Source organism: Tachyglossus aculeatus, chromosome 11, assembly GCF_015852505.1.
Source record: "Tachyglossus aculeatus isolate mTacAcu1 chromosome 11, mTacAcu1.pri, whole genome shotgun sequence".
In the NCBI taxonomy this organism is placed as follows: Eukaryota; Metazoa; Chordata; class Mammalia; order Monotremata; family Tachyglossidae; genus Tachyglossus; species Tachyglossus aculeatus.
The window spans coordinates 1858241-1927189 of NC_052076.1; the positions used below are offsets into that span (position 1 = coordinate 1858241).

At 52.6% G+C, this 68949-nt stretch overlaps 6 protein-coding genes across 7 annotated transcripts in view; 4 read left to right on the forward strand and 2 right to left on the reverse strand.

The window, feature by feature from the left end:
• Nucleotides 1–9210: 9210 nt before the first annotated feature.
• VAMP8 (vesicle associated membrane protein 8) lies at nucleotides 9211–14434 on the forward strand. The gene is made up of 3 exons (XM_038753986.1): nucleotides 9211–9417; nucleotides 13000–13158; nucleotides 14012–14434. Exons 1-3 carry the CDS (start codon nucleotides 9415–9417, stop codon nucleotides 14153–14155), a joined length of 306 nt encoding a protein of 101 aa, XP_038609914.1. The 5' UTR covers nucleotides 9211–9414; the 3' UTR covers nucleotides 14156–14434.
• Nucleotides 14435–20157: 5723 nt separating this feature from the next.
• On the forward strand, nucleotides 20158–33795 carry VAMP5 (vesicle associated membrane protein 5). Of its 2 annotated transcripts, none has more exons than XM_038754481.1 (3): nucleotides 20158–20205; nucleotides 32901–33038; nucleotides 33255–33795. In XM_038754481.1, exons 1-3 carry the CDS (start codon nucleotides 20203–20205, stop codon nucleotides 33411–33413), a joined length of 300 nt encoding a protein of 99 aa, XP_038610409.1. In that variant the 5' UTR covers nucleotides 20158–20202; the 3' UTR covers nucleotides 33414–33795. The 2 variants fall into 2 exon arrangements, with proteins under 2 accessions (XP_038610409.1, XP_038610410.1); XM_038754482.1 differs by lacking the exon at nucleotides 20158–20205 and adding an exon at nucleotides 32622–32827.
• A 3832-nt stretch (nucleotides 33796–37627) lies between these two features.
• Nucleotides 37628–43329, forward strand: RNF181 (ring finger protein 181). The gene is given in 6 exon segments (XM_038754771.1): nucleotides 37628–37743; nucleotides 41489–41555; nucleotides 41557–41623; nucleotides 42050–42165; nucleotides 42357–42431; nucleotides 42678–43329. Coding segments are annotated over 6 exon segments (471 nt in total). The 5' UTR covers nucleotides 37628–37657; the 3' UTR covers nucleotides 42738–43329.
• A 249-nt stretch (nucleotides 43330–43578) lies between these two features.
• Nucleotides 43579–48172, reverse strand: TMEM150A (transmembrane protein 150A). The gene is made up of 8 exons (XM_038754770.1): nucleotides 48143–48172; nucleotides 47592–47785; nucleotides 46953–47000; nucleotides 46612–46698; nucleotides 46213–46280; nucleotides 45611–45738; nucleotides 44931–45108; nucleotides 43579–44292 (listed from the first exon to the last, which is right to left on the reverse strand). Exons 2-8 carry the CDS (start codon nucleotides 47654–47656, stop codon nucleotides 44051–44053), a joined length of 816 nt encoding a protein of 271 aa, XP_038610698.1. The 5' UTR covers nucleotides 47657–47785; nucleotides 48143–48172; the 3' UTR covers nucleotides 43579–44050.
• A 6957-nt stretch (nucleotides 48173–55129) lies between these two features.
• Nucleotides 55130–57349, reverse strand: C11H2orf68 (chromosome 11 C2orf68 homolog). Its single transcript, XM_038754406.1, has 4 exons — nucleotides 57243–57349; nucleotides 56268–56386; nucleotides 55998–56140; nucleotides 55130–55877 (listed from the first exon to the last, which is right to left on the reverse strand). The coding sequence occupies exons 1-4, from the start codon at nucleotides 57347–57349 to the stop codon at nucleotides 55755–55757; spliced, it is 492 nt and encodes a 163-aa protein (XP_038610334.1). The 3' UTR covers nucleotides 55130–55754.
• A 3762-nt stretch (nucleotides 57350–61111) lies between these two features.
• The window catches only part of USP39 (ubiquitin specific peptidase 39), an 18343-nt gene continuing 10505 nt past the window's right edge, over nucleotides 61112–68949 (forward strand). Inside the window, exons 1-3 of the mRNA XM_038754365.1 lie at nucleotides 61112–61444; nucleotides 67108–67177; nucleotides 68337–68431. Of these exons, the coding sequence (XP_038610293.1) occupies nucleotides 61117–61444; nucleotides 67108–67177; nucleotides 68337–68431 (493 nt within the window). The 5' untranslated portion in view covers nucleotides 61112–61116. The remainder of the gene's footprint in view (nucleotides 61445–67107; nucleotides 67178–68336; nucleotides 68432–68949) is intronic.

The following is a 68949-nucleotide window of genomic DNA, read 5'->3' on the forward strand; positions in this document are numbered from 1 at the left end:
TATTGAGCGCTTACTGTGTGCAGAGCACTGTACTAAGCACTTGGGAAGTACAAGTTGGCAACATATAGAAGAGCTTCCCCATTTAATATCTCATCTCCCTACTATACACCACTGCCACTTCATCATTTCTGGTCATCTAAGCACTTGATAATAATAATATATATTATTATTGTGGTACTTGTTTAGCACGTACTATGTGCCAAGCCACTATTCTAGCACTGGGATTGATACAATTTAATCTGGTTGGACACAGTCCCTGTCCCACACGGGGCTCACATTCAATTGCCATTTTACAGATGGGGTAACTGAGGCCCAGGGAAGGTAAGTGACTTACCAAGGTCACACAGCAGACATGTGGTGGAACTGGGATTAGAACCCAGGTCCTTCTGATTCCCAGGCCCTTGCTCTTATCCACTTACATGCTCACAAAAATAAGTAAATTATGTGCCAAGCACTGTGCTAAACTCTGGGGTAGGTAGATAATCAGATCCCACAATCCCTGTCCCACTCAGGGTTCAAAGAGAGAGCAAATATTTGCAGATGAAGAAACTGAGGTACAGAGATGTTAAGTTTTGTTGTTTTATTTATGGTATTTGTTAAGCATTTACTCTATACCAGGCACTGTTCTAAGCACTTGTTGTAGCCTTTCGGCCTCCCTGCCACTTGCCAAGGTCACCCAGCAGGCACACTGTGCAGCCAAGATTAGAACCCAGGTCTCATCATCATCATCATCATCATCAATCGCATTTATTGAGCGCTTACTGTGTGCAGAGCACTGTACTAAGCGCTTGGGAAGTACAAGTTGGCAACATATAGAGACAGCCCCTACCCAACAGTGGGCTCACAGTCTAAAAGGGGGAGACAGAGAACAAAACCAAACATACTAACAAAATAAAATAAATAGAATAGAGATGTACAAGTAAAATAAATTCCCAACTCCCAGTCCTGTGCTCTTTCCATTAGGCCACGCTGTTCCTCCCGACCTGCCCCAATTTATGTATCTTATATACTTCTGTTACTTCCCCCTAACTGTAATTTATTTTAGTGTGCCTCCTTTGCTAGATTGTAAGAGCTCTGAGGGCAGGTTTCCTGTCTACTAATTCTTTGTACTCTCCAAGCACTTAGTGCTCTAAACCCAGCAAGTACTCAGAAAATACTATTGAGTGAGGGTGGATCTGAACTGGGGCAGGCATGAGTGAGCCCCCAGGGGAACCATCTTGGGGGAGACCCGTTAATCACTCAGTCTGGAAATTCCCTTAGAGGGTAGGTGAGTTCTGGGACCCTTTAAGTCTGCTCTGGGGGTGGTCCTAGGGTTCCCCTGATGAATCCCCCTCCTGCTTGCCTGTGCCAGGGAGGGCCAGAACCTCTGGGCCACTGTGGAACTAGTTTGGGCTGTTCCGGTTCGAGGCTTTACCATCATCATCAATCGTATTTATTGAGCACTTACTGTGTGCAGAGCACTGTACTAAGCACTTGGGAAGTACAAATTGGCAACATATAGAGACTGATCTGTATTGGACTCCTGTGGTTCCAAACACACTCGCCCTGTAGACCCCTGGCCCACTCAGCAGATGGGCTCAGCCCAGCTCAGTCTGGCCTGCCACACCAACCCTTTCCAAGACCCTTTCTTTTCCAAATCCTTTGGAACTCCACCTCCTCCAGACAGGCTTCCTTACCTGGAAGTATTCTGTCAGCTCCATAAATGCATAAATTCAGATTGATCCTTTAATCAATATGTGAATACTCTATTCATCAACAACACCATGGATTATGCACTTGGGGTCGGACAGAAGAAGTAAAAGGCCAATGCCTTTATTTATCCCACCTTCAACCCCACGACACTTATGTATGTACCTGTAATGTATTCATTTATATTAGACTCCCCTCTAGACTATAAGCTCCATAATAATAAGTGATAAAAATAGTATTTGTTAAGTGCTTACTCTGCACAAATTCAGATTGATCCTTTAATCAATGTGTGAATACTTTATTCATCAACAACACCATGGATTATGCACTTGGGGTGGGACAGAAGAAGTAAAAGGCCAATGCCTTTATTTATCCCACCTTCAACCCCACGACACTTATGTATGTACCTGTAATGTATTCATTTATATTAGACTCCCCTCTAGACTATAAGCTCCATAATAATAAGTGATAAAAATAGTATTTGTTAAGTGCTTACTCTGCACAAATTCAGATTGATCCTTTAATCAATATGTGAATACTTTATTCATCAACAACACCATGGATTATGCACTTGGGGTGGGACAGAAGAAGTAAAAGGCCAATGCCTTTATTTATCCCACCTTCAACCCCACGACACTTATGTATGTATCTGTAATGTATTCATTTATATTAGACTCCCCTCTAGACTATAAGCTCCATAATAATAACAGTGATAAAAATAGTATTTGTTAAGTGCTTACTCTGCACAAATTCAGACTGATCCTTTAATCAATATGTGAATACTTTATTCATCAACAACACCATGGATTATGCACTTGAGGTCGGACAGAAGAAGTAAAAGGCCAATGCCTTCATTTATCCCACCTTCAACCCCACGACACTTATGTATGTATCTGTAATTTATTCATTTGTATTAATGTCTGTCTCCCCTCTAGACTATAAGCTCCATAATAATAACAGTGATAAAAATAGTATTTGTTAAGTGCTTACTCCGCACAAATTCAGATTGATCCTTTAATCAATATGTGAATACTTTATTCATCAACAACACCATGGATTATGCACTTGGGGTCGGACAGAAGAAGTAAAAGGCCAATGCCTTTATCCCATCTTCAACCCCACAACACTTATGTATGTATCTGTAATTTATTCGTTTATATTAATGTCTCTCTCCCCTCTAAACTATAAGCTCCATAATAATAACAGTGATAAAAATAGTATTTGTTAAGTGCTTACTCTGCCTCAGGCACTGTACTAAGCACTGCAGTAGATAAGCTAATCAGGTCCCACCTGGGGTTCACAGAAGGTGGGAGAACAGGTATTGAATCCCCATTTTGCAGATGAGGGAACTGAGGTGCAGAGAAGTTAAGTGACTTTCCTAAGGTCACACAGCAGACAAATGGCAGAGCCGGGGTTAGAATCCAAGTCCTCCGACTCCCAGGCCTAGTGTGACTTTGGGCAAGTCACTTAACTTCTCTGTGCCTCAGTTCCCTCATCTGTAAAATGGAGATTGACTGTGAGCCCCACCTGGGACAACCTGATCACCTTGTATACTCCCCAGCACTTAGAACAGTGCTTTGCACATAGTAAGCGCTTAATAAATGCCATTATTATTATTATTATGCCTACCAACTTCTATATTATACTCTTCCAGGTGCTTAGTACAGTGCTCTGCTCAGAGTAAGCACTTAATCAATCAATTGTATTTATTGAGCGCTTACTGTGTGCAGAGCACTGTACTAAGTGCTTGGGAAGTCCAAGTTGGCAACATACAGAGACAGTCCCTAACCAACAGTGGGCTCACAGTCTAAAAGGGGGAGACAGAGAACAAAACCAAACATACTAACAAAATAAAATAAATAGAATAGATATGTACAAGTAAAATAAATAAATAGAGTAATAAATATGTACACTTAATAAATATGATTGATCCCTGCCCTCGAGTAATTTGTGGTCTAATGAGCAGCAGGAAGACATAAGCTGACAGAAAGTATATAGTTTAAAAGAGCATGAGCCATTGTCACTCTGTAACTAGCCACAGAGCCACGTTGGATTTCCAGTGTGAGTGCCCACATCAGTGTTTATCACCCGGCCCGGCTGAGGGAAGGCAGATTTGTATTTGAATTACCCTCTTTTGAGCTCACTCTTTAAATTCAAGGGGTTGAAGGTAAAAAAATAAAATAAAATAAATAATGGCATTTATTAAGCGCAAAGCACTGTTCTAAGCACTGGCGGGAAATACAAGGTAATCGGGTTGTCCCACGTGGGGCTCACAGTCTTCATCCCCATTTTACAGATGAGGTAACTGAGGCACAGAGAAGTTAAGTGACTTCCCCGAAGTCACACAGCTAACAAGTGGCAGAGCCAGGTTTTGAGCCCATGACCTCTGACTCCAAAGCCCGTGCTCTTTCCACTGAGCCATGCTGCTTCTCAGGAGTGGTGATGATATCTTCTAGACTGTGAGCCCACTGTTGGGTAGGGACCGTCTCTCTATATGTTGCCAACTTGTACTTCCCAAGCGCTTAGTACAGTGCTCTGCACACAGTAAGTGCTCAATAAATACGATTGAATGAATGAATCTTGAACTAGCTGAAATGGGCACTTAGGAAAGTCCCCAGAGGCTATTCTCCTTAGGGCTCTGCTAAATTTCCCTCAGAACTATTTTAATGTTTTAGAGTTTCATTGCTCCCAATGTGCCAGTCTCCAGTCCTCCCCCTCCACACCTACATTCATAGATTGTGAGCCCCTTGAGGGACAGCACTTAGTACAATGCTCTGCACAGAGTAAGTGTTCTAGCGTTCACAGTTCTAGACCGTGAGCCCACTGTTGGGTAGGGACTGTCTCTATATGTTGCCAACTTGTACTTCCCAAGCGCTTAGTACAGTGCTCTGCACACAGTAAGCGCTCAATAAATACAATTGATTGATTGATTGATTTAAAAAATACTACTACTACTAACTGTTTCCTAGGAGGGGCAGCTCCACTGCCCTTGGCTCTTCCTGGCTGCTTGCTGTTGGGTGCTTTCCAGAGCTGCAGAAGGCAGAGCTTTGCCCGGGGACCCCGTCAACTAGCTCGTTGTGGGCAGGGAATGTCTGTTATATTGTTATACTGTACTCTCCCGAGTGATTAGCGCAATGTTCTGCACACAGTAAGCATTCAGTAAATACGATCGGCTGACCGGCTAGGGGAGCAGGCTTCCGTCCCGCAGATCTGTCCGTGGGACTGTGGGACTTTTTAGACTGTGAGCCCACTGTTGGGTAGGGACTGTCTCTATATGTTGCCAGTTTGTCCTTCCCAAGCGTTTAGTACAGTGCTCTGCACATAGTAAGCGCTCAATAAATACGATTGATGATGATGATGATGATGATGAGTTACACTGAAACTGCCTCGATGTTCTTTAGGAGCACAAATACACATTTTAAAATGTTCGTTCCAAGCGGAGGTTTGCTATTTTGGTGTTTAGTAAAATGTGAGGTTCTGAAGATATATATGTATATATGTTTGTACATATTTATTACTCTATTTTACCTGTATATATCTATTCTATTTATTTTATTTTGTTAGTATGTTCGGTTTTGTTCTCTGTCTCCCCCTTTTAGACTGTGAGCCCACTGTTGGGTAGGGACTGTTGCCAGCTTGTACTTCCCAAGCGCTTAGTACAGTGCTCTGCACACAGTAAGCGCTCAATAAATATGATTGATTGATTGATTGATTGATCTGTCCCTGCAAGGACGTACAGAGTTACTCTCTGGAAAGGCACTGGATCCTGGGTGCTTAGGGCTGAAACCATTACCCGATGCCCTCCGGACCGGCTGGCAGCCAGGACTGAAAAGGGAAGAATCAAAGGTGATCTCTGCACCTGAGAACAGTGGAGCAAGGGCAGAGGGAAGGGGGACTCTCCCCATGCTTCTAGACTGTAAGCCCACTGTTGGGTAGGGACTGTCTCTATATGTTGCCAACTTGTACTTCCCAAGTGCTTAGTACAGTGCTCTGCACACAGTACGTGCTCAATAAATACGACTGAATGAATGAATGCAGCCCTTGCCACCTAGCTGAGTGGTGGAGTGGCAGGGTGAAAACAAAGCAATAAGATGGGGTGGGATGGAGGAATAATAATAATTATTATGGTACTTGGTAAGTGCTTACTATGTGCCAAGCACTGTTCTAAACGCTGGGATAGGTACAAGTTAATCGGGTCGAGAAGGGGATCAAGCCCCAGGGAAATCCAGGTTCTGTCCTGACCATTGGCTTTGCCCCTCTTAATAATAAAAACAGTGGCATTTGTTAAGCACTTACTATGCTCCATAATGTCCCTCACCCATATCTGGAGGACAATACCAGAGAAGCAGCGGGGCTCAGTGGAAAGAGCACGGGCTTTGGAGTCAGAGGTCATGGGTTCAAATCCCAGCTCTGCCAACTGTCAGCTGGGGCAAGACACTTAACTTCTCTGTGCCTCAGTTCCCTCATCTGTAAAATAATAATAATAATGATAGCATTAAGTACAGTTAAGTTCAAGCGCTTAGTACAGTGCTCTGCACATAGTAAGCGCTCAATAAATGTGATTGATGATTAAGTGCTTGCTATGTACAAAGCACTGTTCTAAGCGCTGGGGAGGTTACAAGGTGATGAGGCTGTCCCACGGGGGGCTCACAGTCTTCATCACCATTTTACAGATGAGGGAACTGAGGCCTGGAGAAGTGAAGTTACTTGCCCAAAGTCACACAGCTGACAATTGGCAGAGGTGGGATTTGAACCCATGACCTCTGACTCCAAAGCCCGGGCTCTTTCCACTGAGCCACGCTGATTAAGACTGTGAGCCCCACGTGGGGCAACTTAATCACCTTGTATCTTTCCCAGCGCTTAGAACAGTGCTTTGCACACATTAAGTGCTTAACAAATGCCATTATTATATATTATTATTATAAATATATATTCCCATGACCAGCCCTGATTCTGAACAAATCCACTGGCTCCGCTGGCATGGGGTCATCACCCAGAGAGACCCCCTCTCCACATTGTCCCAACCCACCCCTCTGGGGAGGGGAGGGCATAATAATAATAATAATGGTGGTATTTGTTAAGCACTTACTATGTGCAAAGCACTGTTCTAAGCGCTGGGGAGGTTACAGGGTGATCAGGTTGTCCCACGTGGGGCTCACAGTCTTCATCCCCATTTGCCAGATGAGGGAACTGAGGCCCAGAGAAGCAAAGTGACTTGCCCAAAGTCACCTAGCTGACAAGTGGCGGAGGCGGGATTTGAACCCACCACCTCAGACTCCAAAGCCCGGGCTCTTTCCACAGAGCCACAATGCTTCTCTGCCTCCCTGCTGTTGGGGAAGGGGTGGCTGGTGGCGGGAGGGAGTAGAGGAGTCTGGAACAAGGATCCTCCCCCCCAGAGAAACCCGAAAGCCGGGGTCAAACATGGGAAGGGGCAGTCCAGACGCTTTAATTCAACTCCAACTCTGAGCTGAATTACAAAGCAGACCAGTCTCCCCCTTCTAATAATAGTAGTAATAATAATAATGATGGCATTTGGTGAGCGCTTACTATGTGCAAAGCACTGTTCTAAGCGCTGGGAGGGATACAAGGTGATCACGTCGTCTCATGCAGGGCTCACAGTCTTAATCCCCATTTTACAGATGAGGTAACTGAGCCCCTTCCTTCCTCTCCCCCTCGACCCCTCTCCATCCCCCCATCTTACCTCCTTCCCTTCCCCACAGCACCTGTATATATGTATATATGTTTGTACATATTTATTACTCTATTTATTTATTTATTTATTTTACTTGTACATATCTATTCTATTTATTTTATTTTGTTAGTATGTTTGGTTTTGTTCTCTGTCTCCCCCTTTTAGACTGTGAGCCCAATGTTGGGTAGGGACTGTCTCTATATGTTGCCAATTTGTACTTCCCAAGCGCTTAGTACAGTGCTCTGCACATAGTGCTCAATAAATATGATTGATTGATTGATTGATATGTAGGTATATATATATATATACATAGGTATATATGTATAATAATAATAATAATGATGGCATTTATTAAGTGCTTACTATGTGCAAAGAACTGTACTAAGCGCTGGGGAGATTTCAAGGAGGTGAGGTTGTCCCACATGGGGCTCACAGTTTTAATCCCCATTTTACAGATGAAGTAACTGAGGCCCAGAGAAGTGAAGTGACTTGCCCAAAGTCACACAGCTGACAACTGGCAGAGCCGGAATTCGAACCCATGGCCCCTGACTCCAAAGCCCAGGCTCTTTCCTCTGAGCCATGCTGCTTCTCTATATGTAGGTATATATGTATGTAGGTACATATGTATGTATATATGAGGTAACCTGTGTATATGTTTGTACGTATTTATTACTCTATTTATTTTACTTGTACATATTTATTTATTTTATTTTGTTAATATGTTTTGTTTTGTTGTCTGTCTCCCCCTTCTAGACTGTGAGCCCGCTGTTGGGTAGGGACCGTCTCTCTATGTTGCCAACTTGGACTTCCCAAGCGCTTAGTCCAGTACCCTGCGCACAGTAAGCGCTCAATAAATACGACTGAATGAATGAATGAATTACTCTATTTATTTTACTTGTACATATTCTATTTGTTTTATTTTGTTAATATGTTTTGTTTTGTTCTGTCTCCCCCTTCTAGACTGTGAGCCCGCTGTTGGGTAGGGACTGTCTCTATATGTTGCCGACTTGTACTTCCCAAGCACTTAGTACAGTGCTGTGCACACAGTAAGCGCTCAATAAATACGATTGATTGATTGCCAACTTGTACTTCCCAAGCGCTTAGTACAGTGCTCTGCACACAGTAAGCGCTCAATAAATACGATTGAATGAATGAATGAATGACTCTATTTCACTTGTACATATTCTATTTATTTTATTTTGTTAATATGTTTCGTTCTCTGTCTCCCCCTTCTAGACTGTGAGCCCACCGTTGGGTAGGGACCGTCTCTGTATGTTGCCAACTTGTACTTCCCAAGCGCTTAGTACGGTGCTCTGCACACAGTAAGCGCTCAATAAATACGATTGAATGAATGAATGAATTACTCTATTTATTTTACTTGTACATATTCTATTTATTTTATTAATATGTTTTGTTCTCTGTCTCCCCCTTCTAGACTGTGAGCCCACCGTTGGGTAGGGACCGTCTCTGTATGTTGCTAACTTGTACTTCCCAAGCGCTTAGTACAGTGCTCTGCACACAGTAAGCGCTCAATAAATACGTTTGAATGAATGACTCTATTTTACTTGTACATATTCTATTTATTTTATTTTGTTAATATGTTTTGTTTTGTTCTCTGTCTCCCCTTTCTAGACTGTGAGCCCGCTGTTGGGTAGGGACCGTCTCTCTATGTTGCCAACTTGGACTTCCCAAGCGCTTAGTCCGGTGCCCTGCGCACAGTAGGCGCTCAATAAATACGATTGAATGAATGAACTTTGAGAAAGAGGAAGGAGGCGTGGAGGAGGCGGGGAGGAGGAAGAGGAGGAGGAGAGGGAAGGAGGAGGAGGAGCTCGGCCTTCCCGCCCTGCGGGAACCTGTGGATCCAGGTGTGGGAGTCGCTGCGGGCCGAGCAGGGAGCAGGAAGTGAGAGCTGCTTCCAGGCCGGGAAGAGGCCGAATCCCAGTTGTTGTCCCGGTCCCGGAACAGAGACAGACACACACACAGAGAAAGACAACCAGCCCCTCTGCTGCCCACAGGCCCCGGGAGGCCCAGCTATGGTGAGTGTTGAGTGGGACGCTCCGGCTGCAAGGCCGCGCCAGGGACGGAACGAGGCATATTTATTACTCTATTTATTTATTTTACTTGTACCTATCTATTCTATTTATTTTATTTTGTTAGTATGTTTGGTTTTGTTCTCTTGTCTCCCCCTTTTAGACTGTGAGCCCAGTGTCGGGTAGGGACTGTCTCTATATGTTGCCAATTTGTACTTCCCAAGCGCTTAGTACAGTGCTCTGCACAGCGCTCAATAAATACGATTGAGGATGATGATGAGGCAGAGGGGGAAAGGAACAGACAGACAGACCCCCAGAGGTCTACAGAAGCAGCGTGGCTCGGTGGAAAGAGCCCGGGCTTAGGAGTCAGAGGTCGTGGGTTCGAATCCCGGCCCCGCCACTTTGTCAGCTGGGTCACTTCACTTCTCGGTGCCTCAGTTGCCTCATCTGGAAAATGGGGATTAAGACTGTGAGCCCCGCGTGGGACAACCTGATTACCCTGTACCTACCCCAGCGCATAGAACAGTGCTTTACGCATAGTAAGCGCTTAACAATCAATCAGTCAATCGTATTTATTGAGCGCTTACTGTGTGCAGAGCACTGTACTAAGCGCTTGGGAAGTACAAGTTGGCAACAAATATTCAAGGCCCTACTGAGAGCTCACCTCCTCCAGGAGGCCTTCCCAGACTGAGCCCCTTCCTTCCTCTCCCCCTCGTCCCCCTCTCCATCCCCTTCATCTTACCTCCTTCCCTTCCCCAAGGCACCTGTATATATGTATATATGTTTGTACATATTTATTATTCTATTTATTTTACTTGTACATATCTATTCTTATTTTATTTTGTTAGTATGTTTGGTTTTGTTTTCTGTCTCCCCCTTTTAGACTGTGAGGCCACTGTTTGGTAGGGACTGTCTCTGTATGTTGCCAACTTGTACTTCCCAAGCACTTAGTACAGTGCTCTGCACACATTAAGCGCTCAATAAATACGATTGATTGATTGATTGACTGTCTCTATATGTTGCTAACTTGTACTTCCCAAGCGCTTAGCACAGTGCTCTGCAAACAGTAAGCGCTCAATAAATACGATTGATTGATTGATTATTATTATTATTATGTGTAGACCGACCACAGAGACGTAGACCCATGGGGACTGGCGGACCCCCAGAGACAGACAGACCCACAGAAACCTACTGACCCATCCCCAATCAATCAGTCATATTTACTGAGCGCTTACTGTGTGCAGAGCGCTGTACTAAGCGCTTGGGAAGCACAAGTTGGCAACACATAGAGACGGTCCCTACCCAACAGTGGGATCCCCAGAGATGTCAGGCAGGCCAACGGAGACACGCAGAGAGCATCAGAGACGGACAGAGTTAGAGGCGGCGACAGACATGGAGAGATGGACCGAGTGAGAGAGAAGCAGTTTCCCCACGGGTGGCGGGGGGCAGGGGTGGGTTTTGGGGTGACCAGTCCCGGTGGCATCCGGCCTCCCCTCCCTTGCTTTAAAAACGACGCTGCAGGTGAGTCAGCTTGTTGCCCGGGCCGGAGCCTTGGCTTCTCCAAGGCCTCAGCCCTGCTGAGGGGTCAAGGGCCTCCGCATGGAGGAGGGACTGTCATCACCGAGGTCATCTTTGGGGGGACGGGGGCCTGGGCCGAGCCCCCCGATAGAGCCAGCTCCACCAGCCCACCCTGCTGCCCCTGGGCATCCGTGCAGGCCCCCACCACAGACTCCTGAGCCGGGGATGAGGGGAAGCAGACGCCGCAGGTGGGCACTTGGCTGGACTGTGTGGGACCCTGGGGAAGGGGAGTGGGCTGTGCTAGGAGGGATTCTCACCCTTTCCAATTCTGTCAGCACCCCCGCCCCCGAGTGGGAGGGGGAGCCGAAATTCCAGCTGGCCGTGGGCCCCAAGCCTCCTCCAACCTTGTGGCCAGTGATTATATCCACCGACTTTATTGTACTCTACCACTCGTTCAGGACAGTGCCCTGAACACAGGAAAGGCCTAATACATAGTAATAATAATGATGATAATTCTGGTATCTAAGTGCTTACTATATGCCAGGCACCGTACTAAGCCCTGGTGTGATACAAGCAAATCAGGTTGGACACAGTCCCTGTCCCACTTGGGGCTGTCAATCCCCATTTTCCAGATGAGGTCACTGAGGCACAGTGAAGTGACTTGCCCAAGGTCACACAACGGACATGTGGCAGAACCGGGATTAGAACCCATGACCTTCCGGCTCCCAGGCCCATGCTCTATCCACTATGTCATGCTGCTTCTTGATTGATTGATAGCCAGTCTTGGTGGTGGGGGGATCAGGAGGTGGCTGAAGAAGAGACTAATTGGAAGAGGACACTCCTTCCAGCCCACTGCTCCCCTAGTCATCATCAATCGTATTTCTTGAGCGCTTACTATGTGCAGAGCACTGTACTAAGCGCTTGGAAAGTACAAATTGGCAACATTTAGAGACAGTCCCTACCCAACAGTGGGCTCACAGTCTAAAAGGGGGAGACAGAGAACAAAACCAAACATACTAACAGAATAAAATAAATAGAATAGATATGTACAAGTAAAATAAATAGAGTAATAAATATGTACAAAGATATATACATATATACAGGTGCTGTGGGGAAGGGAAGGAGGTAAGATGGGGGGTTGGATCCCCTCGTCCTGAGGAGGGTGTTGGATATTTCTCAGAGGGCCCAGCTGGAGCTTCTAGATCCCGTGCTCTGAAACCAGGCGAAGCGGGGGGAGGGAAAGCAGAAGTTTGTGGCCCAACGGCTGGCGGGACCCACGGGGCAGGCTGGCGCTGCCCTCGCCCAACTGCCCCGAGGTGACGAGGTCCCGAGCACAGGGTGGTTGAGGGGGGCAGCATTTGGGGAAGGAGGTGGCCTCACTCTTGGGAAGGGCGGTGACACCTAGCCCAAGCTGGGACCAGAGTGAGGGGCTCCAGAGATGGAGGGCGTGATCAGTGTCGGCCAGAACATGGAGCAGGAATTGGGGGGGGTCCCGATCTCAGGGAAGCTGGGTGGTCAGGGAGGGATTGGGGCTGTCAGTGCTGAGAAGGATGTTACTGGAACCATGAGAAACGGCCTTGGAATCAGTGTCACCCTCTTCTCTCTGTCCTGGCTTCTTGGGGGTCTCAGCCGGGTTGAGGGGCCGATAGAGCCCCTTATTACTCTATTTATTTATTTATTTATTTATTTATTTTACTTGTACATATCTATTCTATTTATTTTATTTTGTTAGTATGTTTGGTTTTGTTCTCTGTCTCCCCCTTTTAGACTGTGAGCCCACTATTGGGTAGGGACTGTCTCTATATGTTGCCAACTTGTACTTCCCAAGTGCTTAGTACAGTGCTCTGCACACAGTAAGCGCTCAATACATACTATTGATGATGATGATAGAGCCAGGTGGGGCCTGTGTGTCCTCACCAGCCACGGACCCATTCAGGCTCTGACCCTTACCTGGTGCCTCGGAGGAGTCAGGTGTGGGCCTCAGTTCCCCCCTAAGCTTCCATGAGGGCCTGCGTCCCTCTCGCTGGCCAGTACGTAACACCTTCCCCCCACCCGGTGTACCGTTCCCAGGAGGAAGCCAGCGGAGGCGGGGGCAGTGACCGGGTGAGGAGCCTGCAGAGTGAGGTGGAGGGCGTGAAGAATATAATGACCCAGAACGTGGACCGGATCCTGGCCCGGGGAGAGAACCTCGACCATCTGCGCAACAAGACGGAGGACCTGGAGGCCACGGTGAGATGGGTGGGGGACCGGGGGGACAGGGAAGTGCGGGCCTGGGGGCCGCTGGCACACCGGGTGTTCCCACGGTGGGTGAGAGGGTGGTGGAGCAGCCGGGAGCTCCAACCCATTGAGTGCAGCCGTCTGACCCTCTGCGGGCTGGAATGCCTTGGTCCAAGAAACTCTGAGTGCCCAGGACTGTTGGGGGAAACCAGGGTCCCGGAGCGGCTGACAGCAGTGCAGCCCAACTGGGAGGGTGGGGAGGGAGTCTCTGGGGGGAGCGGGGTGGGGACGGAGGGTGGTCAGTTGCCCTGCTGTCATGGTCAGGCCCTTATAGCCCTACCCCCACTAGCTTTTCGCCCTAGCCACCTTCCCCAGGGCCTGGGGTAGGGGGCCACGGGGCTGTTTACTGCAAGTCAGCTGACTCCAAAGTCCAGGGCGGGAGAGGAGGTGCTGTCCTGGATGGGCTGGGAACCAGAAACCCGACCAACTGCTGCCTTCCCGGAAGACCCCCCGCCCCTCCAGCCGGCTCTGCCTCTGTCTTCACCAGGAGGGTGATCCCAGCTGGTGGGGGCAGAGCTAGGCTAAGGGAGCTGCCTAATGTTTGCTTCCACTGTCCCAAGCTGCAGTGTGGGTCGGCTGGAGACGCTGCCTGGCATTGGAGGGTGAGGGGGGCAGCCGGGGCAGCTGCCCGGCGGTAGAGGGTAAGGCGGGGTGGCCGGAACCGCTGCCCAGTGGCAGAGGGCGAGGAAAGCGGCCGGACCTCTGCCTGGCTGTGGAGGGTGAGTGGGGCGGCCGGAACCGCTCCCCGGTGGGGCAGGGTGAGCGGGCGGCCCGGCCCATGGCTCATCCTGCCCGGCCCCCGCAGTCGGAGCACTTCAAGACCACATCTCAGAAGGTGGCCCGGAAGTTCTGGTGGAAGAACGTGAAGATGATCGTGCTCATCTGCGTGATCGTCGGCATCATCATCCTCTTCATCGTGCTCTTTGCCACTAAGACGATCCCCACTTAGAAGGTCCCCCGTCTGTGGAGCCCTGGTCTCCTTCCTCTAGCTCCCCCTCCCCCATGGCCGAAGGGTGCCACCTCCCTGTCCTCCTCCTCCTCCGAGGGTGGAGACCCATCCTGTCTCCTCACCCATCCTGTCTCCTCCTGCTCCTCCCCTCCCCTCGCCCCTGGGGGCCTCCCCTGCTTGCTCCAGGGGCTCACTGGCCCTGCCCGGCTGGGACTGGGTTTCTGGGACGGGGGGGTGTGCTGGAGACACATATGGAATAAAGACCTTTCCGTGTTCCTGCCTGGGTGTGTGGCCTCTTCTGGTCATGGGGCCTGGCGGGGAGGGGCATCAGGTCAGGCTTTGTCTGCTCTGCTGCAGTCTCCCGGTCGAGGAAAGCCCCACCAAAGGCCGTCAGAGCTTTTACCGGGTTAGGCCATAGCCCATCCAGCCCAGGACTCTTTCTGATGCAGCACCAAGAGGAACTATGTACTGGCTGACACTTCGGACACCCAACCGCAGGGTTAACGGCGGGTCATCTAACAGCCCCGTCTCTCCCCGCTCCGGCCCTGACTTCCTTCAACATCCTTGACTCTCCCCGAGTGACCCAGCACGGGCCAGCCAGTGCCCCGACTCTTTCCTCTCCATCCTTGACTCTCCCCAAGTGAACCAGTACAGACCATCCAACACCCCTGACTCGCCCCTTTCCACACTGGACTCTTCTCCAGTGACCCCAGCCCTGAACATCCCTCACCCGTGACTCTCCCCTCTTCAGCTCTGTCTCTCCCCAAGTGACCCGGCACAGATCATCGGACCCCCTGACTCTCCCCCTCGGACCCAGCTTGGATGTGGATCTTTGCTGATCCCCCTGCACCCTGCTGATTTATCCAGCTGCACAGCTTCCTCGTGGCTGGATTTCGTATGTTTATCCCCTGCTAAGAGAAAATATTTTATCTTGTTTGGTCTGAACCTGCCCCCTACCAAGGGGGACCACAATTCCCTGTTCACCTTTTCAGTCAGTCAACCAATCAATGATATTTATTGAACGCTTACTGGGTGCAGAGCACTGTACTAAGTGCTTGAAATAGTACAACAGAGTTGGCAGACAAGTTCCCAGCCCACAACGAGCTTACAGTCTAGAGGGAGAGACAGACATTACTATAATTTATGCTACTATTTATATATATAAATATGTAATTTATATTTATTTTCTGTGGTATTTGTTGAGCACTTGCTGTGCCAGGCACAGTACTAAGCACTGGGGTAGTTACAAGCCAATCAGGCTGGTTAGAATCCATGTCCCAAAGGGGGCTCACAGTCTTAATCCCCATTGTACAGATGAGGTAACTGAGGCACAGAGAAGTGAAGTGACTTGCCTGATGTCACACAGCAGGCCAGTGGCAGAGCTGGGACTCTGACTCCAGGCCCATGTTCATTCATTCATTTATTCAATCGTATTTATTGAGCGCTTACTGTGTGCAGAGCACTGTACTAAGCGCTTGGGAAGTACAAGTTGGCAACATATAGAGACGGTCCCTACCCAACAACAGGCTCACGGTCTAGAAGGGGGAGACAGACAACAAAACAAAACATGTAGACAGGTGTCAAAATCTTCAGAACAAATAGAATTAAAGCTACATGTGCGTCATTAACAAAATGAATAGTAAATATGTACAAGTAAAATAGAGGAATAAATCTGTACAAATATATATACGAGTGCTGTGGGGAGGGGAAGGAGGTAGGGTTGGGGGGGATGGGGAGGAGGAGAGGAAAAAGGGCTCAGTCTGGGAAGGCCTCCTGGAGGAGGTGAGCTCTCAGTAGGACTTTGCTTCCATCTACTAGGCCACGCTGCTTTTATATACTTTCTCTACCCTCTTCGTTTTGTGAACTTTGCCCTGAGCCTGTTCAGCCTGTATCTCTGCAGACTCAGTCCCTCCTCATATGGTATAATAATTGTGGTATTAAGCACTTACTATGTGCCAGGCACTGTACTAAGCGCTGGGGTGGATTCAAGCAAATTGAGTTGGACACAGTCCCTGTCGCACATGGGGTTCACAGTCTTAATCCCCATTTTACAGATGAGGGAACTGAGACTCAGAGAAGTTGTGACTTGCCCAAAGCCCTACTGAGAGCTCACCTCCTCCAGGAGGCCTTCCCAGACTGAGCCCCCTCCTTCCTCTCTCCATCCCCCCCTTACCTCCTTCCCTTCCCCACAGCACCTGTATATATGTATATATGTTTGTACATATTTATTACTCTATTTTACTTGTACATATTCTATTTATTTTATTCTGTTAATATGTTTTGTTTTGTTCTCTGTCTTCCCCCTTCTAGACTGTGAGCCCACTGTTGGGTAGGGACTGTCTCTATATGTTGCCAACTTATATTTCCCAAGCGCTTAGTACAGTGCTCTGCACACAGTAAGTGCTCAATAAATACGATTGAATGAATGAAATGGCGGAGCTGGGATTAGAACCCATGACCTTCTAACTCCCAGGCCCGTGTTTTAACCACTACTTTCATGCATTCATTCATTCAATCGTATTTATTTAGCGCTTACTGTGTACAGAGCACTGTATTAAGTGCGTGGGAAGTACAATTCAGCAACAGAGACAATCCCTGCCCACAGCGGGCTCACGCTCTAGAAGAGGGGGAGATAGGCATCAAAACAAGTAAACAGGCATCAGTAGCATCATTATATATACACCACACTGCTGGTTCATTTCATTCATTCATTCATTCAATCGTATTTATTGAGCGCTTACTGTGTGCAGAGCACTATACTAAGCGCTTGGGAAGTCCAAGTTGGCAACATATAGAGACGGTCCCTAGCCAACAGTGGGCTCACAGTCTAGAAGGGGGAGACAGACAACAAAACATATTAACAAAATAGAATAAATATGTACAGACACATATACAGGTGCTGTGGGGAGGGGAAGGAGGTAAGGCGGGGGGGATGGGGAGGGGGCTTAGTCTGGGAAGGCCTCCTGGAGGAGGTGAGCTCTCAGTAGGGCTTTGAAGAGAGGAAGAGAGCTAGTTTGGCGGATTTGCGGAGGGAGGGCATTCCGGGCCAGGGGGAGGACGTGGGCCGGGGGTCGACGGCGGGACAGGCGAGAACGAGGCCCGGTGAGGAGATTAGCGGCAGAGGAGCAGAGGGTGCGGGCTGGGCTGGAGAAGGAGAGAAGGGAGGTGAGGTAGGAGGGGGTGAGGTGATGGACAGCCTTGAAGCCCAGGGTGAGGAGTTTTTGTCTGATGCTAGTAGTAGTGGGAGTATGGAATGATGAAACAAGACACGTATGGATGGATATGGGACTGTGAGGATTGATCAGGGAAAAAAAGTCCTTCTCCAGCAGGAGGGATTTCAGGAGGACTTGGAAATGGGGAGGGGGCAGCAGTGGCCTGGCAGATTTGAAGAGGGGCAGATGGCCTTTAAGTCACTTTCCTGACCGGCAGACTCTTGGGACCCCCAACCGTCCCTCCCCCAACACACACACACCCCTTGGGTGACTTGCCTGTCTGGCTGTGGTTGGTGGCGGGGGTGTCTCATGATAATGACGGCACTTGTTAAGTGCTTACTATGTGCCAAGCACTGTTCTAAGCGCTGATCCTCACTCTCCTCGGGGGCCTGTCCTGCTGGGGGTTGGCATTTGTTTCCAGGCGCTTTTCTGGGATGAACGCAGACTGGGGGGTGTGGGTGGCAGGGGTTGGATGAAGGAGCGTGGCTTAGTGGAAAGAGCGCGGGCTTTGGGGTCAGAGGTCACGGGTTCCAATCCCGGCCCTGCCAATTGTCAGCTGGGTGACTTTGGGCAAGTCACAACTTCTCTGGGCCTCAGTTCCCTCATCTGTACAATGGGGATTAAGACTGTGAGCCCCCTGTGGGACAACCTGATCACCTTGTAACCTCCCCAGCGCTTAGAACAGTGCTCTGCATATAGTAAGCGCTTAATAAATGCCATTATGAAAAAAAAATGAGGAAAGGAGGGGGCGTGCTCTGCTAGGCAGGATGGCCTGGGTCCGGGCGAAGGGGGGATCCCCCCAGCCCTGTCAGCCGCCGAGCCTGGGCTCGGGGAGACGGACCCCCCACCAAAGGCACGGCCTGATCAGGGTCAGGGCGGTTGGAAAACGATGTCGGGGCATCCCGGGAGCCTGGCCCCCAGCCCACTGCTCCGGCCTCAGTGGGGACGGCTGGGGCAGGGGACAGGCCGGTGCTCCTTTTCTTGCTCCCGTTCACTCGGGCCTTCCCAAACTGAGCCCCTTCCTTCCTCTCCCCCTCGCCCCCCTCTCCATCCCCCCCATCTTACCTCCTTCCCTTCCCCACAGCACCCGTTTATATGTATATATGTTTGTACATAGTTATGACTCTAGTTATTTATTTCTTTATTTTACTTGTACATATCTATTCTATTTATTTTATTTTGTTAGTATGTTTGGTTTTGTTCTCTGTCTCCCCCTTTTAGACTGTGAGCCCACTGTTGGGTAGGGACTGTCCCTATATGTTGCCAACTTGTACTTCCCAAGCGCTTAGTACAGTGCTCTGCACACAGTAAGCGCTCAATAAATACAATTGATTGATTGATTGATTGATTGATTGATTCACTCATCCATTCATCCAATCAATCAATGGTATTTCTTGAGCACTCACTATGTGCGGAGCACTGTACTAAGCGCTTGGAAGAGGACGATAGAACGATAAACGGACACATTCTCTGCCAACCCCCACCCCCATCATCATCATCATCATCATCAATCGTATTTATTGAGCGCTTACTATGTGCAGAGCACTGTACTAAGCGCTTGGAAGAGGACGATAGAACGATAAGCAGACACATTCCCTGCCAACCCCCACCCCCAGCATCGTTTCCCTGGGAACCCCCCGTGGTCCGCCGGTCCCCGGGGGGAAACTGAGGCGCAGAGCGGAGGCGGCTGCCACCCGGGCCGGGGGGCGGGCCCAGGGGGCGTGGGGCCTCCTGCGGCCTCTTTCACTTTCAGTTTCCGGCTCGGGCCCAGTGGGGAAAACCCCCATTCCCGAGGCTCGGGCCTCGCCCTCCCCCCGGTCCCGGTGCTCCCTCTCCCTGTCCTGGTGCTCCCTCTCCGGGTGCTCCCTCTCCCCCGTCCTAGTGCTCCTACTCCCCGTCCTGGTGCTCCCTCTCCCCCGTCCCGGTGCTCCCTCTCTGGGTGCTCCCTCTCCCCGCCCTGGTGCTCCCTCTCCCCGCGCTGGTGCTCCCTCTCCCCCCCCCGTCCCGGTACTCCCTCTCCTCCATCCTGGTGCTCCCTCTCCCCCCGTCCCGGTGCTCCGCCTCCCCCCGTCTTGGTGCTCCCTCTCCCTGTCCTAGTGCTCCCTCTGCCCCCGTCCTGGTGCTCCCACTTACCGTCCTGGTGCTCTCTCTCCCCCCGTCCTGGTGCTCCCACTCCCCGTCCCGGTACTCCCTCTCCCCCCGTCCCGGTACTCCCTCTCCCCCCCGTCCCGATACTCCCTCTCTTACCGTCCCGGTACTCCCTCTCCTCCATCCCGGTGCTCCCTCTCCCCCCCGTCCCGGTACTCCCTCTCCTCCCGTCTCGGTACTCCCTCTCCTCCATCCTGGTCCTCCCTCTCCCCCCGTCCCGGTGCTCCCTCTTCCCCCGTCCCGGTACTCCCTCTCCCCCCCGTCCCGGTACTCCCTCTCCCCCCTTCCCGGTACTCCCTCTCCTACCGTCTCGGTACTCCCTCTCCCCCCGTCCCGGTGCTCCGTCTCCCCCTGTCCTGGTGCTCCCTCTCCTACCGTCCCGGTACTCCCTCTCCTCCATCCCGGTGCTCCCTCTCCCCCCGTCCCGGTGCTCCCTCTCCCCCCATCCCGGTACTCCCTCTCCCCCCCGTCCCGGTGCTCCCTCTCCCCCCCGTCCCGGTGCCGCCTCTCCCCCCCGTGTCCCGGAGCCCCCCTCCCCTCCGCTCCTGCTCGTTGCCGGCTGTCCTCCGGTGGCTGTCCCCGGGCCCCGCCCCCGCCGGTCCCCGCCCGCCCCCCCGGGTCAGACAGCACCGGAGACCCGCGGGGCCCGGGAGCGGGACGGAGGGCCCCTCCGCCGGCGGCGGTGACATGGTGAGGGGGCACTGCGCGGGCCGGGGGCGAGGGGAGAAGGGGGGCACTGCCCGGGCTGGGGGGCCACGGGGGGCCGGGGGGGGTCTGTGCTCGGGGGCAGGGCCCGGGACGGACGGGCACAGGTGCTGGCCGCCGCCGGTGTCCCCTTACGGTCACTGGGGACGCGGGGCGGGTCAGAGCTGGGGGGCGGAGGGGAAACCCCGACCCCCAAATCCCACCCAGCTCCCTGCCCTGGCCCCTCTGCCCTGCCCCCCTGTTCCTTTTAGACTGCGAGCCCACTGTTGGGTAGGGACCGTCTCTCTATGTTGCCAACTTGGACTTCCCGAGCGCTTAGTCCAGTGCTCTGCACACAGTAAGCGCCCAATAAATACGGTTGATTGCTTGTTCCTGCGCTCAGCCAACCCCTGGCATTTACTGAGCGCTTACTTGCCCTGCCCTAAGCGATTGGGAGAGGTCAGGCTAACAATCTAACAGAGTTGGTAGGCACTTTCCCTGCCCACGGCTAGCAGGGCGGAATCCCCCCGACCCATAGACGGGGGGTGCCTCATCCGCTCCCCTCCCCTCAAGACGGGAGTCCAGCATTCAGTCATTCACTCATTCATTCAGTCGTACTTATTGAGCACCTACTGTGTGCAGAGCACTGTACTAAGCGCTTGGCAACATACAGAGACGGTCCCTACCCAACAACGGGCTCACAGTCTGGAAGCAGCCCAAATCTCGGGGATGGGGAAGGAGGGGAGATGCTAGGCCCTGCTGCCTCTGCCCTGTTCTAACCACTGCGCAGCCCCGCCTCCAGCCGCATCTCACAGTCAGTCGTCCGGCCATCTCCCTCTCCTCTGCATCATCATTATCAGTCGTATTTATTGAGCGCTTACTATGTGCAGAGCACTGGACTAAGCGCTTGGGAAGTACAAATTAGCAACATATAGAGACAGTCCCTACCCAACAGTGGGCTCACAGTCTAAAAGTCACAGTCTGCGCTGGCACCAAGCCAGGGCCCCGGGTGGTGGGGGACATGCTGGCCGGGTCAGGAGCACTGTGGGGGAGCTGATGGCCTGGGCTGTTGGGAGGGTGGGGGGTGAGGGTTGGACGCGCTCTCCCCAAAGAGGCAGGAGGGATGCGGTCCAGAGTCCCGCAAGAAGCAGCGTGGCTCAGTGGAAAGAGCCCGGGCTTTGGAGTCAGAGGTCAGGGGTTCAAATCCCGGCTCTGCCAATTGTCAGCTGTGTGACTTTGGGCAAGTCACTTGACTTCTTTGGGCCTCAGTTCCCTCATCTGTAAAATGGGGATGAAGACTGTGAGCCCCCCGTGGGGCAACCTGATCACCTTGTAACCTCCCCAGTGCTTAGAACAGTGCTTTGCACATAGTAAGCGCTTAATAAATGCCATTATTATTATTATTATTATTAGTCCCACAGAGGAGATGTCCAACTGGAGAAGATGACCCAGCTGTCCAAACAAAATTCCCCCACACCAGTTTCAGGCTCTTTGAGTGAATCATCGTTCCTTCAACCCTATGCCCTCCTCCCCAGCCCCCATCAGGGTCCCAGGCTTGTAAATACCGCTGGCCATACCTGGTCATGCCCTCTCTGCAGTGATGCTGGGCTTTGGGCACCAGTTCTGATGCTTGTTTTTGTTATTTATTTATTTTACTTGTACATTTCTATCCTATTTATTTTATTCTGTTGGTATGTTTGGTTCTGTTCTCTGTCTCCCCCTTTTAGACTGTGAGCCCACTGTTGGGTAGGGACTGTCTCTATGTGTTGCCAATTTGTACTTCCCAAGCACTTAGTACAGTGCTCTGCACATAGTAAGCGCTCAATAAATACGATTGATTGATTGATTGATTGATGCCCCTGGCCAGCCGGACCCCCCCCAAGGGGGGAAGAGGCAGGAAGAAAGGTCTCTCCCTGGCACTGGGTGATGTGTGCGTTTGTGTGAACCGGGGGGTCGGAGGGGGGTGTCAGGAAGCGCAGACGGCTCTGTCTCCAAGTAAGAGAGGCAGGAAGAGGAAAGGGGTCAGGAAGCCAGTGGAGAGGTCTGAGAGGAGGGGCCAGGAAACCCAAAGGCAGGGAGAGAGGAGGCCGCCCCCCGGGAACTGGCCACGGGCAGAGCTGGGCAGGCCTGGGGCAGGAGAAACAGGAAGATGGTGAGGATTGGCAGAGGTGGAGGGGTCAAGGAAGGAGGAGGAGGAGGAGCAAAATAAGGAGAAAGAGAAGGAGAAGGGGGAGGAAGAGGAGGCAGAGTCTTCAGTGGGCTCACCTCTCTCTTTGTAACGCCGAACCTCCATTTAAGGCATGAAACTACCCAGCCCAGCACAACCCCATGGTAGCTTAGAGGTTTGCTGGGTACAGCCAGAATCTGGACCCTCATAATCTCCCAAGCTGTGAACAGCGTCCACCTGGCCCAGACCCTCCTAGGTGGGGAGCACCAAGCCCCGAAGAGCCGGGGAAGCACCGGGGGCGGGCATCATTGCTCCTGCGGCAGGCCACTGGCAAACCTGGGTGTCTCACATCCTTCTAGAGAGGCAGCACGGCCTCTTGGAAAGCGGATGGGGCTGGGAATCAGAACACCCAGGTTCTAGTCCATCTTGCCGCTGGTGTGCTGTGTGACCTTGGTCAAGTTACTCGACCTCTCTGGGCCTCAAGAATTTCCTCATATTGTTCCTCGCGTCCCTACCTGTTTACTCTCCCACACACCTATTCATTCAATCGTATTTATTGAACGCTTACTGTGTGCAGAGCACTGTACTAAGCACTTGGGAAATACAAGTTGGCAACATATAGAGATGGTCCCTACCCAACAGTGGGCTCCTCCCCACGAGAATGTTTTCTCTTATAAGCACTTCCAATCTCTTGACCCTCTCTAGGCCGACATGTCCCTTTTTAGCCTCCCTACGCAAACTTCCCTTTCTTGATACCCACATTCACACCCTCAACTCCCCCCTCTTCTGAACTAAACTCTCTAGCAGTCCTGTCCCCAGGCAACCTCGACCATCACACATTCATCTTTGCCTGCTTTAACTCTTGTTCTCTCTTCCACCCAGCAACACCACTTTTCTCTGTTCGACTCCCATGCCCACTACCCGCACCAACTACTCCAGACTTTTAACTTCTTCCTTAAGCCCTTAAACTCCTAATGCCCTCACTTCCCTCATCCCTTGCCCCGATAACCTTGCCAACTACTTTTGTGACAAAATCAAATGACCAGGCCTGAACTCTTCTCAACCTCCCCCTTACCTCCTCTCTCCACTCATCCCTTTCAGCCATCTCTCAAGAGGAGCACCCCTGCCTGCTTTTGAAATCTACCCTCTGCCTCTGAGCCTTTGATCCTCTGATCCCATCCCTTCACATCTTATAAAAGCTTTTACACTGCCTTGTCTTCCCTCCCTGACCACCGTACTTAACAGATTGCTCTCTGATGGCTCTTTCCCCTCTGCCTTCAAATATGCCCATGTAACCACTCTCTTGACTCCACTGTGCCATCCAGCTACCTCTCATCTTGCTCGTCTCACCCCTCCTTACATCCGTTACCCCCACTTTCTCTTCTCCGACTCCCACCTCGATCCCCTGAACTCTGATATTCTCCACTTTGCTGAGACCGCTCTCTCCCAGGTCGCCAGTGACCTCCTTCTCACCAAATCTGATGCACTCAACTCTGCCTTAATTCTCTTCCACATCTCGGCAGTCCTTGACACTGTGCACCACCCCGTTTTCCTGGAAATGGTAGCTAACCTTGTTTTCTCTGACACAGTCCTCTCCTGGTTTTCCGTTCATTTCTCTGACCACTTGTCACCCACCACCGAGGCTAGAAGGAGGAGCCGAACCCCGAAGGGGACGGATTTGGGAATCGGCTCAGCAAGAGTGACGGATCGGGGTCAGAAACGCTGAGCTTATATAAAATTTATTCCTTGCGGTGAAGAGAATTTCCCTTTTGGGAAGGATGTAATAATTTAATTATTTTGGATGTGGAGAATTGAACTTCCCTTTCGAAAGGAATGTGATTATTTAATTATTTGGACACGGCAAATTGAACTTCCCTTTTGGGAGGAATATGATTATTTAATTTAATTGAAGCCTCCTTATCGGGAGGAATATACTTATGCATTGCTCATGCATGGCGAAACACCTAGCTCCCGCCCAGGAACGCTTCCCACTTGGGAGGAATCCACTTATGCGTCAGTGAATACATTGATGCGTCTCGTGCATTTGGCAAAGCGCCTAGCTTCCAGCCCCACGAACGTTCAGTGGGACATTCACCCATCCCTCGACTCCTCACTTGGTGCAGGCAGAGCGAGCATCCCATGCTCTGGGCAGAGGTGACACTCATCCGGTTGCTGAATTTTTCCACCCTCTACCTGGAAGGTCAAAGACCACAGGTATCCCAGGCCTCACAGGTATCACAGGTATCCCTGTGCTCCCAGGCCGTTGCAGCTTCCAGCCTCCGCTTGTCCAATCTCTCCCCTCCCCACCCCTCCATACCTTATTTTATTGGCACGAGGACGAGGGACACCTTCTGTATTCCCGGCCTGAGATGTCCATCTAGCAGTTTCGGTTGCGAGGGTGGTGTCCCACCCGCGCTTCCGAGTTCCGCTTTGCTGGCTGGGGAAGTCACGAGATAGCGTTTGACTTCGAGATGGTGCGGTACCCCGGTTCACCTTGGGAAACCATCCTTCTCAGGTTCTTTCGCTGACTCTTCCTCTGTCTACTGCTCCCTAACTGTAGGTGTCCCCCATAGCTCTGACTCCCCTTTTATTCTCAACCTATGCTCAAATCCCTGGGGCACTCAATCAATCAATCAATCAATGGTATTTAGGACTTATTACATGCAGAGCATTGTACTAACCACTTGGAAGAGTACCAGTAATAATAATTATGGTATTTGTTAAGCACTTACTATGTGCCAGGCACTGTACTAAGTGCTGGGATGGGTACAAGCAAATCAGGTTGGACACAGTCCCCGTCCCATGTGGGGCTCGCAGTCTCAATCCCCATTTTCCAGTTGAGGTAACTGAGGCACAGAGAAGTGAAGTGACTTGCCCAAGGTCACACAGCAGACAAGCGGCAGAGCTGGGATTAGAACCCATGACCTTCCGCTTCCCAGTCCTGTACTCTATCCACTTCGCCATGCTGCTTCTCAATACAACAGAGTACTACAGAGTTAGCAGACACATTCTGTGACCACAGTGAGCTTACACTCTCAGTGCTTCAACTACCACTTCTATGTGAATGGTCCCCAAATCCACCTCACTTGATAGCTCTTCTCTGACATCTCTCATCTCCTCCTACCTCCAGGCTCTCTCTCTGTAGCTCTATTTATTTTACTTGTACATATCTATTCTATTTATTTTATTTTGTTAGTATGTTTGGTTTTGTTCTCTGTCTCCCCCTTTTAGACTGTGAGCCCACTGTTGGGTAGGGACTGTCTCTAGATGTTGCCAATTTGTACTTCCCAAGCGCTTAGTACAGTGCTCTGCACATAGTAAGCGCTCAATAAATACGATTGATGATGATGATGATGATGATGATGTCCGCACCCCAAGCTCAACTGAACTCCTGAAACTGAAACTGAATCTGAACCTGAACTCCTCATCTTTTCTCCTATATCCTCTCCCCAACTTAATTTTTCCATCACTGTTGCCTATACCAGTTGCTAGACTGTAAGCTCCTGGAGGGCAGGGAACATGTCCACTAACTATTGTATTTTTCCAAGAGCTTAGTACAGTGCTCTACACAGACTATGCATCCAAAAAATACTACTGATTGATTTTAAATTAGGGAGAAGAGGCTTGCCTCTCCCTACAAAATGAGATGTGATATGAAAGGGCTTGGAAAACCAACTTCAAGGTGCATTATATGGCTGCCACTATTGTTGGCTCCTGTCAACCCCCAATCCAGCTGGGGGTCCCAGCTGGGGGTCTCTGCCCCATAGAGCCTCGCCTTGTCATCCGTCCCCTCCTCCCCCCGCTGACCCAGCCACCCATCTCCTACCTGTAACCCTTCCCCTGCAATGAGATTCCTTTTTTGGAAGGATTGGCAGTGGGGAAATGTGGTGTGGGGTAGCTCCTCTACTTGGGGTCCCAACTGTGGGTTTCAGCAGCAAAGTGGGAGAACCAACCAATCAATCAATCGTATTTATTGAGCGCTTACTGTGTGCAGAGCACTGTACTAAGCGCTTGGGAAGTCCAAGTTGGCAACATACAATCAATCAATCAATCAATCAATTGTATTTATTGAGCGCTTACTATGTGCAGAGCACTGTACTAAGCGCTTGGGAAGTACAAATTGGCAACACATAGAGACAGTCCCTACCCAACAGCGGGCTCACAGTCTAAAAGGGGGAGACAGAGAACAGAACAAAACATACCAACAAAATAAAATAAATAGGATAGAAATGTACAAGTAAAATAAATAAATAAATAAATAGAGTAATAAATATGTACAACCATATATACATATATACAGGTGCTGTGGGGAAGGGAAGGAGGTAAGATGGGGGGATGGAGAGACGGTCCCTACCCAACAGCGGGCTCACAGTCTAGAAGGGGGAGACAAGAGAACAAAACCAAACATATTAACAAAATAAAATAAAAAGAATAGATATGTACAAGTAAAATAGAGTCATAAATATGTACAAACATATATACAGGTGCTGTGGGGAATCAATCGTATTTATTGAGCGCTTACTGTGTGCAGAGCACTGTACTAAGCGCTTGGGAAGTCCAAGTTGGCAACATACAGAGACGGTCCCTACCCAACAGTGGGCTCACAGTCTAGAAGGGGGAGACAGAGAACAAAACCAAACATATTAACAAAATAAAATAAATAGAATAGATATGTACAGGTAAAATAAATAAATAGAGTCATAAATATGTACAAACATATATACAGGTGCTGTGAGGAATCAATCAGCAGAAGTGGCAAAGCACTAGGGAAATGCAGGGGCATCAGTCCGTCAGTCAATCAATGGTATTTATTGAGTCCTTACTATGTGCAAAGCACTGTACTAAGTGCTTGGGAGAGTACAATTCAACGGAGTTCGCAGAAACGTTCCCCGCCCATAACGAGCTTACAGTCTAGAGGGGGAGAGAGATATTAATATGAATAAATAATTTATAATTTAAAGATGTGTACATAAGTGCTGTGGGGTTGAGGGTGAGGCGAATATCAAACGTCCAAAGGTCACAGATCAAAGTGCGTAGATGACACAGAAGGGAGAGCACCTGTATATATGTATATATGTATATATGTTTGTACATATTTGTTACTCTATTTATTTATTTATTTTACTTGTACATATCTATTCTATTTATTTTATTTTGTTAGTATGTTTGGTTTTGTTCTCTGTCTCCCCCTTTTAGACTGTGAGCCCACTGTTGGGTAGGGACTGTCTGTATATGTTGCCAACTTGTACTTCCCAAGTGCTTAGTACAGTGCTCTGCACACAGCGCTCAATAAATACGATTGATGATGATGATGATTATGAGAGGGAGCCGGGAGAAAGAGGGCTTAATCAGGGAAGGCCTCCTGGAGGAGATGTGACCTTAAAAATGCTTTGAAGGTGGAGAGAGTGGTGGTTTGGCGAAGATGGATGGGGAGGGAGTTCCAGGCTAGAGGGAGGTTGTGGGGAAGGGGTCGGTGGCGGCATCCCATCAAACAGTAGTGTTGATTGGGTATTTGCAAGCGGCATGGCTTAGTGGATAGAGCACGGGCCCGGGATTCAGAAGGTCATGAGTGCTAATCCCGGCTTTGCCACTTGTTTGCTGTGTGACCCTGGTCAAGTCTTTGAACTTCTCTGTGCCTCAGTTACCTCACCTGTAAAATGGGGATTGAGACTGGGAGTCCAACATGGGACAGGGACTGTATCCAACCTAATTTACTTGTATCCATCCCAGTACAGTGCCTGGCATATAGTAAGCACTTAACAAATACCACATATTATCATTATTATTATTATTATTATTACCCTCTGTGGGCAGAGCACTGTACTGAGTGCAGGAAGAGTTCAATAGAATGAATGGATACCAACCCTGTCCTCAAGGATCTGACAGTCTACTGTGTGCAGAGTGCTGTACTGGGCGCTTGGAGATATGATCCCTGCCTTCAGAAAGCTGGAAGTCTAGCTGGGGAGATGGACACAGGCAGAAGAGAAAGGGGAAAAGGGCTCCGTAGCCGTATAGTGTATTCTCCCAAGTGCTTAGTACAGTGCTCTGCACAAAGTGAGTGTTCAATAAATACCACTGATCGATTGATTGAATAAGGGCTGGACTAGTGGGGTGTGAATGGTGATTTGAGCAGAAGGACTATGGGAGAGTGTGAGGGCACAAGCAGAGTTAGCGCGGGGTATCTGAGGTGGCAGTTGGGGAGAAGGACTTGTCTGTCATATTTTTATTACTTTGTTAAGTGTTTACTATTCATCAAGCACTGTTCCAAGCGCTGGGGTAGGTCTCATTTATTCTATCGTACCATGTGCAGAGCACTGTACTAAGCACTTGCAAAGCAATAAAGAAAATCCTGCTCACGTCGGACTTACAGTCTAGAAGGTCTACCTGTCTTTCCCTTCCTTGACCTCATCCCTGCCTCTCCTGTGTGGACTGGTGTCCCAAGCCCCATCCTGCCCCTCAGGCAGGGTGGGGAGTGAGGTCGGAGATCAATCAATCAATCAAACAAACAATGATATTTACTGCGCCCAGAGCACTTGGGAGGGTGCAATATAATGGAGTTGGTAATCATGTTATTTGTTAAGCGTTTCTATGTGCCACAAACTGTACTAAGCACTGGGATACAGGCTAATCAAGTTGGACACAGTTCGTGTCCTGTGTAGGGCTCACAGTCTTAATCCCCATTTTACGGATGAGGTAACCGAGGCACAGAGAAGTGACTTGCCTAAGGTTACACGGCAGACACGTGGCAGAGCTGGGATTAGAACCCAGGTTCTTCTGACTCCGAGGCTACTTTTCTGTCCACAAGAAGCTTACAGCCTAGAGGAGGAAGCATTAAAATAAATTATGGATGTGCGTGTAAGTGCTGTGGGGCTGAGGGTGGGGTGAATATCAAGCGCTTAAAAGGTGCAAAGGTAGGGACGCAGAAGGGAGAGGAAGTAGGAGAAAGGAAGGTCTTAGGTGGGGAAGGCCTCTTGGAGATCAGAGGAGGGAGTAGGGCAGGTATCAACCAGGGGATCCCAGCCTGTACTTCATCATCATCATCATCAATCGTATTTATTGAGCGCTTACTGTGTGCAGAGCACTGGACTAAGCGCTTGGGAAGTACAAGTTGGCAACGTATAGAGACAGTCCCTACCCAGCAGTGGGCTCACAGTCTAAAAGATCCTGTCTCTCCTCTCAACACCCCCAACCTTGACCCTTCTGTCCTGAACCTGAGGAGTTGCTGGCAAGTGATTCCAGCTGCAGGGGAAATGACCTGCCCAGGAAGAGGCGGGCTCCTTCTCACCTCCCGGGCTTGAAATATCTCGCAGGCGTTTCCTGTGCTGGGTTGCGGGGAGGCGGCAAGGGGGAGTTTAGAACTGGCAACACGCAGAGGAGCGGAGGGAGGGGCCCTTCCTGCCTTCTTCAGGGGAGATGGGGTGGCCAAAGGCCAGCTCCGCCGGACTCCTCCCTCACCTAGGGACTGATGCCTGGGCCCCCCCGGACCTCCTGGCCAGGAGCCCCCGCCCAGTTCTCACTCTCCTTTCCCTCTCCCCACCATCTTCTCTCAGGGCTTAGACCTAGAAGGGAAACTGAGGCCCTGGGAGAGGTCCCCCGGCAGGGCAGAGATTAGGTAAGGGGGAGGGCCCAGGTAGGCGTGGTCATCCCCAGAAGGTTAAGAGCCACTAGGCAGACCATGTTTCCCCACTCCTCAAGAACCTCCAGTGGCTGCCCATCCACCTCCGCATCAAACGGAAACTCCTTACCATCGGCTTTAAAGAACTCAACTACCCTGACCTCCTCCTACCTTACCTCGCTGCTCTCCTACTGCAACCAGCCCGCACTCTTCAATCAATCAATCGTATTTATTGAGTGCTTACTGTGTGCAGAGCACTGTGTGCAGAGCACTTGGGAAGTACAAGTTGGCAACATATAGAGACAGTCCCTACCCAACAGTGGGCTAACAGTCTAAAAGTCTTCACTCTTCTAATGCTAACCTTCTCACTGCACCTCACTCTTGCCTCTCTCCCTGCCGACCTCTCACCCACGTCCTGCCTCTGGTCTGGAACGCCCTCCCTTTTCATACCCTCCCCAACTTCAAAGCCTTATTGAAGGCATATTTCCTCCGAGAGACCTTCCCTGACTAAACCCTCTTTTCCTTCTCTTCCGTTCCCTTCTGCATCGCCCTGACGCGCTCCCTTTATTCAGTCCCCCCCGCCCAGTCCCATGGCACTTATGTCCATATCTGTAATTATATTTATTTATATTAGTGTCTGTCTCCCCCTCTAGATGGTAAGCTCACTGTGGGCAGGGAATGTTTCTGTTATATTGTTGTAGTGTCCTCTCCAGAGCGCTTAGTAGAGTGCTCTGCACACAGTAAGCTCTCAATAAATACTATTGACTGACTGATTGAGCAGTGGAAGGGACGTTCCCCAGCCCTCCCCAGCTGCCCCTTGAGGGCTGCCCTCCCACTTTCCGCTGCCAACCCTTGTGGTAGCGAAGGGGTGGCGAGGGAGCGGGTGAGTGGGAGGAGGGTGAGACTGAGAAGCAGCATAGCCTAATGGATAGAGCACAGAAGGTCTCTAATCCTGGCTCCTCCACTAATCAGCTGTGTGGCTTTGGGCAAGTCACTTCACTTCTCTGTGCTTCAGTTACCTCATCTGTAAAATGGGGATTAAGACTGTGAGCCCCACGTGGGACGGGGACTGTGTCCAACCTGGTTACCTTGCATCTACCCCAGTGCTTAGTACAGTGCCTGGCACATAGGAAGCACTTAATATCGCTATTATTATTATTGTTATTAGCTGGCAGACAGGCTCCCAGAATGTACCCTGAGCGAGCCACGTTGACCTGATAGATAGAGTTGGGGATGTCTTGATGGCTCTGGCAGTCCTGACTCTCCAGACCCTATTCCCTCACCCCACCCTCTGGGACGATTGTCCGATTGTCCGGAGCAGGGGCTCTCCCAGGCAGCCAGGTCAGAGGTCAGATGGTCCTGATCTGGGGCTTCGGGCTCCCTCCAGGTCCGGGCCCGCGGCAGGACGGGGGATCAGTGAGCTTAAACTCCAGGTCTCTGTCCCTGTCCCCAGACACCCTTTCCTCAATCCTGGACGCCTGCCCTGCCCCTTCGCCTCCCACCCTGGAGCCTGTCTGGGCTTCTGGAGCTTCCATCATTTCCTCTCTTGCCACCGTCCTCCCAGTTGCTTTCTTCTGGGGGAGAGTGCAGGGAGGGAGGGTGAGGGCCGGGGGATGATGGCGGGCAGCGGACGAGCCGTGGCTTCCTGAGGAGGGAGGTGCCTGCTGAGAACTCTCGTCTGCCACAAGAATGTTCTCGCTGGAAAAGGGCCAGTAGGCAGAACTGGCCGGACTGGACTGGCCCCCCGAGAGGAGAGAGCGAGGTTCCTGTCTGGGACAAATAAAGACACTCTTCGTGAAGCACTCACCGTGCCAAGCCCTGTGGTAGACACTGGGGTAGATGTAAGATCGTCAGCTCAGACACGGTCTCCGTTTCACCCGGGGGTTCACGGTGTAAGAGACGTTACAGATAAGGAAACAGGCACAGAGGAGTTAAGTGACTTGCTGAACATCACCCACCAATCAATCAATGGTATTTTTTGAGCGCCTACTGTGTGCAGAATGCAATACAACAGAGTTGGTAGACACGATCCCTGTCCTCCAGGAGCTTTATCATCATCATCATCATCATCAATCGTATTTATTGAGCGCTTACTGTGTGCAGAGCACTGTACTAAGCGCTTGGGAAGTACAAATTGGCAACATACAGAGGCAGTCCCTACCCAACAGTGGGCTCACTGTCTAAAAGGGGGATAATGATGGTGGCATTTATTAAGCGCTTACTATGTGCAAAGCACTGTTCTAAGCGCTATATGTTGCCAACTTGTACTTCCCAAGCGCTTAGTACAGTGCTGTGCACACAGTAAGCGCTCAATAAATACGATTGATTGATTGATTAGGTTGTCGCACAGGGGCATCCTGGGGTCTTCATCCCCATTTTACAGATGAGGTAACTGAGGCACAGAGAAGTGAAGTGACTTGCCCAAAGTCACACAGCTGACAAGTGGCAGAGCCGGGATTTGAACCCATGACCTCTGACTCCAAAGCCCCGGCTCTTTCCACTGAGCCACGCTGCTTCTCTGAATCTATCCATCCATCCATCCGGTTCAGAGGGGGAGACAGGCATTAAAATAAAATCCGGATGCAGATGTAAGTGCTGCGGGACTGAAGTTGGGGATGCCCAACAGGCGACTGACTCCTGATTCCCAGGCCACGTTGACTCCTGATTCTTCTGATACCCGCCTTCCCGTCTTTTTTCCACCTTGGTTTCCAAACCCTGGCACCCCGGCCTACTCCTCCCTTTGCCCTCTCCCCCCGAGCAGCTGCCCAGGGTTGGGTGGAGCCATCCCCGCTCTGTTCCGTCCCCGGGAAGCCCCGACTCCCACCCGCTGTGCCCGAGGTTGCATGGTGAGTCTCGTGGGGTGGAGGGGAGGGCACCGTGGGCGGGATGGGCCTGACCCTTCCGGCTGTGCCCTCCCAGGCCGGGAACGACCTGGAGCTGTGCCAACGGCAGGCGGACGAGGTGACGGAGATCATGCTGAACAACTACGAGCGCGTGCTGGAACGGGACGGGAAGTTGTCGGACCTGGAGCAGCGTTCGGATGACCTAGTGAACATGGTGCGGGGCGGCACCAGCGGGCACCGTGGCGGGGGTGGGGGCCATCTCGGGTGGGGCGGCCAGGGAGCCGGCGGGTGGTGGGGGGGACCCAGCTGAAGGAGGGTGCAAGGGCCGTTCACAGCGAGAAGGGGCAGGAGGGTGGGGTTTAGGAGCAGAGGGCTCGGGGAGAAGGTCCCCAGGGAGAGACTGACCCTCTCCTGTCCATTGCCGTTGCAGTCGGCGGCGTTCACCAAGACGACCAAGACCTTGGCTAAGAAAAAGTCTTGGGAAAAGCGGCGCTGGTGTCTCATCGTGGGTCTGGTCGTAGGTGGGGTTGTGCTGCTGCTGACTGTGATTTTGCTCGTGGTCTTCTTGACCCCAGGTGAAGGGGGCTGACCCCGAGCCGTGGGGGCTCCCTGGGCTGCCCTTCTCCCCAACCCACCCCACCACAGACTCCCCCCCCCACACACACACACACATCCTGCAGTGCCTTGGAGGATGAAGTTTTGGGTTTCATTTTGTCCCACGCAAAAACCCGGTGGTCTCCCTCCCTGCTGCCTGTGTGCCCAGGGTGTGGAGGGACCCCCATTACCGGGGCTGCCCGCAGTGCCTTAAAAGCTGCTGTTTGGGACAGACTGCAAGGGTGATTTCTGCAAGTGCCTGGAGCAGGATCCCCATTAGTGCTCCACCAAGAAGCATGGCCTGTGTCTTTTTTTTTTTCAGTGGCATCTGTTAAACACTTACTATGTGTGAGGCACTGTACTAAGCCCTGGGATAGACAGATAGAGAAGCAGCCGCGGCCTAGTGGAAAGAGTATGGGCCTTGGACTCAGAGAACCTGGTTTCTAATCCAGCTCTGCCCCCTAACTGCTCTTAAAGTCACTTAAAACTTCCCTATGCCTCAATTCCATTCCCTAAAAAATGAAAATTTAATCCCTGTCCTCCCTCCTTTTTGGACTGTGAGTCCCACGTGGGACCTGATTATTTCGTTATCTACCCAGCACTTAAAACGGTGCTTGGCACATAGTAAGCATTTAATAAATGCCACAATTATTATTATTATACAAGCCAGTCAGGTTGGACACAGTCCATGTCCCACATGGGGCTCACAGTCTTAATGCCTGTTTTACAGATGAGGTAACTGAGGCACAGAGAAGTGAAGTGATTTGCCCAAGGACACAGCACACAAACAGTGGAGCTGGCATTAGAACCCAGGTCCTCTGACTTTGGGGCCTATGCTGTTTCCGCTAGGCCTCGCTGCTTCTCGGCATGTCTCTTTTGGGTAGTAGCCTTTCCGGCCGGCTCGGAGACAGTGTCCGTTGGGTTCCAGTTAAGAAGAAGGTGGGAACTGGTATACCCGGATTCCAGCTGTAGACACAGTAAAGCCACTACTCATCATCATCAATCGTATTTATTGAGCGCTTACTATGTGCAGAGCACTGTACTAAGCGCTTGGGAAGTACAAATTGGCAACATATACAGTCCCTACCCAACAGTGGGCTCACAGTCCCCCCACAGCTCTCTGGGCTGGACTCCTCGTTCATCCCATTCTCCGGTTAACACCTGAGAACGTCCACGGGTGTTGGAGAGACCCCAGATAGGGTCTTTTCCACCCATTAGCTCTTCAAAGCCAACCCACTCCCTCCATGAAAGTCTTGTCCCTTTCCCCCGACCCTCCCGGTGGACAGTTGTCCCTGTGTGCCCAGCCCGGGCCCGCAATGGAGAAGGGGCTTGTCCGGCTGAGTGGATCTTCCTCCTGTCTGAACTTCAAGGCTCCCGCGGCCTCCCCGAGCCACCTCATAAAGAGGCAGCCTCAGCTCTGAGAGGTGGTCTGCGGGGCTGGATGGATACACCAGAACATGGACTTCTTCCGAGGACAGTTCCTGGCCTCCTCAGCCCACCCGCTCTGCTACCTTCAACGAGAACCTGCCGAACTCTGGACCTCAAGTTCCTTGTCATGCACTGGGGGAAACGATCTGCCGGGTGCCCCAGGAGAGCTGTAGTGTGTGTTCTGAGCACCTCAGAGACAGATGGGGTTTGGGCTTCTCTCTCAAAGACCAAAAAGACACTGGTAGGGTGCCACCGGGAGCTCAACTGTGTTACAGTTGCTGGGCCTGGTCCTCACCGTCCCAGGATCCTGGAGGTACGGGCCCGTTCTGTGTCCGGGGAAGGAGGCGGGTGGAAACGGGACATCTTTTGCCCACAGTAAGTCACCAAGATTCTTGGGGCCTGATCTGCGGGGAATGGGAGGTTGTAGTAGCCCAACACCTGCAACCCCCACCCATTACCTCCTGGTACCCCTAAAAAGGGCAAGCAGAGGTGAGGAAATTCCCTCCCTAAACCTGGCAATTCATTGCCAAGGGGAAACTGCCTGATTCCTTCTGGAATTACCCCTTTATTCCCGCCCCATCCCAGGAGCCAAACTGACTAGACTGTAAGTCCTCTGTGGGCAGGGAATGTCTCTACCAGGTCTGTTATATTGAGCTCCCTCAGGCGCTTAGTACAGAGCTCCACACCCAGGAGGCTCTCAATTAATCAATCAATCAATCAATCAATCAAACGTATTTATTGAGCGCTTACTGTGTGCAGAGCACTGTACTAAGCGCTTGGGAAGTACAAGTCGGCAACACATTGTGACAGTCCCTACCCAACAGTGGGCTCACAGTCTAGAAGGGGGAGAAAGAGAACAAAACCAAACATACTGACAAAATAAAATAGAATGGATATGTACAAGATAGAGTAATAAATATGTACAAACATATATACAGATGTGTATATTAGACTTTTAGACTGTCTAGACTTTTAGACTGTGAGCCCACTGTTGGGTAGGGACTGTCTCTCTATGTTGCCAACTTGTACTTCCCAAGCGCTTAGTCCAGTGCTCTGCACACAGTAAGCGCTCAATAAATACGATTGATTGATTGATTGATATATACATGTATATATTCACAATAAATAAGTGAATAGACTGATGAGCCCGCTGTTGGGTAGGGACCGTCTCTCTATGTTGCCAACTTGTACTTCCCAAGTGCTCAGTACAGTGCTCTGCACACAGTAAGCGCTCAATAAATACGATTGATTGATATATACATATCTACAGGTATATATTCACAATAAATAAGTGAATAGACTGATGAGCCCGCTGTTGGGTAGGGACCGTCTCTCTATGTTGCCACCTTGTACTTCCCAAGCGCTTAGTCCAGTGCTCTGCACACAGTAAGCGCTCAATAAATACGATTGATTGATTGATATATACATATATACCAGTATATATTCACAATAAATAAGTGAATAGACTGATGAGCCTGCTGTTGGGTAGGGACCATCTCTCTATGTTGCCACCTAGTACTTCCCAAGCGTTTAGTCCAGTGCTCTGCGCACCGTAAGCGCTCAATAAGATGGAGAAGCAGCGTGGCTCAATGGAAAGAGCCCGGGCTTTGGAGTCCGAGGTCATGGGTTCAAATCCTGCTCTGCCACTTGTCAGCTGTGTGACTTGGGGCAAGTCCCTGAACTCCTCTGCGCCTCAGTTCCCTCATCTGTAAAATGGGGATTAAGACTATGAGCCCCTCGTGGGACAACCTTATCACCTTGTACCTTCCCCCAGAGCTTAGAATGGTGCTTTGCACATAGTAAGCGCTTAACAAATACCATCATCATTATTATTATTATTATTATTAATAAATACGATTGAATGAATGAATTCACCTTGTACCTTCCCCCAGCGCTTAGAACAGTGCTTTGCACACAGTAAGCGCTTAACAAATACCATCATTATTATTATTAATAAATACGATTGAATGAATGAATTCAGGAGCAGCGTGGCTCAGTGGAAAGGGTGCGGGCTTTGGAGTCAGAGGTCATGGGTTCGAATCCTGACTCCCCCACATGTCTGCTGTGTGCTGTGCTTTTAGACTGTGAGCCCACTGTTGGGAAGGGACTGTCACTATGTGTTGCCAATTTGTACTTCCCAAGCGCTTAGTACAGTGCTCTGCACACAGTAAGCGCTCAATAAATACGATTGATGATGATGATGATGATGACCTTGGACAAGTCACTTAACTGCTCTGAGCCTCAGTTACCTCATCTGTAAAATGGGGATTAAGACTGTGAGCCCCTCATGGGACAACCTTATCACCTTGTACCTTCCCCCAGCGCTTAGAACGGTGCTTTGCACATAGTAAGCGCTTAACAAATACCATCATTATTATTATTATTATTATTGTTAATAAATACGATTGAATGAATGAATTCACCTTGTACCTTCCCCCAGCGCTTAGAACAGTGCTCTGCACATAGTAAGCGCTTAACAAATTAAAAAAAAAAAATGAATGAATGACTGGTTCAACCCTGGGCGCGTGGGCGGTGGAACGCGCGACGCCGGGGGCGCGCCCGCCCCCATTGGCTCGCGTGACCTGCAAAGGGCCAATGGGGAGTAAGCTTTCATTTCCGGGTTGATGTACGTCACTGTTGCTGTGCTGCTCTGATTGGGCCGTGGGGCGCAGGGCGCCGTCCCATTGGCTGGGCGGGATGGTGGGGGGAGTTGGGTCAGCGCCGGGGCCGTCGGGGCGGCCGGAGCCGGTCGGGACCGGTCAGAACCGGTTAGAACCGGATTGGACCGGTCGGAACCGGACGCGGGGGGGGATGGCGTCCTACTTCGACGAGCACGACTGCGAGCCCGGGATCCCGGAGGAGCAGTATCGGCAGAACGCGCTGCTGGAGCTGGCGCGGTGCGGGCCGGGGGAGGGATAATTAATAATAATAACAATAATAATAACAGCAATAATAATAATAATGGCAGTTGTTAAGCGCTCACTATGTGGGAAGCATTGTGGCTTAGTGGAAGGAGCCTGGGCTTCGGAGGCAGAGGTCGTGGGTTCTAATCCCGGCCCTGCCGCTGGTTGTGCTGGGTGACTTGGGGCAGCAAGTTCACTTCTGTGGGCCTCAGTTACCTCATCGGGAAAATGGGGATTAAGATTGTTAAACGCCCACTATGAGGGAAGCAGCGTGGCTCAGTGGAAGGAGCCCGGGCTTGGGAGGCAGAGGTTGTGGGTTCTAATCCCGGCCTTGCCACTGGTTGTGCTGGGTGACTTGGGGCAGCAAGTTCACTTCTGTGGGCCTCAGTTACCTCATCGGGAAAATGGGGATTAAGATTGTTAAACGCCCACTATGAGGGAAGCAGCGTGGCTTAGTGGAAGGAGCCCGGGCTTGGGAGGCAGAGGTCGTGGGTTCTAATCCCGACCTCCCACTGGTTGTACTGGGTGCCTTGGGGCAGCAAGTTCACTTCTGTGGGCCTCAGTTACCTCATCGGGAAAATGGGGATTAAGATTGTTAAACGCCCACTATGAGGGAAGCAGCGTGGCTCAGTGGAAGGAGCCCGGGCTTGGGAGGCAGAGGTTGTGGGTTCTAATCCCGGCCTTGCCACTGGTTGTGCTGGGTGACTTGGGGCAAGTTCACTTCTGTGGGCCTCAGTTACCTCATCGGGAAAATGGGGATTAAGATTGTTAAGCGCCCACTATGAGGGAAGCAGCGTGGCTCAGTGGAAGGAACCCGGGCTTGGGAGGCAGAGGTCGTGGGTTCTAATCCCGACCCTGCCACTGGTGTGCTGGGTGACTTGGGGCAGCAAGTTCACTTCTGTGGGCCTCAGTTAACTCATCGGGAAAATGGGGATTAAGATTGTTAAGCGCCCACTATGAGGGAAGCAGCGTGGCTCAGTGGAAGGAGCCCGGGCTTGGGAGGCAGAGGTCGTGGGTTCTAATCCCGGCCCTGCCACTGGTGTGCTGGGTGACTTGGGAAAGCAAGTTCACTTCTGTGGGCCTCAGTTACCTCATCGGGAAAATGGGGATTAAGATTGTTAAACGCCCACTATGAGGGAAGCAGCGTGGCTCAGTGGAAGGAGCCCGGGCTTGGGAGGCAGAGGTCGTGGGTTCTAATCCCGCCCTGCCACTGGTGTGCTGGGTGACTTGGGGCAGCAAGTTCACTTCTGTGGGCCTCAGTTACCTCATCGGGAAAATGGGGATTAAGATTGTTAAACGCCCACTATGAGGGAAGCAGCGTGGCTCAGTGGAAGGAGCCCGGGCTTGGGAGGCAGAGGTTGTGGGTTCTAATCCCGGCCTTGCCACTGGTTGTGCTGGGTGACTTGGGGCAAGTTCACTTCTGTGGGCCTCAGTTACCTCATCGGGAAAATGGGGATTAAGATTGTTAAGCGCCCACTATGAGGGAAGCAGCGTGGCTCAGTGGAAGGAACCCGGGCTTGGGAGGCAGAGGTCGTGGGTTCTAATCCCGGCCTTGCCACTGGTTGTGCTGGGTGACTTGGGGCAAGTTCACTTCTGTGGGCCTCAGTTACCTCATCGGGAAAATGGGGATTAAGATTGTTAAGCGCCCACTATGAGGGAAGCAGCGTGGCTCAGTGGAAGGAACCCGGGCTTGGGAGGCAGAGGTCGTGGGTTCTAATCCCGGCCCTGCCACTGGTGTGCTGGGTGACTTGGGGCAGCAAGTTCACTTCTGTGGGCCTCAGTTACCTCATCGGGAAAATGGGGATTAAGACTGTGATTGTAAGATCTATTTCTTTTATTTTGTTAGTCTGGTTTTGTTCTCTGTCTCCCCCTTTTAGACTGTGAGCCCACTGTTGGGTAGGGACCGTCTCTGTATGTTGCCAATTTGGACTTCCCAAGCGCTTAGTACAGTGCTCTGCACATAGTAAGCGCTCAATAAATACGATTGGTGATGATGAGGAGCCCCACGTGGCTCAGTGGAAAGAGCAAGGGCTTGGGAGGCAGAGGTCGTGGGTTCTAATCCCGGTTCTGCCACTGGTTGTGCTGTGTGACTTTGGGCAAGTCACTTCACTTCTGTGGGCCTCAGTTACCTCATCGGGAAAATGGGGATTAAGATTGTGAGCCGCACGTGCGCGGCTCAGTGGAAAGAGCACGGGCTTGGGAGTCAGAGGTCAGGGGTTCTAATCCCAGCTCCGTCACTGTTGGGTAGGGACAGTCCCTATATGTTGCCAACTTGTACTTCCCAAGTGCTTAGTGCAGTGCTCTGCACACAGCGCTCAATAAATACGATTGAATGAATGAACTTGAGTGTGTGGCTTTGGGCAAGTCACTTAACTTCTCTGTGCCTCAGTTACCTCATCTGTAAAATGGGGATTAAGACTGTGAGCCCCCCGTGGGACAATATGATCACCTTGTAACCTCCCCAGCGTTTATCGCTTTGCACATAGTAAGTGCTTAATAAATGCAATCATTATTATTATTATGTGGGACAACCTGATAAACTTATATTAGCGCTTAGAACAGTGTTTGGCACATAGTAAGCCAAACAAATAACCAGGGAAACAAATACCAGGGAAACAAATACCAGGGAAACAAATACCAGGGAAACAGCGTGGCCCAGTGGCAAGAGCCCGGGCTTGGGAGTCAGAGGTTGTGGGTTCTAATTCCGGCTCCGCCGCTTGTCAGCTGTGTGACTTTGGGCCAGTTACTTCTCTGTGCCTCTGTTCCCTCATCTGTAAAATGGGGATGAAGACTGTGAGCCCCACGTGGGACAACCTGATGACCTTGTATCTACCCCAGTGCTTGGCACATAGTAAGCGCTTCACCAATACCATCATTATCATTATTCAGCGCTTAGAACAGTGCACATAGTAAGCGCTTAACAAATACCATCATTATTATTATTATGTGCCAAGCACTGTTCTAAGCGCTGAGGGGGAGATGTAAGTTAATTAGATTGTCCCACATGGGGCTCACAGTCTTAACCCCCATTTTCCAGATGAGGTAACTGAGGCACAGAGAAGTTAAGTGCCTTGCCCAAAGTCACACAGCTGTCAAGTGGCAGAGCCGGGATGAGAACCCATGACCTCTGACTCTCAAGCCCGTGCTCTTTCCACTGAGCTATGCTGCTTCTCAGGGTATCTGGGTGCGGGACGTTAGTGAGGTTATCAGGGGGCTGGGATCGGGCCCGGAGAGGAGGATGGGGCTGGGCCGGGTGGGGCGGCATTCCGGGGGCGCCGACTACAGCGCTCTGCACACAGTAAGCGCTCAATAAATGTACGCTCGATTGATTGAAGAGTTGCTGAGTTCCGCTCATGGCAGGGGCCTGGACCTGGAGTGTTATCGTGGGCAGGGAATGTGTCATAATAATAATAATAATAATGATGGCATTTTTTAAGTGCTTACTATGTGCAAAGCACTGTTCTAAGCGCTGGGGGGATACCAGGCAATCAGGTTGTCCCACGGGGAGCTCACAGTCAATCCCCATTTTACAGATGAGGGAACTGAGGCCCAGTCTTATTGTAGTGTACTCTCCCAAGCGCTTAGTACAGTGGTTTGCACACAGTAAGCGCTCGATAAACGCGACTAAATGAATGAGGGGGGCAGAGGAGGCGCTAGGAGTATTGGTGGGGGTGAGTTGGGGGCTGGAGGGGAGAAGGTACGGTCCAGTGAAGCCCCATCCCATCCCATCCCATCCCAGGACGCTCTTCAGTGGGATGGACATTGACCTGGGCTCCGCCGACCTCACAGACTGGGACCACCGACTTCCCCCCCCCCGCCGCCAAGAGAATCGTCCAGAACCTCCCCACGGCCGTCATCACCGGGGCCCAGGCCGGTGAGCATCCTTCTCCTCCCTTTCCCCGTTATCTCTGTCTCTTATAGTGCCCTTCTCCCTTTCCCTTTTATCCCTGTCCCCCCGTACCCCCAGGGTGGCAGCCACTTCACTCGGTCCACACCTCCCCTGCCACCCGCCTCCCCTTCCCCCCGTCTCCAGCCCCAGGGGAAGCAGAGAGCAGGAGAGAAGGGTTTTAGGCATGAGATACCTATGGGACTGGAGTCCTCCAGGGGGACATGAGGGTGGAATTTCCACCCTAAATTTCCTTTTAGACTGTGAGCCCACTGTTGGGTAGGGACTGTCTCTATATGTTGCCAATTTGTACTTCCCAAGCGCTTAGTACAGTGCTCTGCACAGAGTAAGCGCTCAATAAATACGATTGATGATGACAGAGCGATGCCCCGTCCAACTCATTCTCCGTTCCAGACAAGGGTCTGAAGTGCCCCGTGTGCCTGCTGGAGTTTGAAGAGGAGCAGACGGCCCGCGCCATGCCCTGCCAGCACCTGTTCCACGCCAACTGCATCTTACCTTGGCTGGGCAAGGTACCCCCCTGTGTCCCCTTCCCACCCTTGGAGACCCTGCCTGAGGCTATGGAGGGGAGTAAAGGGGGGGTGTCCAACGGGACGATAGAGCAGAGCCTGTGGGCATCAGGGGTGAGAGGTGAAACGGGGCCCCCGTCCGTACGTGTCAGAGCACCGAAATGGGAACCCTCAGCCCCGGCCTGTCTTTCCAGACCAACTCCTGTCCCCTGTGCCGGCACGAGCTGCCCACGGACAACGCAGAATACGAGGAATACAAGAAGGACAAGGTAGGGTGAGGAGCGGGGCAGGGATGGGCCAAAGCGTCTCTCCACCCCCACCCTCATGCTAGGGCTCCTACCCCGTAGCACACACCAACATGCCACGCTGCTCTTTCCAGATCTTGAGATCACTCAGAGACTACCTGGGATACCTCTCCCCAACTCCTGCCCCGCAGCTACGGCAGATCCCTGGTCGGCCTCGGAGCGGTTCGGGGTATGCCGGGACGCCTCACCGCGGCTGCCTCTGTCTTGCAGGCCCGCCAGCAGCAACGGCAGCACCGGCTCGAGTACCTGCACGGAGCCATGTACACGTGATGGAGCCGGCAGCCCGAGGCTGCTCCTGCCCTCCTTCCCCGCCAGCCCACCCACCCCCCCGGCTTATTAAATTTCTTCCTTATGTGGCCCCACAGGTACCTCGCTTAGGGCTCTGGGAAGGGGGAGGATGGAGGGGCTAAGGCCCCTCCTCGACGGGCAGTGGCTCCCCTTCTTCAGAAGTGCCGAAGGCTGAGCCAGCTCACCGGGCCCGGCCGCCGCAGGGGGCCTGGACGTGCCGGCCCGCTATGCAGTTTAGGAGCCGGCGGTGGGGAGGCTTGCTCAGATGCCAGTCTCCCCCGGGGGAGGCGGGTCCTCTAAGCATTGGGTCAGCACTGGAGAATCAGTGATTAGAGACCTCCAGACGGTTGCCGCCTCCTTCCAGACCCTCGTCGAACGGCTTCTCTGTGGACTGAAGCCTCCCTTCACCCAGCTCACCTGGTTCTGAGCCCCCGGGGAGCGAAGGGGCTCTTGCGTCCAGGAATCAATGCTTGGGCCTCTCAAGAGGAGCTGCTTTGCTCTAGGTCTCCACCCTACAGCATCTGTCCTGGGGCCCAGGGTGGTCAGCACAGAGCGGCCCTTTTCCCTCCTGCCCCGGCCCGCCTGGGAAAACAGCAGCCAAAGTAATGCTTCGCCACACTAACCGAGCAGGCCCAGAAGAGCTATCCCCATCCTCGAGATGAAGGGCCACGGGAACAGCAGTTTAGAAGGGAGATTAGAGTGGGGGTGGTGTGGCCCCCTGCCCCCCACGTTGTTCATCTCTGCCCCGGGATCAGAGGCTAAGCCCCAGCCCCTCCCCGCCCTCCCCACCTCCCTCCAAAGAGACCCCAAGGCCATGGCACAATCCAAGCCATTTTTTTATAGATATAAAAAAGTACTAAAATTACCCATGTGGTTCTGCTCTGTTATTTGCCCTAAAGGAAGGAGGGGAGAAGGAAAAGAGTTGAATGGCTTGCACTGGCCTGCTGCAGCTTGGGGGCGGGAGGGTCCCAGCCGGGCCCAGCCCCCTCCTCCCAACTTATTGCAGCAGAAGCTCCACCAGCCCCAGGGCAGGGGAGCAGAAGGCACCGTGGGGGGACTGGGATGGGAAAGAGGAAAAAAACTCCTGACCCTGCCCCCCCTGATAGGTGGACTGGCTCCATTAGGCACATGGGCAGCCCCTGCGTTGTGGGGGCGGCCAGATTAGGTGGTACAGGCTGGAGAAGAAGGGCCTCCCCCCTGCAAATAACACTTTCTCTTAAAAAAATCTTTTTGGTACAAAATAAACGGAAGAGGGAGGGGAGTGGGCGGACGCCAACCCCCGCCCCCATCCAGTCTCAAATCATGGCGATGCCCTCTGGGGCACAGTGGAGGTGCGTGGAGGTGCTGCTGCTGCCCGGAGACTTGCAGCTGCGGCCGGAGGCCGGCTGGAGGGCAGCCACCAGCGTGTCGCCCGACACGGCCCCGAACTCGTAGCTGAAGGTCCCGTAGAAGATGAGGATGTCGATGACGAAGACCCACTCGCACAGGGCGGCCACGTGCTGCAGCCGGGAGCTCTCGTGGATGAAGAAGATGCCACCTGGGAGCCGGCTAAGGAACGGACGGGGCGTTGGAAGGGTATGGGTCCTCCTCATCCTCCCAGCTGTACCTGATGCGGTGCCAGGGTGGGGATGGGCTATGGGTGGGGGGCTCCTCACAGAGGCAGAGATGTGACCCCCCCCTACGCTCCGGCCCACACTCTCACCTCCCCCAGACTTGCTTCTGGGGCCCAAGACGAGCGGCTGGGGCGGTATCGCTGCACTAATGGGGAAGCAGCGTGCCTTAGTTGATAGAAACTGAGCCTGGGATTCAGAAGGACCTGGGTTCTACTCCCGGCTCTGCCGTTTGTTATACTGTGTGACCTTGGGCAAGTCACTTCACTTGCCCAAATGTAAAATGGGGATTAAGACTGTGAGTCCCTTGCGGGACAGGGACTGTGTCCGACCTGATAAGCTTGCATCTACCCCAGCGCTTAGAACAGTGCTTGGTACATAGTAAACGCTTAACAAATACCATAATAATAATTATTACTGTGGGTCAGATGCTTCTGCATCCCTGGGTCGGATCTGGGACTGCACTGTGCCGCTATTGAGGCCCCAGGCCAGGGATGGGGACAGGGCGCTCCCGGGGGGGCGGGGCTCGGTCCAACCCCAAACCCAGCTCCCCTGGTAAGGATACTGAGGACCAGGGTGACGAATGCGATGACGGCGAGTACGGCTCGCAGGTGGGCCATGGCGAGGTCGAGGGAGGCGGCGGCCCCGTGGTAGGACAGGACGCAGTGCAGGCAGACGAAGAGCAGGCCGGCAGGGAAGGCCACCCCGGCCCCAATGTAGTGCAGAGACTTGGCGTGATCCACCTGGGCGCGTGGGGACCACAGGGGGCTAAGCGGGAGGCAACGTGGCCGAGGGCCAGGGCAGAGGCCGGAGGCAGGACCGGTACGGCGACCTGTCTTATCACCTCACATCGACCCCACCTTCGCCTCCTGCTCGGCCCCCAGGAAGGGCTTACCACCACCACCGTCATTGTTAGTATTATCATCATCCCAAATCTAATCCTGGCTCTGCCACTGACCTGCTGTGTGACCTTGGGCAAGTCGTTTAACCTCTCTGAGCCTGTTTCCTCCTCTGTAAAACTGGGATAAGACACTCGCTCTCTCCACTTACATTGTGACCATAATAGGGGAGGGACTGTCTGATGTGATTATCTATTTCTTCCCCAGTGCTTACCATTAAGTAAGGGCTTAACAAATGCCATGATAATGAATAATCAACCTCCCCCTCAACCTCTGCCCCCAATCTCTGGCCTCACAACTGCCCACTGCTACAGAAGGAGGGGTGGGGGACGACACCCCGGCTGACCTGGAAGTTACCGACGACGACCAGCCCGGCGGCGTTGGTGCAGCCCGCGATCAGAGCAGTGGTGTTCACCCAGGAGTGGTGCCTCTGTTCCAGCAGCTGGCCGTAGCGCAGAAGGCAGATCAGCACCACTGTGGGCAGAGAACTTAAGAGGCCTCGTCCCCCACTCAATGGGGGGTGGCGGAGTAGAAATGGGAAACTGGGGAGCTGGGCCATCCCCCCCTTGTATTACCCAGACTGTTGATGGAGGAGGAGGGGACGGTGGGCAGGGGCTCTGAGTGGACAATGCGGCCCTGCGCCAGGTGCAGCCAGCGTGTGTGTGGTTGGGGGGAGCGGAAGGGGCAGGAAAAGGCAGACCAGGCTCCTGGTCGACCCCCGTGAAGGCCTAAGATGCCACTGTGTCACCTGCAAGCAACAATGGTAAGTACTAAGTGCAGGGCACTGTATCGAGCTCTTGGGCGAGCATGACAGGAGCAAACCCGGAATTCCCTGCCCTCACCCAATTCCGCTCTAAAGAAGGCCTAGCGCAGGGCAAAGGGGTGATGGGGGGCCAGGGGGAGGACGGAGGGCATGTTTGGGGTGGTGGAAGGATGAGAGGCACTCACCCATGAAGGCACCGACGTTGCCGATGAGACTGAAGAGGCAGCTCTCGGGAGGGTACGTCCCGCACTTGCTGGGGGTTGGGTGGGGGAGAGGGCAGTCAAAAGCTGACCCCAGGGGCCAGCCAAGCCCCTCCTTGCCCCGTTTCGGAACAATCCTGCTCTCCCGAGGTTGGCAGGTCGGGAAAGGGAAGGCAGCTGCCCCATCTGGGGGCTCTGCCTCAGGCTAAGGAGCCCCAGAGCGACCTGGCTCCTTAGCCGGGGACAGAGCCCCAGAGCCAGGTCGCCCCGTGGGCCTGTGGCTCTTGGGGGCCAAGGAGCCCCCAGAGGCCTCTGACTCCCAATTTGTAAGTCGGAAGAAGAGGGGCCAACAGAACACCCTGCCTCTGGCCCGAGGGGCCTCACCTGATGAGGGGAATGTCCTCCAGAGTGCAGCAGCTCTTTGGGGAGCCCTGTTTGGCAGAGTCAGTGGAGCATGATTCATTGTAGGACCTATTGGAAGGGAGCGGGCAGGGGGAGGAGAAGTGGAGTGGAGGAAAGCAGGTCCCACCCTGCTCTTCCTATCTGCCCGCCCGACAGCAGCCCTCGGCCCCTCTCCTAGCTCCCCCGCCACCCGCCCCACGGCTCACAGACAACACGGGCATGGGATGGGGGGCACGAGGCAGGGGATGGCCATGCAAAAGGGAAGAGCGGGGACTCCATGTGGCCCCTGCCAGCCCCTCAGGTTGGGAGAAGGGCTATCATACCAGTTCTCCACGGGGCACACGTGGTGATTCATCACTGCCATGGCATACCTGCCGGGGGGCAGAAGGGCATCAGTGGCCTCCACCCCTCTCCCCCCCCAACCAGCCAGCCTGCTCCTCCTCCTCGCCCGGCCTACCCTCTTCCAGGCCCCTCGGCACCCGGTCCTGCCCTTCTTTCCCAGCAGATGAGCACATGCCCTGCTCGGAGCTCCGGGGCAGGTGGGGTCTGGGGGCCGGAACCTGGGCGTCTGCCCGCTTCTCGTCCCCCTCCCTGCAGGGCGATCTGTTCGAGGACCCAACCCTGGCTGGGGGCAGAGGTGGCAGGGCGCTGCCGGCCGCCTGGCCGCCTGGCAGTGGTGCCAGCTGGTCCTGAGGGCGCTCGGCCAGGCGGCGGAGGCAGCAGGGGCGGTGCTGGGCTCCTGCCCTTCTGCCTGGTGGGGACAAGGGACCTAGTGTCTGGGGTCCCTTCCCCAGCTTTCCTTGCCGGAGCTTCGGCCCAGCCCCATTTTCCTCCGGCTCCCTGCCCCCACGCTGCTCTCCTCTTCCCGTCCTCGGTGTCCCCCGCCCTCTCTGCTCCCCACTGCCCCCCAATCCCCGTGACCCCGCCCCCCCGGCGCCCTCCCAGCCCACCGGGGAACTCACACGATCCATATGCCGGTGATGGAGAAGGCGGAGAGGCTGACAGGCAGGACGATCCAGGCGGTCATGAGGGAGGGGAGGGCCGGGAAAGGGCCGGGGGAGAGGCCCCGAGGCGGGTCGGCTGGAGGGAGAAGGGGCGAGGCGGGCTACCTCCTCCTGCCCCCGGGGATGGGCCGCACCCCTCGGCTGCCCCGGCCCTGCGGGAGGCGGACAGACAGGAGGAAACGAGGTCACGGGGGGGGGGGGGTCAGAGCAGCGGGACCAGCCCCTAGGCCGGCCCTCTCCCGGGGGTCCCTGGACTGGGCCGTCCCCATGGACCCCAATAAGACCAACCCCCCCCCCCGGGCAGAGAGGGGCAAAACCAGATAACTGGAGCCAACCCTCACCGGGGGGCAGAAAGGGGTGGGAGCCCCCTTCTCATCCCTCCCTCCCTCCCTCCCAAGTCTTGGATTCAGGGATTGGACCTTCCCCCCACGGGTCCTCCCAGGGAGGGGGAAGAATTGGATCTGGAAGCTGTGCTCCCAGGATGGGGTGGTGTCCCTTCCCCTACCCACCCTCACCACCTCCTCCTCCTCCTCCTCCTCTCTTTAAAGGGTTTAAAGATCCGACTGTAGGGCCGGGGCTGAGCCTCCCGTAGGGGCGGCCGCGCTGTGGCCGACGGGCCGTGGAGTCCATGCGCTGGGGGGCCCCGGGGCCCGCGCCGCCGTCCGGACTACAACTCCCGGCAGCCCCCGCGCCGCCCCCGCCGTGACGTCACAATGCCCCGGGCATCCCCATTCATTCACTCATTCACTCACTCAATCAATCGTGTTTCTTGAGCGCTTACTGCGTGCAGAGCACTACACTACTCAATCGTATTTATTGAGCACTTACTGCGTGCAGAGCACTGGACTAAGCGCTTGGGAAGTACAAGTTGGCAACATAGAGAGACGGTCCCTACCCAACAGTGGGCTCGCAGTCTAGAAGGGGGAGACAGAACATAACCAAACTTAACAAAATAAAATAAATAGAATAGATATGTACGATCAATCAATCAATCGTATTTATTGAGCGCTTACTGTGTGCAGAGCACTGTACTAAGCGCTTGGGAAATCCAAGTTGGCAACATAGAGAGACAGTCCCTACCCAACAGTGGGCTCACAGTCTAGAAGGGGGAGACAGAGAACAATCAATCAATCAATCAATCAATAGTATTTATTGAGCGCTTACTGTGTGCAGAGCACTGTACTAAGTGCTTGGGAAGTACAAATTGGCAACATATAGAGACAGTCCCTACCCAACAGTGGGCTCACAGTCTAGAAGGGGGAGACAGAGAACAAAACCAAACTTATTAACAAAATAAAATAAACAGAATAGATATGTACAAGTAAAATAAATAGAGTGATAAATATGTACAAACATATATACATATATACAGGTGCTGTGGGGAAGGGAAGGAGGTAAGATTGGGGGATGGAGAGGGGGAGGAGGGGGAGAGGAAGGAGGGGGTCAGTGTGGGAAGGCCTCCTGGAGGAGGTGAGCTCTCAGTAGGGCCTTGAAGGGAGGAAGAGAGCCAGCTTGGCGGATGTGGGGAGGGAAGGCATTCCAGGCCAGGGGGATGACGTGAGCTGGGGGTCGACGGCGGGACAGGCGAAAACGAGGCACGGTGAGGAGATTAGCGGCAGAGGAGCGGAGGGTGCGGGCTGGGCTGGAGAAGGAAAGAAGGGAGGTGAGGTAGGAGAGGGCGAGGTGATGGACAGCCTTGAAGCCGAGGGTGAGGAGTTTCTGCCTGATGCGCAGATTGATTGGTAGCCACTGGAGATTTTTGAGGAGGGGTTCACTCGTATTTATTGAGCGCTTACTGTGTGCAGAGCACTGGAATAAGCGCTTGGGAAGTCCAAGTCGGCAACATCTAGAGACGGTCCCTACCCAACGAACGGGCTCACGGTCTAGAAGGGGGAGACAGACAACAAAACAAAACATGCGGAGAGGTGTCAGGTCATCAGAATAAATAGAAGTAAAGCTGGATGCCCATCCTTAACAAAATAAAATAAATAGAATAGTAAATATGTACAAGTAAAATAAATAGAGTAATAAACCTGTACAAACATATATACAGGTGCTGTGGGGAGGGGAAGGAGGTCGGGGGGGGGTGGCGAGGGGGAGAGGAAGGAGCCCCAGGGTGCTTCTCCCCCACCTGCCCACAGCTTCATTCATTCATTCAATCGTACTTATTGAGGGCTTACTGTGTGCAGAGCACTGGACTAAGCGCTTGGGAAGGACAAGTCGGGATCTCCGGGACAATGGGGCCCCTTCCCGCAGGCCCACGGACCCTCCGGGGCAGCGGGGCCCCCTGCCTGGGCCAACCCTGTCTAAAGGCCTCCTTGTGCCTCGGCAGCCGCGGAGGAATGGGGCTGCAGACCACAGAGCGGATGGACTTCAGCGGGGCATTGAGGTCGCGCTGGGTCTCTGGTCTCAGCGGACGTGGGCCCCACCGAGGGAGGGCCGCAGAACCAGAAGGGGTGGGGATTCAGTCACATCCAGCGCTACTCATTTCTGGCGTGCCCTTTCCACGCCAAGGGCACCCCATCCGCGGCCCCAGCCATACCACACGTGTCCAGCCCTGGAGGATCTCGGGAGCGGTCATCAAGGTGGCCATGGGCCTCCTCTGCAGCCATGAGGTGCTGCAAAATCTGCTTTTTACGGGCTTCAGGGCTCCTTCTAGCCAGAGCTCAGCATCCGTGGAGACAGTGTCACCCTCCCTTCTTAGAGAGGCAAGGGACGGCTACCCTCCCCCCAAGGGGACAGACCCAGCCAGGGGAGGGGGTGAGGACCGTTTGCTCAGTGGTGGGAGCCATTCGCCTCCCCATCTGGAGTTGAGATTATCAGCTGACTCTCTTGGCCAGGCCGCTGACGAGCTGGAAGAATGTTGGCATTCACTGAGCACTTACTATGAGCCTAGCACTGTGTAAAAAGCGCTGGTGTAGCTATAAAATAATCCTATGGACACAGTCCCTGTTCCACATGGGGGCTTACAATTAAAAATCTGGAGAGGCCAGGTATTTTACGTCCATTTTACAGATGAGGAAACTAAGGCCCAGAAATCTGTTGCTTCCACTGTGCTGGGGCAGTAGAGGTAAGCAGCCCTTTCTTTCGCTCTTGCTTCATCCCACCCAGTGAGGGTGGCAGAGGGTTGCGGGGAGGGGCCCTTGAAAGCAAGAAGGTAGGAGGACAGAGAGAATGGAGACAGACGAGGGACACTCGTTTCAATCGCTCTGGTGGACGAAAGGAGGTGGCCCGAGGAGCTGATTTCTGCTCCCGCAGAGGCTGGACATCTCTGCCCAGCTGGATGGGGTTCAGCAACAGTGCTTGGGCCACAAAAGGACCACCCCAGCTGGCAGGAGTTGGCCTCAGCTGGGGACGAGCTCCATGTCACTTTCCAAAGGCTTCTCCGGAGGAGGGGCCTGCCTCTCCCACCCTCTCCTCAGGCTGAGAAAGCCTTATGTCCTTGAAGGACCGGTTCCCCCTGCTTACTGTCCAGGACTCGGGTCCAGATTCCAGGTTTCCCTGGCAACGGCCCCAAACAATCCCACCGCGTTGTGAGGTCACCGTTGCCCAGGAGACCCCTGACCCTGGACGTCCAGCCTTGGCAGCGACAGGTAAGAAGAAACAGGCCTGGCCATTTATTTGGCGAAGGAGCTGGATCTGGGCCCGGTGAGGAATCCGGGGCCAAGCTGGAGCCGCTCTCTGGGGTAGCTCTGTAGCGTCTGCGCACGGGGGCTCGGCACCCTTGTCTGGAACCGAGGCTCAGAGGAGCAGAGTCCTTCTCTGGGCCGTGGCAGAACTCGGGATTGACTCAGGGCTCCGGGCTCCCCTCCTGGTTTAGACACTGGCCTCCTGTTTCTTCTCAAGGAATGGCCCCAGGGCTGGGTCAGTACAGGAACCCCCTCCTCCTCAAAAAAAGCCTTCAGGGAAGGTAGTGCAGCCTGGCAGAAAACACAAGGGGTTGGGAGTTGGGGGAACCCAGGTTCTCTTCCCAGCTCATCACTGGGAAGACTTGGGAAAGTCACTCGACCTCAGTGGGCCTCAGTTCTACCCTGCCTCCGATCCCTTGTCCACCTTCTCCCTCTGTCCTGAAACTCCCTCTTCCTTTCACATCTGACAGATAACCACTTTCCCCACTGTCAAAGCCTTACTGAAATCACATCTCCAAGAGGACTTCCCCCATCTAAATCTTTCATCTCCCCTACTGGCTTTCCCTTCTGAGTCGTCCTTGCAGTTGGATCTGCCCCTTTAAGCACTTGATATTCATCCCACCCTCAACCCCCACAACTCTTACGTCCACATCTCTAGTTTATTTTAATATCTGTCTCCCTTTCTGGTCTGTAAGCTCCTTATGGGCAGGAAACGTGTCTCTCCAAATCTGTCGTCCTGTACTCTCCCAAGTGCTTAGTAAGCATTCAATAAATTCCACTGATTGATTCCCTTATCAGTAAAGCGATGGCCTCTCCATCCCCCCCATCTTACCTCCTTCCCTTCCCCACATCACCTGTATATATGTATATATGTTTGTACATATTTTTTTACTCTATTTATTTTATTTGTACATATCTATTCTATTTATTTTATTTTGTTAGTATGTTTGGTTTTGTTCTCTATCTCCCCCTTTTAGACTGTGAGCCCACTGTTGGGTAGGGACTGTCTCTATATGTTGCCAATTTGTACTTCCCAAGCGCTTAGTACAGTGCTCTGCACATAGTAAGCGCTCAATAAATACGATTGATGATGATGATGATGATGATGGCCTATTTCCAGGCAAAAATGACAACTGATGTGAGAGCACTTGGGAAAAATCAAAACTCTAGGCAAGTACAAAGGCTTGTTTTTATTGTTGAGATGTGACCGGTGCCCAGGGAACCTGCTGAGCTACTCAAACCTCTCCAGTGCCCGGATCTGCCCTCATCCTCGGCGCATGTGGGAGATGGGGGAGTATCCCGTTTTCAGGTGTTGCCACAGCCACGTGCCCCATAAACCTGGGGTGGGGGGGACAGGAGGGCGGGGGCAACCCAGCCCCAGTTCCTCCCAGCGTGGACAAAACCAGAGGGCTGGGAGAGGTGGGGGAAGAGGCAGAATGGGATGCAGCTCCAGTGTCCTGAGGGCTCCGGGGACCCAGCTGAGGGAGAGGCGAGAGCCTCCCGGGGGCTTCTGGCTGAGGTGGGCTAGGCAAACTCATATCGACCCACTGACCCAAACAGTCGGGGGTTTGGGGGTTTAGATTGATGGGACCCATGGAGCCCCTCTAGGCTGCCCAGCACCCACTCACTGAGGTCTGGAAGAGGGATGGGGCTGGAGGCAAAGCTTCTTGGCCACTGTCCCCTCCTCCCCAACTTCCTGGCTTCAGGGAGGGTGTATGTGGGGGGAAAGCAGATGACTGGGTAAATGTCTGCCTGGTTCCCCCCACCCCTTCACTCTAGGTACCTGACGCTCTTCCTAGCCGAGGGAAGCCAATGCCTGGCTTCTGTCCTTAAGGGGACCCTGGAGGGGTCTGGGCTGGGGTCAGCCTGAGGGCATTCATTCATTCATTCAATCGTATTTATTGAGTGCTGTGTGCACAGCACTGTACGAAGCGCTTGGGAAGTACAAGTTGGCAACATAGAGACGGTCCCTACCCAACAGTGGGCTCACAGTCTAGAAGGGGGAGACAGAGAACAAAACAAAACATATTAACAAAATAAAATAAATAGAATAAATATGTACAAACAAAATAAATAGAGTAATAAATATGTACAAACATATATACAGGTGCTGTGGGGAGGGGAAGGAGGTAAGATGGGGGGATGGGGAGGGGGAGGAGGGGAAGAGGAAGGAGGGGGCTCAGTCGGGGGGGGGAGAGGTTCAATCAATCAATCAATCAATCGGATTTATTGAGCGCTTACTGTGTGCAGAGCACTGTACTAAGCGCTTGGGAAGTACAAGCTGGCAACATATAGAGACAGTCCCTACCCAACAGTGGGCTCACAGTCTAGAAGGGGGAGACAGAGAACAAAAGCAAACATATTAACAAAATAAAATAGAATAGATAGGTACAAGTAAAATAAATAGAGTAATAAATCTGTACAAACATATATACATATATACAGGTGCTGTGGGGAAGGGAAGGAGGTAAGATGCGGGGGATGGAGAGGGGGACGAGGGGGAGAGGAAGGAAGGGGCTCAGTCTGAGAAGGCCTCCTGGAGGAGATGAGCTCTCAGCAGAGCCTTGAAGGGAGGAAGAGAGCTAGCTTGGCGGATGGGTAGAGGGAAGGCATTCCAGGCCCGGGGGAGGACATGGGCCGGTGGTCGATGGTGGGACAGGAGGGCTGAGTAGGTGCGAATGAGGTTGTCATTATTGTAACTTGGTGATAACAAGGGCCTTTTTCCCGGGGTGGGGGTGGGGGGGAGTCTATGGCGTCTATGGCAGACCGGACCGGGAAGGGGTGTTGGGGGGGCACTATAAGGAAGGTCGCTTAAGTGGGTGGGGTGGAAGCAGGGGGTGTCTATGGCGGCGCTCGGAGGAGAGGAGCCTTCCAGGAGCAGCGGGGGCCACGCGGTGTGATGGCCGGCGGGTCTCTCGGTGACGGAGTCCCGGGCGTCTATGGCGGGCCTCTCTGGTGCTCTGAGAGGATCCTTCCGGGAGCAGCGGGGTCCATGCGGTGTGATGGCGGGCGGGCGGGCGGGCCTCTCGGGAACAGAGTCCCGGGTGCCTATGGCGGCGTGCGCGGTTCAAATCAGAAACAGCAGCCAGGAGAGGGAGAGCCTGTTTTTGTCACCCTGTTTTTCTCTCCCCCCACAGGAAGGGGAAGGGGCACTGATGGGAGGAGCAGGAGGTTTAGGGAGATCTGCTATGGCTTTGTTTGTAGCACTCAGCTATGGGAACCATTGGTATTAAATGTCCACTGTAACGGGTACCTCCTGCTTGCAGAATGCTGTAATGGGTGCCTCCTGCTTGCAAAGCACTGTGCTGGGTGACTTGTGAGCAGAGAACTGTACTGAAGGCTTCCTGGGGGCACAGTGCTGTTTGTAGTACCTTCTGTGGGCAGAGCACTGTACTGGGCCCTTAGGAGAGTAAAATAAAAACAAAAGACACGGTCCTGCTGGTGAGGACTTATACTCTCCGCTTGCGATGCCCGTTCACCTGGACCCATAACTTTTGCAAGTGGTGGCTAGTGCTTGTTAGTAGGCTGAGGGTCAGGTGGCTGAAGGCGCCTGGAGGAGACTGTGAGCCCACTGTTGGGTAGGGACCGTCTCTATATGTTGCCAACTTGTACTTCCCAAGCGCTTAGTACGGTGCTCTGCACATAGTAAGCGCTCAATAAATACGATTGATGAAAAAGCAGGGCCTGATGGCATTGTCAGACTGGCTTCAGAGGGTGGCGGTGGTGATGGAGGTGAGGGGTGCTGGGAGACCTCTGCTAGGAAACCAGTGCTGCCGAGGGCAAGGGGGCTAACGGTCCCGGGCCGCACGGACCCTACAGAGCACCCCTAGTCCCCTATGGGAATCAGACTCAGTAGATCAAGGCAGGGGCCACCCTTTGTCGGTACCTTTATTCCGAGCATCGCACAGCCGCGGACGTTTCCCGGGGACACACAGAGAGGGTGTGAACAGGGAAGCAGTACAAAAACCGGGATGGGGTGAAGTAAGGACTGGGGTAGGAGATCGTTCACCATAAGGATCAGGGCTCCCTGCTTAGCAGGGACGGCCAGGTGGGAAAGGGGGTCGTATGGCACACAGACAGCTTCGGGAAGTTGGCACGGAACTTAACTGGACCCCAGAGGGAGAGCGAGCGAATGGCTCACTGCGCTGTTCTCTAACACCACCACGATTTCCTCACTGGCAAGGCGTGAGGTTGGGCGAAATGTCCCCCGAGGGCCCTCCCTGGACCACCAAGGCGGCAGGCCAGAGCCCGGGTCACTGCCTGAGGCAGGGGTCAGCGCACACCCTCGAAGGAGGCCCAGGCCTGTGGATCGACAACCTCTTCTCCCTCAGGAGAGGGGCCTCAAGCTGCAGCCGACTAGGGGAGGTGTCCCCCGGCCGCGGGCAGAGCCCGGCTCCCCCCTCGCTAGCGGTCCAACCCGCAGCTCCCCCGGCCCCTCCGGGGGCAGCCGGGGAGAAGGGGGTTCGCCCCCTCCGCGGGGAACGTGGCGCGGTCACTGCAGACTCTGCCGCTTCGCCATCTCTTCCTGGATGCGCCGTCGCAGGGCCTCGCGCATGGCAGGGTCCAGGGGGGTGTGGGCCGAGACCGCCTCGCTTACCCTGGCTGGGTCATCGTCCTGGGCGGGTGGAGGAAAGTCACCGGGACGGGATGGGACCCCGCCCTGTCCCTCCAACTGGCCCTCCCGGCCGCCCGCCAGCCTCGGGCCGTGCCCAGGGAGGTCTGGGCCGGGGCCTACCTGGTAGACCACGACGGAGGTGACCTCCCCGCTGTCCGCCTCGTACTCCAGGCAGAAGAGCTGGGGTCCGGGCGGCTCCGGGTCCGAGCTGCCGCCGCTGGACTCCTCGTAGTCGGCGCCTTGGGGGGCGGGGGGCTCGCTGGCTGGGGGCAGCGGCGGGAGGGAGATGGGCGGGGGTCAGAGGGGGGCCGGGGCAGGGCGGGGACCCCGGGATTGATGCCCCCCGGGTGGGCGGCGAGGTGGGGCGGGGGTCCCGTCCCTGGGGCTCACCTCGGCGGCGGGGCAGGTAGACCTGCCGGTCGGGCTTGCGGGGCCGAGCCGGGGCGGCCGTGTGCCGCCTCCTGCCCTTCTCCGAGGCCGCCTGCTTCATCTGCTTGTCGTAGTCGTCCCTACGGGGGGCAGCGGGGTCGGAGGTCAGGGGTCCCCGGCCCCCCCCCCGCCGTCATTCATTCATCATTATCATCATCAATTGTATTTATTGAGCGCTTACTACGTGCAGAGCACTGTACTAAGCGCTCGGGAAGTACAAATTGGCATCACATAGAGAGACAGTCCCTACCCAACAGTGGGCTCACAGTCTAAAAGGGGGAGACAGAGAACAAAACCAAACATACTAACAAAATAAAATAAATAGCCCGCTGAGCCCGCTGCTGGGCAGGGACAGTAAGCGCTCGACAAATACGATTGATTGATCGATTGATCACTCCATTTATTCTACTTGTACCGATCAATCAATCGTATTTGTCGAGCGCTTACTGTCCCTGCCCAACAGCGGGCTCACAGGCGAGAAGGGGGAGACAGAGAACAGTGGGGTAATAAAAATAGTGGGGTAATAAAATACCCCACTGTTGGGGTAGGGACCGTCTCTATATGTTGCCAATTTGTACTTCCCAAGCGCTTAGTACAGTGCTCTGCACATAGTAAGCGCTCAATAAATACGATTGATGATACGAAAAATACGACTGATTGATTGATTACTCGATTTATTCTACTTGTACCTATCTACTCTATTAATTTGATTAGTCTGGTTTTGTTCTGTCTCCCCCTTCTCGACTGGGAGCCCGCTGTTGGGTAGGGCCCATGTTGCCAACTTGGACTCCCCAAGCACACAGTGAGCGCTCAATAAATACGACTGACTGATGGATGGATGGATCGATTAGAGCGCACAGTAAGCGCTCAATCAATTGATGGATTGATTGATTGATTGATGAGAAGTCCCCCCCCCCGGGCGGGGGAGCCGGTTACCGGGCCAGCTGGTTCCTCCGGATGTGGTGCACGAAGCCGTGGCTCATGTCCAGCCGCCCCCCGGGCCTGTAACGGCAGCGGCGGCCCGGGCCCGGCTCCGCGGCCATCGGGGTCCCCGCTCCTCCCCTCTCCGCCCCTCGCTCCGCCCCGCCAACGCCGCGCAACCGGTGCCCTCCCTCCCTCTCCAATAACAACAATAATGGCATTTATTAATCAATCAATCAATCGTCTTTATTGAGCGCTTACTATGTGCAGAGCACTGTACGAAGCGCTTGGGAAGTACAAATTGGCATCACATAGAGACGGTCCCTACCCAACAGTGGGCTCACAGTCTAAAAGGGGGAGACAGAGAACAGAACCAAACATTACCAACAAAATAAAATAAGTAGGATAGAAATGTACAAGTCAAATAAATAGAGTAACAAATATGTACAACCATATATACAGGTGCTGTGGGGAAGGGAAGGAGGTAAGACGGGGGGATGGAGAGGGGGACGAGGGGGAGAGCAGCCCTTAGAACAGTGCTTTGCACATGGTAAACACCTAATAAATGCCATTATTATCATTATTGTAGCTTATTTGCTGGGCAAATCGCTTCACTGCACCTCAGATCCCTCCTCTATCTGTAAAATGGGGATTAAGGCAGAGCCCTGTGAGGAACAGGGTCTACGTCCAACTTTTTTTGCTTGTAAGCGCTTACTATGTGCAAAGCGCTGTTCCAAGCGCTGGCGGGGGGGGGGGATACAAGGTGATCAGGTTGTCCCACGTGGGGCTCCCAGTCTTCACCCCCATTTTACAGGTGAGGAAACTGAGGCTCAGAGAAGCGACTTGCCCAAGGTCACACAGCACACGTGGTGGAGCTACAGCCTCACTTCGATCCAGTCGTATTTATTGAGCGCTTACCGGGCCCTGTGCTAAGCGCTTGGGATGTACAAGGTGGCAACATACAGAGACGGGCCCTACTCGCAGTCTAGGTAGTCAGGGTGGTATTCACTCTTTTTCATTCATTCAGTCGTATTTATCGAGCGCTTACTGGGTGCAGAGCCCTGTGCTAAGCGCTTGGGATGTACAAGGTGGCAACATACAGAGACGGGCCCTACCCAACAGTGGGCTCGCGGTCTAGGTAGTCAGGGTGGTATTCACTCTTTTTCATTCATTCAGTCATATTTATTGGGCGCTTACTGGGTGCAGAGCCCTGTGCTAAGCGCTTGGGATGTACAAGGTGGCAACATAGAGAGACGGTCCCTACCCAACAGTAGGCTCACAGTCTACATAGTCATGGTGGTATTCATTCATTTTCATTCATTCAGTCGTATTTATCGAGCGCTTACCGGGTGCAGAGCACTGTGCTAAGTGCTTGGGATGTACAAAGTGGCAACATACAGAGACGGTCCCTACCCAACAGTAGGCTCACAGTCTACATAGTCATGGTGGTATTCACTCATTTTCATTCATTCAATCGTATTTATCGAGCGCTTACTGGGTGCAGGGCCCTGTGCTAAGCGCTTGGGATGTACAAGGTGGCAACATAGAGAGACGGGCCCTACCCAACAGTGGGCTCACAGTCTAGATAATAATGGTGGTATTCATTCATTTTCATTCGTTTATTCATTCAATCGTATTTATTGAGCGCTTACTGGGTGTAGAGCATTCATTCGTTCATTCATTCAATCGTATTTATCGAGCACTTACTGGGTGCAGAGCACTGTGCTAAGTGCTTGGGATGTACAAGTTGGCAACATAGAGAGACGGGCCCTACCCAACAGCGGGCTCACAGTATAGATAATAATGGTGGTTTTCATTCATTTTCATTCATTCAATCGTATTTATTGAGCGCTTACTGTGTGCAGAGCATTCATTCATGCAATCGTATTTATTGAGCGCTTACTGGGTGCAGAACACTGTGATAAGCGCTTTGGAAGTACAAGGTGGCAACATTATAGAGACGGTCCCTACCCAACAGTAGGCTCACAGTCTAGATAGTAATGGTGCTTTTCATTCATTTTCATTCATTCATTCATTCAATCGTATTTATTGAGCGCTTACTGGGTGCAGAGCATTCATTCGTTCATTCATTCAATCGTATTTATCGAGCGCTTACTGGGTGCAGAGCACTGTGCTAAGCGCTTGGGAAGTACAAGTTGGCAACATAGAGAGACGGTCCCTACCCAACAGCGGGCTCACAGGCTAGATAGTAATGATGGTATTCATTCATTTTCATTCATTCAATCGTATTTATTGAGCATTTACTGTGCACAGAGCACTGTGTTAAGCACTTGGGAAGTACAAGTTGGCAACATACAGAGACGGTCCCTACCCAACAGCGGGCTCACAGTCTAGAAGGGGGAGACAGAGAACAAAACATATTAACAAAATTAAATAGAATAAATATGTAAAATATAAAATAGAGTAATAAATACATACAAACATACATACATATATACAGGTGCTGTGGGGAGGGGAAGGAGGTAAGGCGGATGGGGAGTAGGGGGAGAGGAAGGAGGGGGCTCAGTCTGGGAAGGCCTCCTGGAGGAGGTGAGCGCTCAGTAGGGCTTTGAAGGGTTAAAAGACTGTAAGCCCGCTGTTGGGTAGGGATCGTCTCTATATGTTGCCAACTTGGACTTCCCAAGCGCTTAGTCCAGTGCTCTGCACACAGTAAGCGCTCAATAAATACGATTGAATGAATGAATTTTATTCTGTTAAGATGTTTTGTTGTCTGTCTCCCCCTTCTAGACTGTAAGCCCGCTGTTGGGTGGGGACCGTCTCTATATGTTGCCAACTTGTACTTCCCAAGCGCTTAGCACAGTGCTCTGCACACAGTAAGCGCTCAATGACTACGATTGATTGTTGAATGAAGGACAGCACTCCGGGAAACGGGACGTTCGGCCTCTACAGGGCTCCACGCGGGCGGTCGAACGCGCAGGCGCAGAGGACGGTTACGCGCACGCGCCAGGCTGATGGGTCAGAGTGCGCAGGCGCACGGGGTGTGTGTCTGCGCATGCTGATGGGTCAGAGTGCGCAGGCGCACCGGGAGGGGGCTGTCTGCGCATGCTGATGGGTCAGAGTGCGCGGGCGCACCCGGGGGATGTCTGCGCATACTGATAGATCAGAGTGCGCAGGCGCACCGGGGGGGGGGGGGTCTGCGCATGCTGATGGGTTAGAGTGCGCAGGCGCACCGGGCGGGGGTGTGTGTCGGCGCATGCTGATGGTCAGAGTGCGCAGGCGCACGGGGGGGGTGTCTGCGCGTGCTGATGGGTCAGTGTGCGCAGGCGCACGGGGGTGTCTGCGCATGCCGGTGGGTCAGAGTGCGCAGGCGCACCGGGCGTGTGTGTGTGTGTGTGTGTGTGTGTGTGTGTGTGTGTGTGTGTGTGTGTGTGTGTGTGTGTGTGTGTGTGTGTGTGTGTGTGTGTGTGTGTGTGTGTGTGTGTGTGTGTGTGTGTGTGTGTGTGTGTGTTTCGGCGCATGCTGATGGTCAGAGTGCGCAGGCGCACCGGGGGGGGTGTCTGCTTGTGCTGATGGGTCAGAGTGCGCAGGCGCACCGGCGGGGGGGGGTGTCTGCGCATACTGATGATGGGTCAGAGTGCGCAGGCGCACCCGGGGAGGGGGTGTCTGCACATGCTGATAGGTCAGAGTGCGCAGGCGCACCGGGATGGGGGGGGTGTCTGCGCGTGCTGATGGATCAAAGTGCGCAGGCGCACCGGGAGGGGGGTGTCCGCGCTTGCTGATGGATCAGAGTGCGCAGGCACACCTGGGGGGGGGGGGGGGGGTGCCCGCGCATACTGATGGATCAGAGTGCGCAGGCGCACCGGGGGGGGGGGGGCTGTCTGCGCATGCGCGGTGCGGGGGGAGGAGAAGGAGGAGGCCGGCGGCGGCCATGTCGGGCCGGGGGAAACGGGAGCGTGAGTCCCGGAGCTCGGTTCGCGGGAAGCGGGAGTCGGAGTCCCGGGGGAAGCGGGAGCCGGACGGCGGACGGGGCGGCGGCGGCGGCGACGGGCGGGCGAGGCGCGAGCGGGAGGCGGCGGGGGCCCGGGGGAGCCCGATCCGCGGGAAGCGCCTCAGGGACCAGGAGGAGGGGGAGGAGGGGGAGGAGGAGGAGGAGGCCGCCGTCGTCCCCCCCGCCGCCCCTCCGCCCCCGCCCGCGCGCGGGAAGCGCCAACGGCAGCTGGACGACGACTACTCCGAGCCCGAGCGGGACCTGCCAGGTGAGGGGCCCCAACCCTTACTGTCAGTCGTATTTATTGAGCGCCTACAGTGCGCGGAGCACTGTGCTAAGCGCCCGCGAAGCCCCACTTGGCACCACAGAGAGACGGTCCCTACCCAACAGGGGGCTCCCAGTCATCATCATCAATCGTATTTATTGAGCGCTTACTGTGTGCAGAGCACTGGACTAAGCGCTTGGGAAGTACAAATTGGCAACATATAGAGACAGTCCGTACCCAACAGGGGGCTCACAGTCATCATCATCATCATCAATCGTACTTATTGAGCGCTTACTATGTGTAGAGCACTGTGCTAAGCGCTTGGGAAGTACAAATTGGCAACATATAGAGACAGTCGCTACCCAACAGGGGACTCACAGTCATCATCGTCATCATCATCAATCGTACTTATTGAGCGCTTACTATGTGCAGAGCACTGGACTAAGCGCTTGGGAAGGACAAATTGGCAACATAGAGAGACGGTCCCTACCCAACAGGGGGCTCACAATCATCATCATCATCATCATCAATCGTACTTATTGAGCGCTTACTGTGTGCAGAGCACTGGACTAAGCGCTTGGGAAGTACAAGTTGGCACCACAGAGAGACGGTCCCTACCCAACAGGGGGCTCACAGTCATCATCATCATCATCATCAATCGTACTTATTGAGCGCTTACTGTGTGCACAGCACTGGACTAAGCGCTTGGGAAGTACAAGTTGGCACCACAGAGAGACGGTCCCTACCCAACAGGGGGCTCACAGTCATCATCATCATCATCATCAATCGTATTTATTGAGCGCTTACTGTGTGCAGAGCACTGGACTAAGCGCTTGGGAAGTCCAGGTTGACAACATAGAGAGACGGTCCCTACCCAGCAGGGGGCTCACAGTCATCATCATCATCTTCAATCGTACTTATTGAGCGCTTACTATGTGCAGAGCACTGGACTAAGCGCTTGGGAAGGACAAATTGGCAACATAGAGAGACGGTCCCTACCCAGCAGGGGGCTCACAGTCATCATCATCATCAATCGTATTTAGTGAGCGCTCACTGTGTGCACAGCACTGCACTAAGCACTTGGGAAGTACAAATTGGCAACATATAGAGACGGTCCCTACCCAACAGGGGGCTCACAGTCATCATCATCATCATCATCATCATCATCAATCGTACTTATTGAGCGCTTACTATGTGCAGAGCACTGGACTAAGCGCTTGGGAAGTACAAATTGGCAACATATAGAGACGGTCCCTACCCAACAGGGGGCTCACAGTCATCATCATCATCATCATCAATCGTACTTATTGAGCGCTTACTATGTGCAGAGCACTGTACTAAGCGCTTGGGAAGTACAAATTGGCATAGAGAGACGGTCCCTACCCAACAGGGGGCTCACAGTCATCATCATCATCAATCGTATTTAGTGAGCGCTTACTGTGTGCAGAGCACTGGACTAAGCGCTTGGGAAGTACAAGTTGGCAACATATAGAGACGGGCCCTATTTCATTCATTCATTCAGTCGTGTTTGTTGAGCGCTTACTGTGTGTGGAGCACTGGACTAAGCCCTTGGGAAGTCCCAGTTGGCGACATATAGAGACGGTCCCTATTTCATTCATTCAGTCGTATTTATTGAGCACTTACAGTGTGCGGAGCACTGGGCTAAGCGCTTGGGAAGCCCCAGTTGGCAAGCACTTACTGTGTGCAGTGCACTGTTCTAAGCGCTGGGGAGGTTACAAGGTGATCAGGTTCATTCACTCAATCGTATTTATTGAGCGCTTACTGTGTGCAGAGCACTGTACTAAGCGCTTGGGAAGTACAAGTTGGCAACATATGGAGACGGTCCCTACCCAACAATGGGCTCACAGTCTAGAAGGGGGAGACAGACAACAAAGCATGTGGGCAGGTGTCAAGTCATCAGAATAAATAGAAGTAAAGCCAGATGCACATCATTAACAAAATAAATAGAATAGTAAATATGTACAAGTGAAATAAATGGAGTAATAAGTCTGTGCATACATATATACAGGTGCTGTGGGGAAGGGAAGGAGGTAGGGTGGGGGGGAGGAGGAGAGGAAAGAGGGGGCTCAGCCTGGGGGTTGTACCACGGGGGGCTCACAGTCTTAATCCCCATTTTACAGATGAGGTAACTGAGGCTCAGAGTAGTTAAGTGACTTGCCCAAAGTCACACAGCTGACAATTGGCGGAGTCGGATTTGAACCCATGACCTCTGACTTCAAAGCCTGTGTGCTCTTTCTACAGAGCCACGCGTTTAAGCGCTTACTATGTGCGAAGCACTGTTCTGAGCGCTGGGGGGGGGATACAAGGTGATCAGGTTGCCCCACGTGGGGCTGACAGTCTTATTCCGCATTTTACAGATGAGGTAACTGAGGCTCAGAGAAGTTAAGTGACTTTCCCAAGGTCACACAGCAGACATGTAGTGGAGCCGGGATTAGAACCCGTGAGCTGATTCCCAAGCCCGTGCTCTTGCCGCTGAGCCGCGCTTCTTATCTAATGATGATGGCGTTTGTTAATCGCTTACTATGTGCTGAGCGCTGGGGTGGATACAAGGTCATCAGGTTGTCCCACATGGGGCTACCCTCCGCTCCCCCCGGCCGGGAACTCGGACCTTCCGTAGGCCAGTCGTATTTACCGAGCGCTCAACTGTGTGCAGAGCACTGTACCAGCTACTTGGGAGAGACTAAGCCCCCCCTCCCTTTAATAATAATAATAATAATAATAATAATAATAATAATAATGGTGGTATTTGTTAAGTGCTTCATCATCATCAATCGTATTTATTGAGCGCTTACTGTGTGCAGAGCACTGTACTAAGCGCTTGGGAAAGACTAAGCCCCCCCTCCCTTTAATAATAATAATAATAATGGTGGTGTTTGTTAAGCGCTTCATCATCATCATCATCAATTGTATTTATTGAGCGCTTACTGTGTAGAGCACTGTACTAAGCGCTTGGGAAGTACAAATTGGCAACATAAGCGCTTACTACGTGCCGAGCACTGTTCTAAACGCCGCGGTAGAGACAAGGTAATCAAGGTGTCCCCCGTGGGGCGCGCAGTCTTAATCCCCATTTTACAGATGAGGTAGCTGAGGCACAGAGTGACTTGCCCAGAGTCACACAGCTGACAAGTGGCGGTGTCGGGATTAGAACCCATGACCTCTGACTCCCAAGCCCGTGCTCTTTCCACTAAGCCATATTCCTTCTGACTTTCTTCTGCTCCCTCTCCCTGTCGCCCCAACTTGCTCCCTTTTTTCTAACCCCTCTTCCCCACCGCACAGCGCTTGTGTATATATGTACATATCCGTAATTCTATTTATTTATAATGAATGCCTGTTTACTTGCTTTGATGTGTGTCTATAAATCTACTTATTTTGGTGCTATTGATGCTTGTTTACGTGTTTTGATGTCTGTCTGCCCCCTTCTAGACTGTGAGCCCGCTGTGGGCAGGGATTGCCTCTCTTTGTTGCTGAATTGTACTTTCCAAGCGCTTAGTCCAGTGCTCTGCTCACAGTAAGCGCTCAGTAAATACGATTGAATGAATGAATGAGAGGGCAGCATAACGGAATTGGTAGACACGTTCTCTGCCGGTCTTGATGGGGGAAGCAGACATTAATAATAACAATAATAATAATAATGATGATGGTATTTGTTAAGCGCTTACTGTGTGCAAAGCACTGTTCTAAGCACTGGGGAGGTGCAAGGTGATCAGGTTGTCCCACGGGGGGCTCACAGTTTTAATCCCATTTTACAAATGAGGTAACTGAGGCCCAGAGAAGTGAAGTGACTTGCCCAAAGTCACACAGCTGACAACTGGCAGTGCCAGGACGTGAACCCGTGACCTCTGACTCCAAAGGCCGGGCTCTTTCCACTGAGCCACGCTGCTTCTCCTTCCCCTCCCCACAGCACCCGTATATATGTCTGTACAGATTTATTACTCTATTTTACTTGAACATATTTACTATTCTATTCATTTTAGTTTGTTAATATGTGTTGTTTTGTTGTCTGTCTGCCCCTTCTAGGCTGAGAGCCTGCTATTGGGTAGGGGCCGTCTCTGTATGTTACCAACTTGTAATAATAATAATAATGGCATTTATTAAGCGCTTACTATGTGCAAAGCACTGTTCTAAGAGCTGGGGAGGTTACAAGGTGATCAGGTTGTCCCTCGGGGGACTCACAGTTTTAATCCCGTTTTACAGATGAGGGAACTGAGGCCCAGAGAAGTGAAGTGACTTGCTCAAAGTCACACAGCTGACAGTTGGCAGAGCCGGGATTTGAACCCATGACCTCCGACTCCAAAGCCCGGGCTCTTTCCACTGAGCCACGCTGCTTCTGTAAGCATTAATGCTTCTCTACATTAGTATGTTAGAGAAGCAGTGTGGCTCAGTGGTAAAGAGCCCAGGCTTTGGAGTCAGAGGTCCTGGGTTCAAATCCCTGCTCCACCAATTGTCAGCCGTGTGACTCTGGGCAAGTCACTTCACTTCTCTATGCCTCAGCTACCTCATCTGTAAAATGGGGATTAAGACTATAAGCCCCCCGTGGGACAACATGATCACCTTGTAACCTCCCCAGTGCTTAGAACAGTGCTTTGCACATAGTAAGCGCTTAATAAATGCCATCATTATTATTATTATTATAACAGTTGTCAGCACCAAGGGGTCAGGCGCTTTCAAAGGGAACCCCCGAGCTTCTGGACACCTCCATTTAGCTTTGTGGGGGCCCCTCTCAATCAATCAGTGGTATTTATTGAGCACTTTTTAGAGCACTGTACTAAGCGCTTGGGAGAGTACAATGCAATAGAATTAGCAGACATGTTCCCTGTCCATGGACAAGCTTACAATCAGTAACGATCAATCAAGCAGTTTGGCCTAGCGGATAGAGCCTGGGCTTGGGAGTCAGAAGGATCTGGGTTCTAAATCCGACTCTACCATTTGTCTGCCGCGTGACTGTAAGCTCGTTGTGGGCGGGGAATGTTTGTTATATTGTAATAATAATAGTAATGGCATTTATTGAGCGCTTACTATATGCAAAACACTGTTCTAAGCGCTGGGGGGCTACAAGGTAATCAGGTTGTCCCACGTGGGGCTCACAGTCTTCACCCCCATTTTACAGATGAGGTAACTGAGGCCCAGAGAAGTGAAGTGACTTGCCCAAAGTCACCCAGCTGACAAGTGGTGGAGCCGGGATTGTACTCTTCCAAGTGCTTGATGTAGTGCTCTGCTCACAGTAGAGGCTCGAAGAAAACGACTGACTGATTTCTCTTCTGCCCCTCAGTTTCCTTCTCTGTAAAATGGGGATTACGACTGTGAGCCCTATGTGGGACAGGGACTGTGTCCAACCGCATTAGCAAGTACCTAACCCAGCTCTTAGAAGAGTGTTTGACACCTAGTGAGTGCTTAACAACTACTATTGTTATTGTAACATGGTTATTAATGGTAGTATGTGTTGAACTAAATGCTTATTGTGTGCAGAGCGCTTTACTGAGTGCGTGGGAAAGTACAACTAGTAGACACAATCCCTGCCCTCAGACTGTTGCCGGCGGAGCTTGGGGGAAAGTTCAACCGAATGGGTCGGCGCCGTCCCGACCCTCGAAGGACTTACAGTGTAGCGGGAGATGTCACGTCTGCGGCACTTGTGTTTCTTGTTACAGTGAGACACGGCCGCCTGGACTCCGAGGACCGACGGAGCCGCCACTGCCCGTACCTGGACACCATCAACAGGTCAGTGGAGAGAGGCAACGAGGACCTCGGTTTCCACTCTTCATATTACAGCCCTGCCCATTTGGAAGCCTCCTCTTTGCCAATGCCAAGTGAAGTTCGCCGAGAAATGGCAGGAACGGAGACGCCGAGAGCTTTGGACTTAGCCGTGGCTCGGTTGCGCTTCATTAGCCAACGTGGCAATGACAGAATCAGTCAGTGGTTTATTGGGCACCTACTATGCGCAGAGCACTGCCCCAAGGAGCTTAACAAGGGAGATGCAGAGTAATTTACAGGCGGGAGGAAGATTTGTGATTTGCTAGGCAAGGTAGTGCAACGGGAGGTTGAACACAAGTGTTCTTTGTCGCGGACACATTGACCCAAGCGACCAGGCAGGTACTCAGGTTGACTGGTTTGGGGCGCCTGGGTCCAGGGTGCGGCGGGCCAAACTGGGCATAAATGCCATCCTCAGCCGGGGAAGACCCAGGCTATGATGGGGCAGCTGGTAGGGAGGGCCGTGGACACTGCTAAATGCCAGGGGGCCATTTAGGGCGCGGGCTTTGGAGTCAGAGGTCATGGGTTCAAATCCCAGCTCTGCCAGTTGTCAGCTGTGTGACTTTGGGCAAGTCGCTTAGTTTCTCTGTGCCTCAATCACCTCATCTTTAAAATGGGGATTAAGACTGCGAGCCCCCCGTGGGACAACCTGATCACCTTGTCACCTCCCCAGCGCTTAGAACAGTGCTTTGCACATAGTAAGCGCTTAATAAATGCCATCATCATCATCATGTGTATGTACGTATGTACATTATGGTTGTACATATTTATTTATGGTTGTACATATTTATTACTCTATTTTACTTGTACATTTCTATCCTATTTATTTTATTTTGTTGGTATGTTTGGTTCTGTTCTCTGGCTCCCCCTTTTAGACTGTGAGCCCACTGTTGGGTAGGGACTGTCTCTAGGTGTTGCCAGTTTGTACTTCCCAAGCGCTTAGTACAGTGCTCTGCACATAGTAAGCGCTCAATAAATACGATTGATTGATTGATTGATTGATTGATCATGTGCTGAGTGAGGCATATCAGCTCTGAGCAGTATCATGAGGGTCTTTCGGTGCTTGCTGACGGGAGTTTCCAGGTTTGCCACCCCTGCCCTCTGACTTGTTCTCCTCTTGCTCTTTCAGGAGCGTCTTGGACTTTGACTTTGAGAAACTCTGCTCCATCTCCCTCTCGCACATCAACGTCTATGCCTGCCTGGTGTGTGGCAAGTACTTCCAGGGTAAGCCTGGGCCCGATGGGCTCGGCCCTCCACTCCCTCCCGGCCCGTCCAGCCATAAGTGGGTCCCAGATCGTCTGCTTCGGGAATTCCCTTTGCCTCCGGACTGGATTCACTCCATTCTCTTTGACTTGGTTTCACTGGCTTTGACTGAGAGCCTTCTGTTTTGCTACCCACTGTGCTGAACCCTGGAGTAGATGTTTGTACATATTTATTACTCTATTTATTTTACTTGTACATATCTATTCTATTTTATTAGTTATTCTAATTTATTAGAATAGAATAGAATTAGAATAGAATAGAATAGAATTAGCTATTCTATTTTATTGTTAGTATGTTTGGTTTTGTTCTCTGTCTCCCCCTTTTAGACTGTGAGCCCACTGTTGGGTAGGGACTGTCTCTATATGTTGCCAATTTGTACTTCCCAAGCGCTTAGTCCAGTGCTCTGCACATAGTAAGCGCTCAATAAATACGATTGATGATGATGATGATCATTTTCAACACAGTCCCCGTGTCACACC

What these genes read in the sequence shown, in the direction of transcription:
- VAMP8 (XM_038753986.1), top strand. An exon ending in CGGAGGACCTGGAGGCCACG is followed by an intron (nt 13,159 to 14,011) that starts GTGAGATGGGTG and finishes CGGCCCCCGCAG; the next exon opens with TCGGAGCACTTCAAGACCAC.
- VAMP5 (XM_038754481.1), top strand. An exon ending in CGGATGACCTAGTGAACATG is followed by an intron (nt 33,039 to 33,254) that starts GTGCGGGGCGGC and finishes TTGCCGTTGCAG; the next exon opens with TCGGCGGCGTTCACCAAGAC.
- TMEM150A (XM_038754770.1), bottom strand. Translation starts at nt 47,656, where the DNA reads ATGACCGCCTGGATCGTCCTGCCTGTCAGCCTCTCCGCCTTCTCCATC. An exon ending in ATCACCGGCATATGGATCGT is followed by an intron (nt 47,001 to 47,591) that starts GTGAGTTCCCCG and finishes GCCCCCCGGCAG; the next exon opens with GTATGCCATGGCAGTGATGA. An exon ending in TCGTCGTCGGTAACTTCCAG is followed by an intron (nt 45,109 to 45,610) that starts GTCAGCCGGGGT and finishes CCACGCGCCCAG; the next exon opens with GTGGATCACGCCAAGTCTCT.
- C11H2orf68 (XM_038754406.1), bottom strand. Translation starts at nt 57,349, where the DNA reads ATGGCCGCGGAGCCGGGCCCGGGCCGCCGCTGCCGTTACAGGCCCGGG. An exon ending in CGGAGGAACCAGCTGGCCCG is followed by an intron (nt 56,387 to 57,242) that starts GTAACCGGCTCC and finishes TGCCCCCCGTAG; the next exon opens with GGACGACTACGACAAGCAGA. An exon ending in CCTCCGTCGTGGTCTACCAG is followed by an intron (nt 55,878 to 55,997) that starts GTAGGCCCCGGC and finishes CCACCCGCCCAG; the next exon opens with GACGATGACCCAGCCAGGGT.